The sequence below is a fragment of the Rattus norvegicus genome, chromosome 9 (assembly GCF_036323735.1).
Source record: "Rattus norvegicus strain BN/NHsdMcwi chromosome 9, GRCr8, whole genome shotgun sequence".
In the NCBI taxonomy this organism is placed as follows: Eukaryota; Metazoa; Chordata; class Mammalia; order Rodentia; family Muridae; genus Rattus; species Rattus norvegicus.
This window is the reverse complement of record NC_086027.1, coordinates 52,386,510-52,458,119: the sequence shown is the minus strand read 5'-3', so window position 1 is coordinate 52,458,119 and position 71,610 is coordinate 52,386,510. Positions and strand designations below refer to the sequence as shown.

The 71,610-nt window shown below is 45.5% G+C and overlaps 1 protein-coding gene and 1 long non-coding RNA gene across 2 annotated transcripts; one reads left to right on the top strand and one right to left on the bottom strand.

Annotated features, from left to right (window-relative positions):
* Positions 1–16,967: 16,967 nt before the first annotated feature.
* Pou3f3 (POU class 3 homeobox 3) lies at positions 16,968–20,094 on the bottom strand. The gene has a single exon (NM_138837.2). The coding sequence runs from the start codon at positions 20,026–20,028 to the stop codon at positions 18,535–18,537; it is 1,494 nt and encodes a 497-aa protein (NP_620192.2). The 5' UTR covers positions 20,029–20,094; the 3' UTR covers positions 16,968–18,534.
* A 2,241-nt stretch (positions 20,095–22,335) lies between these two features.
* Pantr1 (POU3F3 adjacent non-coding transcript 1) lies at positions 22,336–67,617 on the top strand. The gene is made up of 5 exons (NR_132639.2): positions 22,336–22,416; positions 49,089–49,250; positions 50,093–50,255; positions 52,574–52,678; positions 67,357–67,617. It is a non-coding gene; the product is annotated as a POU3F3 adjacent non-coding transcript 1 (long non-coding RNA).
* The last annotated feature ends 3,993 nt before the right edge of the window (positions 67,618–71,610 follow it).

The window sequence follows — 71,610 nt, the reverse complement described above, 5'->3', positions numbered from 1 at the left end:
AAAAAAGGAAAAGAGAAAAAGAAAGAGAAGTTTTAGAACTGCGGTGAGCTGTTACTTTATACCAGTAACAGTGTCTACAATTTGAAAGGGACAGAAACCGACAAGTGTTGAGGTGGCTATGGAGAGACAGGAATCTCTGTGGACTGTGGATGGGAACATAAAACGATGCAGCAGGAGCTGGAGAGAGGGCTCAGAGGTTAAGAGCACTGACTGCTCTTCCAGAGGTCCTGAGTTCAATTCCCAGCAACCACATAGTGGTTCACAACCCTCTGGAATGGGACCCGATGCCCTCTCCTGGTGTGCCTGAAGACAGCTACTGTGTATTCATGTGAATAAAATAGATAAATCTTGTTGTAAATGATACAGCAGTTATGGAACATTCTAGGCAGGCTCCTCCCGAGGATCACCATAGTACCCAGAAAATCTGTTTCTGAGTATAGATCCAAGAGTTGAATGCAGGAACCTGAGGCCTCTGCATACCTCTGAACATCTGAGTAGCATCACGATTCGCAGTAGCCCAAAGAGGAAGGTAAACCAAGAATTCATGTCTGGATAGATATGTAAGCAAAATGGGTTTTAAAAGGGAAGGAAACGCTGGCACGTGCTATAACGTGAATAAAACCTGCAGATATTACATAAAGTCAGATAAGTCAGAGAGGAAAAGATGGATGTTGTATGGTCCTACTAACGAGAAGGCAAATTTGTAGACCTTGCCAGGGGGCTTGATGAAGGTGATGTGGGAATTGCAATGTAATGGATGTAGACTTTCATGTTGGCAAGGTGAGACCTTCTGGAAATGGGTGTTGGTGAGGCCGCTCAACAGTGTCAGTGTGCGTACGTCAACCGAACCGCCATTTGTACGTTTAGCAACATCCAGGTGGTAAACGCTTCCGTATGTCACGTGTATTGTGCCGCCACGACAACATTTACCACCTTTGTAATATTCACCCGGGAGGAGAAACTGATTTCCTAATGACCTTTGTACACTTCAGAGGTTGGGCAGAAAGCTTCAGTCCTGGCCATCTCAGACCGATTTGTGGCTGTGCACAGGCATTTGTTTGTTTGATTGTCTGTTTTGGTTTGAGTTGTGGAGATAGGTCCCTATGCTGTCAAACCCCAGGGGTCAGAACAGCTATGGAGGACGCAGGATGGTCTTGGACCTGATAATCACCTCTTCTTCTCTTCCTGATTTCTCAGCTGGTCAAACCTTTCAGCCACCACCTACACATTCTTCAGGATACTTTCCAGGGTACTCTGTCCTGATTAGGAGGGCCCCAGTTTGGACCTCTCATGGCCCCTGACTTTCACATTGGGCAGAAAACCTCAGAGGAGGGACTACTAGGTGGTCCTGTTGTATGCTATGTTTCCTCCAAATCGAGACTTGTGTTTCAGGAGAGAAGGCAAGGCTCATAGCATCAGGAGGTATACAAAAGGTCGTATGTAGAGGGAAACAAAAACCTGAAGGATTCCTGAGGTCTTCTACTAACAATAAAGGGGGTTAAGATTGGAGGGTGTAAAGAGTTGGTGGGGCAGGTAGAGAATGACTAGAAAAATGTAGGAGAAAGAGAAATTCCCACTTGGTGATGTCCGAGAGCTGCAGAGAGAGCTGCAATGTTGCAGTTTTCAGATGTCTCACGGAGGGAGTGGGCTTCACTGCTTTTTAGTTACTCCTATGCCTTCTAATTAACACCTAACCTAGACTCCTATTAGCAACCCCAATATTTTTAAAAAAGAGATTCGTTGATTCATCAAACTAGACAGTGGGGCAATCATTGCTTTGGTCTGTTCTGGACTCCTTGCCGGAGGAAGTTCGTGTTGCATCTGTCATTGTCTATTGCATGATACTACCGCAGCTACACCTCCCGCCTGAAGCAGTGTTGCTTGCCCAGGACACCCAAAGGCTCTTCCTGACTTCTATCACTGCGTGAGACTCCACCAGACCGGCCCCTCTCAAGCCCCAGGGCAGCTCTTCAATATCCACCTTTCTCCCTGGAAACAGGCTTCAGCTCTTCTGGACCTACTGCTAGGCTAAATCTCTCCCAGTGCACACTTTGAAGTGGTTGCTATTATCTTTCTTCTTCTGCCTTCTACTTCCTTCGGCCTGCAAAAGCGTAGGTTTTCGTTTCAGAAAACCAGCGCACCTCGTCCAAATTCATGAAACTTTCCATCCTAGGCCAAAAAGAAAACTCTGAAGACCTTGAATGACACCAGGGCCCTATTCAGGCAGGTATGACGCCAGGGAACCAGGCAGGCAGTCCTACTAGATGAAGAGAAGGCCCAAGAAGCAGCCCGCAACTGCCCCAGGACTCTGGAAAGGTGAGCTTAGGAGCAGGATCAAGTCTGGAGTTCCAGAGGGCTAGAGTTCAAGGCCTGAGAGTGTGGGTAGAGTTTGGGAAAGGAGTCTCCCAAGCCCAGCCTGGGCACCTCACGGGTCCTAACCTCCACCCACTTTCAACTTTTTGCTGCTCCCGTTAGATGGCGCTCAAGACTTTCTAACCATTTGTGAAAGTGCTCCTGGCCCGGAACAAAAAGAGCCTTATCGAGAGAGTGTGGAGTGGGCGTGAGCAGGGGTTGGGGGTGGGGGTGAAGGCACACCAGGGCGCGGGCGTCGCCTGGCACCAGGAGGAGCGGTCACGGGTCAGCTGGCCCCGGGCGGGGGTGCATCCCAGGCAGGGCCTCCGCAGCGGGCCCAGAACTTTCTCTGCTTCCTCTTCCTTTCCCATCCCGGTTTTCTCCTGGGCCCTGCTGAGCTGTCGGCAGATGGGTTTCGGCCTCGGGAAGGCCGGGGACTGCACATTTACGCAGGCCCTCTGGGCTCCTGAAGAGAGAGGCCTGGAATTGAGCAGTAGAGCTGGGGGTTCAGACCAATCCTCCCTACGCGCACCCCACGAGAGTTCTGAGTTCTTAAGCCCCAGCTCGCACAGCAGCCTTTGGGCAGGTGCAGGTTTTGTTTTAGGCTCTCCAGTGAAACGATTTCTCAACGCGATGTTTCTAGATCACCGAGTGCCTGTTTTCAACGATACAGTGCAAACTTTCTCGTACCCGGGCGGATAAAGCCCGAATGAAGTCAAACCACCGTCCTTTTAAAAATATGAAATTAAAGAAAATAATGAAAGGCCCCGGAAACCCTGATGTGCATTAGATGTGTCCACTCATTTTCAAATAATTATTTGACGAATGATCGGGGAAGTGAGTTTTCCAAATTTATCTCTTCCCTCCCAGTCTATAAGAAATGTCTTGACGGTAGGCGAGCAGGTATTCTGGTCTTTCCCTTCCCTGTCCGTCCAGGCGCTCAGGAGCTGCACGCCGGTCCACCTCAAGGACTGGAGGGAGCAGACACCTTTCTTTGTGAGTCTCCTTAGCTGGGAACTTTCCCGCGCGGCGGGTTCCCCTTTAAGAAAGTAGCGATTGCTATGAATATTTAATGCGGAGCTGGAGCCCGTCGGGCCGAGGGGAGACCGGCCCGCTGTCTGCGGCCGGGGCGCACCGCTAGCTAGCTCATCCCCACCAGTTCAGCTACGTTAGGAGGAGGAGGACGGTGGTTTGCGGGAGGAAAAGCTTTGGAGAGAGGGGGCGCGGGGAATAGGGGACCCGATCGAGTTCAGTAGGCCAGCGCCAGTCATTTCCATAAGAAAGCCGCAACCCAGCTGGAGGCTGCGGTTCTTCGGTGCCTCCCTGCCCCCACTGCGGTCCGCAGCGCGTCGCGGACTTCCCGGGAGCCTAGATCTAGGCGACTAGTGTGGATTGGTGTTGATGAGATGTGGCTTCCAGCCTTGCCCGACTCAGACCTGTTTCCAGTCTGGATGGAGTGGACCGATCCTGTAGGGTGAGTCCAGGGAGCGGCTGAGCCGCTAGAGTTGAAGAGAACTCCGAGATGCTAGCCCGCACTGGGCACCTCCGACTAGGAAGTCCTGTAAAGTACTGAAGCCGGGTTTAAAGACTGGGGGAGGCCCTAGAACCTAAATTGTCCGTGCGGCCCCTCTCAAGTCCCAGGAGCTTTCGCTTTCAGTGGGTGACCCTCTTCCTGCGAAGGGGTGGAAAGTGAACTTGGTCAGGCATTTGTTCGAACTAGCGAGGCAGTTCTTTTCTGTTTACATTGAGTTTCTTCTTTACTTCTCAAGCACGCACAACGGCCAGCGTCTTCAGGTCTATCACACACACACACACACACACACACACACACACACACACACACACACACATCTCATCTCATCTAGAGAAATTAAAACCTAGATCTATAGTGTTTATTCTTAGTGTACAAAAAAAAAAAAGCAGAGAAGATGATGTGTGAGACAGATGTCTTCTTCACTCTGCCTTCTACTGGGAAAAGTTGGCTGAGAGGGAGTAGCTTCCCTTTATGGGTTCTGAACCACCTGTATTTTGCCACAAAACTAAGTTGGGTCACTAATAAAACACCAGTTACATGGAGCAATGAAACCAATTATAACTTTATTACTATGATTAGAGTTGAGAACTTTAAACTCAGACAATACAATCGTTATCTTTTAAAATCGGCTAAGATTTTTTTTACACCATCCCTCCCCCTTCCACTCCCCACCCCGGGTCCCCAGGAAGTGAGACTGGAGATGGTATTTCGGGAGTTCGTATGCGTCCATCCGTGCTCAATGCTGTATTTGTTTCTTTTTAGTGAAGTTTGTTGTTCTTTCTGGTACCTAATGGTACCTTGATTCCTGATTCTGTCAAATTATGGAGAGCGCAATTGAAGATGCCAGTTACAACCGCCTTGGTTTGGATATGGAATTGGGGCAAGCACCCCCTTCCAGTACTCTTGTAATGCTGAAAACCTATTTAAAAGAACAAATTGTTTTAACTTCTATTACAGGTGGGGTAATGGCTTTGGGGGTGAGAGGAACAAATGAAACTCAACAGCAAAGGAGAAAATGGAGAATTGGCGCCACAGTTTACGTGCTCTTTTTGCTTGTGGGTTGGCATGGCGTTGGTGAGTCATTCCTAAGACCGTGGCTGTCTGAAGAGGGGAAAGTATCAGAGTTTCATCAGTCTAGAAGCTACCTCCAGGAGGCCATCTGCCACTTCCCTCTCTCTTGGCCAGCCTCTTGCTATCCCCAAGTGGAAGTCCCGTGCTCAGTTGTGTGTGGGGGGTTTGGAGAAAAGGAGGAAATTAAATTGCTGTTCGAGTCCACAGTAAGAACAGCGGAACAACTCACAAAGGCTCCTTTACCTCTAGGAAACAGGCGAGCCAAGCAGTGGGGCAGTTGGAAGGGACCAGTTATTTTATATGTCACCTCTGCTCACAGTCCTGGCTTTCTAGAGCATTGGAGACTTCAGGGTAATGAGAATGAAGTCTGTCTTGCTCAAGACATCTACCCAGCTGCTCAGCTCCTGGGTGGAAGTCCACAGCACCAACGCGCATCTCCTTCTGATTTACCTGCCAGGCTGGTGTGGACATAGATGGCTAGGCTGTGTGGCCCACACTTGACCTGCTTGGGATTAGCAGCCCCTCTGCTCAGCAGCCTTAAAGCTTTTGATTATTTCTGAGCACTGGGTGGCCTCTTCCCTTATGAGAAGCCCACGGACCTCCTCCCCACTTCTATTATGTCAGAGTTAATTGCCCTACAGTGGGGTGTCTCTCATGGTGGGATGGCCAAGAAGTACAGCAGGGAAGGACAGTGTCCTCCACAGGTAAGGTGTTGACATGGAATTCTCTTTCTGTTTGATAGCCAAAGGGTCCTGAAACTGAAACTTCCTTTGAATGGGATGGGGCTCCGGCAATTTTTCTTCAGTGGTTCCCTAGGGACAGTCCTTTTTTGCCCTGGCCTAGGCTGTTGGCGCCCTGTGTGAGGTCCTGAAACTAAAACTAATGTTGCTTTCACTGGGTAGCTCACCCCAGTGGCACAGCTTAATAGGAGAGCTTCCAGGTCAGCAGCAAATGTCCTCTTGTTGCTAAGTATCCTAAGAACAAATCCCCTGTTGATGCTATGAAAGACTGAACATGAAGCTAAGACAGGACTCCTCACAGCTCTAGAGCTTTCTTACCCAGTCCATGGTAGAGTATAGCAGGGCTTGGGAAGAGATGGGGGGAGGGGGGAGGCGGACAATCACTTTCTCTTTGAGAAATCTTGTAGCTTTAGACAAACTACAAAGCAGTAATATCCAGAGGACAGGAAGAGGGAGTGATGCTGACCCCAGGCCTGAGGGCTCTGTGGTCTAATCCACTTGTACTGAGAGTTCTAGGATTCCACAAGAAAGGAAAGGTCAGAGCTCCCCAAAATAACCAGGAAAACTGATCCTTATATCTGCCCCTGTCCCAAAGAGGTCCACCACAGCACTGGGGGCTGAAGGATCTGCCTTTCAGGGTACCTGGTTTGAGAATCTGAGGGTTTTTTTTTTTTTCAACGTATAATTTGCCCTGGAAATAGATAAGGAGGAAGCATCCTTCCTTCCCTCAGAGATAGGAAACCTACTCACTACTAGGCTATCCTCCTCGCCATCCTCATAGGTAGCCTTTACTTAGTGTTCAGTGTGCCAGGTAAGCTAGGGGAGAAGCTGACCTGTTCCCCCAGAAATCTCAGTATATGAAAACGAATATTTTCTAAGAAAACTTTCTATGACTTTAAAGATTTCCATTGCTAGAGCCCATCCACTTTTATCTGAGTTTCTTGTAAACCAGCAAAGCTAGCTTCCCCTCCTTTTCTTCTTTGTGGTGTGAGGTTGCATATTGTGGGGAGGGGAGGTGGCTTATTTGATGTTGGTTGAAGCCAGTTCCTCTGACCCTGTCCTCACCACCGGGCTCTTTGTAAGGAACTGCTGTTGGAAATTACACATTTAAGATCCTTAGTTTTCTCTCTCCCCCCCTGCTATTCTAGAGAAATCAACAAGACATAGACACATTAAGTCACATGAAGTAGACTGGCCTGATCATCCACAATGCATCCCATTTGCACTTGGATATAACTAGGGGTGAGGTGGGTGAGGTGCTCTGTTACCCATTGCCTCCTGAAACCTACCAAGTCTGTCTGACTGGCAGGAATTTCTAGAAGTTTCTACAGAAGCCATCCCTCAGGTATCCCAGAGCAGTTTAATCCTGTGAGAAGAAGGAAAAGCAGGTGAGGAGTCTGGAGGGCTAGCATAAGAAACAGGGGCTCCTCTCTGTACCTCAGCAGAGCTGGGGGGCTCAGGCCAGGAGGTCTGTGGCAGTCTCTTTGGGCTTCTTTTTGGTTGAATGGTAACACCGTGCATCAGAGGGACAGTCACTGACTGTATTTCACATACGGTTGTATCCTCCTCTCTCACCTTTCCTGTGAGGAGTGAAATCTGTGGAATTTTTGTACCTGCCCCTGACCTTGAACACCAGCTCTGAGCTTTGTGTTCTCTGCTTGTGCACTGAGCTCCACTTTGTATTTCCCAAAGTAATGCTTCTACCGCTGACTTGAAGGGGAGTAGGGGAGCTGCACCTGGAGCTCGCTCTGCCCTGTGGAGATGTAGAGTGACTTGTTATTGTTTCTTTTTCTCTCATCTGTCTTATCTAGCTCCTGCCAGCTGCTCAGTGCTAACACCACGGTGGGCAAGTAACAGGATCAATGGCATGGGAATCCTACCTAGATTCTGTGGGTCCCACTTTATGGTATGGAGAGGTATCTTTTCCACAGCAGCCTGCTCTTTCCATAGGAAGGCTATACTGATGCAGACACCTGTCTAACCTAAGGAACCCTCTCCGTTTGTGAGCCTTCCACTTCCTCAGCAGGGAGGCCTGCTTCTCCAAGTCGGCCTGTAACCCTCAACCTTACCAAGTGAGTCAAGGGTAAGTCATGTTTCTCAGCAAGGCATGGGCCTAGGCCTTGCTGAGCTGCCTGGGAGATCAGCTATAAACAAGTCTCTAAGGACCCAGGCACAATCATGCACCCGAGTCCCTAGAGGCTTGTGGGATAGCAGGGCCCTAGGCTGAGACCCTAGCTAGCCACTCACATACCATGGACATCTTCCTCTCTGGCTCTCAGAATAATCTTGTCTATATCCTGATAGCTAGAGACATGCCTGCTAGGGGTGTGTGTGTGTGTGTGTGTGTGTGTGTGTGTGTGTGTGTGTGTTTTAAGAGACTTGATAGTAGGGTTGCAGGAAGCCTTTGTTACAGCTTTGTTAGAGCAAGCATTTAGCAGCTCTTACAGATCCTACCCCTGCAGAGGAAAATCTGCCTGGGGTCCATCGCTCTGCTACATATATCTTCCTACCAAATGCTCACTCTTTAAAGTCTCTCTGCCAGGTCTGGGCACATAAACACAGTTCATATGGCCTTTGGGGCCAGGCTCCCTCTGCCCATCCCTAAAATGTAAGCATTCTGAAAGCGACCTCCTGTTGTTGCTGCATATGATGGCCCCATAGCCTGGTCAAGAAGTAAGCTTCCCTAGCATGGCAGGGGTAACACGCACAGGATTCCAAAGGGAGAAAGACACTTGACCTTCCCTGGCAAGGATCATGACAGCTGGGGCTGGTGGAAGATGCCAAGTTCTGTACTACCTGGCTTGTACTTTCCAAATGACAGCCAGGTTGCAGGATTTGTGGCTACAATTGCTTTTCACTCAATGCCCATGCTAAGTGTAAATCCTCCTTAGCCAAGGTATAGCTTTAAGTGGGATCCCTGAAGGGCGCTCTGGCACTTAGAGGGTAGAAAAGCAACTGTTTATGTACACACCGGCTCACATGGACGGTATACCATAAAGCTACCCATACCCCAAGCCTTCCTATTTTCATTTTTCTTCCTGTCTCTTTTCCAGGCCTTTCTACCTGCACACATAGTCACTTGGAGAAAATGGAGTGTATATAACTCCCCTCAGATGGTCTATCTGTAAGGTAAGGCATTCACATAAGGATCTCTCCCCAAGTCCCCACCTATCTGTCCCCAGTCACCTGTCTTGGTTTTCTGGCAGGGGTCTGTGGAGACGCAAATTAAGTGGAGGTTTCCTTCTCTAAGGGCTTTGTTTCCCTCTGATGCCCCAGCTCATACTGCAGAACAAAGGGAGGAGGTTAGTGATTTCTCTTTCAGTCTCCTGGTCCCTAATTTCCACCTCTCCTCCACAGGGTTCCTCTTTGAGACTGCAGGGAAGCCTGGGGTGCAGGTGGGGTCAGGTCCAAAACACTATACTACTGCTGACCTTGCCAGCCCCTTCTCCTTGAGAAGCTGAGAACCCATTTTAGATGCTAGCCACTGTGCCTTTGAGTACTTTGGTCACTTCCACTTCCAAAGGCTGCATAGTTGAGGCTGATAGCTTCACATACCTCTCTGGTTAAAAAACATTGAAGACAAGGTCTGGTGATACCTCAAAGAGGTAAAGCACTCAAAGGACATCCCCCCACACCAACCGCCCCCCACACACACCTCAAGCTTATCAGCATACATTGCCTTTGCAAGGCCCTGTATTCTCATCACCGCAGAAAACAAACAAAAACAAACAAACAAACAAAAACCACACGGGTCAGCTATTAAATAGCTCTTGGAAGAGGTTAAAGGTCTTTCCCTTGGGGCTGAGAAATTTTTAAGCCCTTTTGGGTAGATCCTCAGGGGATAGAAATTAAACTTGCTGGTGCAATTTTAAAATTTGAAATAGCTCTCCTCTTAAAACTGTTCGTTGAAATGGTTTTTAGATAACATTTTGTTTGCTCACCATTGTGAGTCTAGAGAGTCTCCAGGCCAAGCCACTGGGCCTTTTGTGCTAGTTTTGGGGTACCCAATCTACTTTCTGATTAGATCTGTTGAATTTGTCTTTAACTCTGCGGGTGGTTTTTCCAGACTTGAAAAATGTAAATGAAAAGTTAACTCCTTCCCTGCCAGCCTATTACAGGAAGGTTCCCCTCCCCTCGCCCCCCAGAATGCCAACTTGGCTTCTACTCATAAAAGTAGGCACTGTGTCTGACCTGGGCAGAAAGAGGAGATTTGACACTTTTCATTTCAGGGCTGACACGGGAGTCTTTGGAAAGCCAGTATCTATTTTGTTTCAGTGTGCAGAGTTCTAGCCAATGACTTGGAGGGGGGCGGGCACCTTCTGCTATGAGCCAGTCCGTGAGGGCATAACTCATTCCCGAGTTCTCTTTCCCAAGAATATCTCTTGTTCTTTAAAATAATAGTAATAAAAAAATCAGAATAAGAATTGAAAGATGTTTGTGCTTTCCTCCTGCAGTGTGTGCCCTATCACTCCGTAGCTATGCCCTTTGTAACTTGTCTAGTGTTAGAAATTTAGAGAGGCCCAGCCACAGTTCAGGTGTGTTCTGTGCTTTCCTTCCTAGACACAGAGTCTCATGGAGAATTTACACTCTGCCTCCCCTGGCCCATTCTCACCTGCGGGGGGAGGGGGGCAGGGTTACTGGGAGGAAAGTTAAAATGTAAAAAGATCAGCTTGGTGCCCCAAGTAAGTGACTTGACACAGTCACACCTGCTTTCTGGTCCCCTAGGAAGAAGACAATCCAAGCAGGTCATTCCACAGACAGCCTCCCAAACTCAGAGAGTCCCCCAAACTTGACAAAGACCCTATTCCATTCTTAGCCAATTCCAGTTATTTAAATTTCCCTTGTGTTCCCATGGAAAGCATATGTACAGAGTTATGTTACCCCACTGTCCTTTCCACTGATGGCTAACACACAAGGGAAGAATCAAAGAGGGGGGAAAAAGGCCTCTCTCCGTGTATTTTCGAAGATTATTTCATAGTGTTTAATGTGGCCACAGAAAGAAACTGGTCAGGAACCCACTACTTGTTCAAGGAAAAGGTAAACTGTCCTCTTCTTTTTAAAAAAGCCAACGTTTCCTAAGCAGAAGGAAAATCACAGAGGTCCATTAGTGACTTACATACAGAATGTGGCTTGTTTGGGAAAACTGTATTTGTAAACAAATAACTCTGTGTTTCTCCACCATCTATCTATCTATATATTTGAAAGGGGAAGAGGGAGGTGTATCACCTCCTGAACACCTCCTAGAAGAGAGGCTACCTCACTTTCTTTTTAGTTCCCTTAAACCAGCTGAATCCAGTCAGTTTTGAGGTTCTCTATTCTTACATACTAGGATGACTTGGGGATTTGCCACTTCTCCAGTTTCCAGTTTGCAAAATTTTAAGGGCCACAGGGGGCTGATTCTCTGGGAATGTTACCAGAACCTTTGTTGGGGGGGGGGTCACACTTGCCATCGTTTTATCTGAAGCTAAGCCCCTCCACATTTTGTGAGCTTTAGAAGCAAAGCCACCTCTCTGGTGGGACATTGGGTACACACTTGCTGGATGGACTTTTCTGTCAGCGCCTAAGCCTGCGGACCACGTCGGGTATGGCTCTGTAAGCCTGGGGCTCCACAGTGTAGGAGCTGACACCCCAGTAGCGCTGCAGGTGAACTGACAACAGACTGATCGCCTCCGCATCCTTGTGGCCCCCAAGAGAAGCCAAGGCCTGGTCCAAGTGTCCAGGGCTATTCAAGAACACCACTCCGAGAAAGGCCTGCAAAGACCTGGATAATCCAAAACTCCACCACAAAGCCTGTGGCCCTGACCCTCTCTGCGCCACAGTCCTAGCTGCCAAGACTTCCATACACTCACAAAACAACACGACCTGCCTGCACAAGGTCATTCTGCTTCACCCTCTGCTTTTGGACTGTTGCAGATGAACCAAAGCATCGCCCTTCATGCTCCGCATCCTTTGGGCGAGGCTCGAAGTGAAGTTTGCTCCTTGGATACAATAAATCTCAGGCTCTAGTCCCAGGCCTGGGCCACAGTCTTTGAAGACCCAGGGGGTCAAGAGTCTTGCTTAGTCTTTACTTTGTCCTGGGCCCCAGGCTTCTGGGCTACAGAGCAGTAGGGAGGGGGTATTTCTGAGAAACCCGGGGTCAGCGAGGCTCTGAATTCAACCCTCTATATTCCACAGTCAGTCAGTCGAGAGGGAGGCAGATGCAAGTCCCCACAATAGAAAAATCCAAGAACAACAGGCATTTCTATTTTACTCTTCGCATGCCTGACCCAAAATATGATAGACCTCTAAACTTAAGGCCCCCAGAGCCTTCAACAACTCCAACCATTCAAGGAAACTTCCAGAACTTTTCTCGTCCGTCCGTATTCTTTTTCTCAGGCCGCCTCTAGTCAGTGGGGCCTGTAGATTAGTTTCTCAGCTGCCACAGTCTTTAAGGTGCCCAAGGCCTGATGATCTCCAGAATAGAAATAATAGTACCGAGTTGGGAAGAACTAGGGAAAAGAGTGGGAATGTTGATGAAAGGAGACATTTCAAAAGGTTTCAGTTGACAATTATCAGTAACCCCGACAGACAACTCCATTTAAAAAAAAAAAAGGAAAGAAAAGAAAAGGAAAATTTACTACTGTTCCCGAAAGCCGTTATTTTTTTTTTACATCGCTTTTAGGAAGATAGATGAACAAAACATCACGTTTCAAGCCATTTTGATCTGTAATTAAATGGCAGGACCGGTTTGTATTCTCCTACAGCTTTTACAGAAGTTGCAGTGATCCAAAGTCGGGTTGCTGTGTCAGAGTGGCATTTTTATTAATGAGAATACAAAAAGCTTGCATATTCTTAGCCCGGCTTGAATTTAGTTGCTAAGCAACCGGTGTATGGTAATTCATCCGCGAAATTTAAATCTTTGAGAAAGGATCCTGCGTTTTGCTGAATGGTCTCCACGAGGAAAACAACTTGTGGGACCCGCAGCAGCTGCCACCGTTCAGCTACTGGGGCCTTGCTGGGCTGAGCCTGAACCCGGCCGCCCCGCGGCCACTGCCACCACCCCACCTCGGTGCCCAGCGCTACCCTCCCTCTGGGAGAGAAGCAGGCTTTTAGCTGCCAGCTGCCTTGGTCCCTCCGGCACCTGGTCTCAGGTGCTCCCTGGTTTTCACCTTCACCTGAGGCAAGCCCTCACCTGACCAAGTGTCCCTAGGGCTTCCCAGTCCAGACTAGACTATGATTTTCCCCATCCCTTACCCTCACGCGAACACACACACACACACACACACACACACACACACACACACACACACACACACAGGGACAGAGGCGGCCAGGAGAATGCCAGTTGCCCTCTTCCCAGACCCCTCTGAGGTCACTTCCAGAGCCCACTCTTCCTCGAGGAAAAGCGGGTTCATCAAGAACGCAGCCCACAGCCCACCAGAAGGCCAGGCTGCCGCTGCTGGCCGGCAGTGACATCATAGGCTCCTGCTCGCCAAGCTCGCGCCCACATTTTAGGATACAGGAACAAACACGGATGTGAAATCAAGAATGAAAGACAGAGTAATCTAATTAATAGGCCATGAGCCAGGCTAACAAAATCAAAGAATCTGATTACACAAGTACCCCTCTTGCTATCTCCGCCTCCCCCCACCCCCGCTCTTCCAGACTCCTAGCTAATTCCTTTCCTAGGCTGGAAAGTTCAGGAGGTAAACACAGGGCCCTCTGATTTCCTTATTGAAATCAAGATCAAGCCTATCCTGGGGCTCCCGCAGCCAGGAGGTCACATGGGTGACCTTCAGGCCCTGGGACTAGGAGCCCCGAGGAATTGAAATGGCCATCCAAGCAAAGCAACTGAACGCAAGGCGAGCTGGCTGGTCCGGGGAAGCAGGGGGCCCTCAGCTCTCTCACGCACCACTGCTAACAACAACACCTGCACTGATTACTTCTGTCCTCTGCGGCGGGACCTGGAGAAGGGGGGCTTCCAGTCTCAGTGCTTTAAAAGGGTTTAAACATTTTGTTGTTGTTGTTGTTGCTGTTAAACCTAGCACTGCTCTTTTCCACTGTATCACCTGAAAGATGTCACCGAAAGACTCAATTCTCAGGGGCCCTTCCCTTCTTCCCCAGCACAGAAACACAAGCACAGCCAGGTATGGGTTTTTTGCATTGAAGCATCTGCTGTAAGATCCATAGAGCTGGTCCTGTGCATTTCAGGAAAGAACAGGGTATTTTTTTAAAAAAAATCTTTCCATCTTAACGGTGAGAAACAGCAGGACCGCATCCTAAGTAACTAGTTTCAGGTCTATATCTAGTGCAGGTACCTGTTGCATTTATTTTACAGTTGATTAATTACCCTGGAACTTGAGCAAACTAAACTCCATGTGGAGAGACTATTTCTTCCTTCAATTTAGTTCCGTAAGTTACAAGTTATTGTAGGCTCTTGCTATATTTACATACAAATTGGTGCATATTTGCTCATCTCTTTAAATGCATTTTGTATAGATATATAAAAGTGTCATTTTTGATTTAGCTTGAAGAGGTTGATCATTTATTATAAAAATAAACGAATAAATACAACAATATATTGTTGCTTCCAACAGGATAAATACTTTACAAATATATAATTTAAAAAACAAATTTAATTGTTAAAATTATTTAAAATATTACACTTATTGATAAAACTATGAATAGTATATACTGCATTTGATATAAGAACCAATTATTCTCTGAATGTTGAAAACCATTCATACAAAACCAGATCATGAGCATGGTAATGAGCAAACACTGGAGGCCAGGAGGAAGCAGAGGGAATCTCTAAGATCAATAATGGAGAGTTCTAGTGAGAGAGAGAGAGAGAGAGAGAGAGAGAGAGAGAGAGAGAGAAATAACCCTTGGCTAACACTAAGGAGGAAAAACGCAGAGCGACAACAGCGAAGTGACTAATATTTTAAATACACCTTGAATTATTTATTGTACAGACTTGTCAGGGGAAGGTGGTTGGGTGGATGGGGTGATCAAGGCTTGGAAAGTGGTTTAAGAGCCACACTCTACTGTAAACTATAAATGGGCCTAGTTTGAAAGTGGCCAAGCTGATGGACCAGAACTTTGTCACTTTCCTTTGGGTTGGAGGGGGAGGACAGGGTGGGCTGAAATGGAAGAAACAGATGGGCAGTTTATGAAGCACAAGGCATTTGTGCTTCGTAAGAACACAATGACCAAATTCATTTAAAAGGACCTGGTGATATACAACAATATTTTCATTATTTACATGTGTGACAACATGAGCCTTAGCACAAAACCTCTCATATCTTCTCCCACTGCGTTTCACCCATGAATTTCATTTTGTAAATACATTCAAAGGATTGACTTTAAAACAAAAAGTGCAAGTCTCAGCTCACTTTACAAAACACACAGTGACAAGCAAAACTGCCTTGGTTTGCCCAGCTTCTTCCATCAAAACTTACTCTGCTACCCATAAATCAGGGTTTCTTCCAAAGGTTGCTTTTTAATAGAAAGACAGTGTAAAATCTAACATTAGCTCTTTTGTCATGAGCTAAATCAAGTAAGCAGATACCTCCTGGTATTTAAAACAGACCCATTCCCTACCTAATACCTAGTAGGCACCACTATCCAGCATGAAAGCAAAGCAAAACAAAACACGCAAGCAAGCAAGCAAGCAAACAAACAAAAAACCACAAAAATAAAATAATAAAAAACCCATCCCCTAAGAACACAAGCAAACAAACAAAAACTATAAAAACAAAAACAAAAACAAAACAAAACCCACCAAGATTCCTCTCACACGCCAGTGGTGTATACCATTCATTTACAGACAACCTGGCTCATTCCTAGCTTCCAGTGAGGCCTTCTTGGCTTACCTGCAGCGTCCCTCAAACAACCACCACCACAACAAAACACAGCAACAAACAAACAAAAAGATAATGACTCTCATCCTACCCCAACTCCAGGAAAAGTGATAACAATAACAGAAGAAACAGAGAACGAGAGCAAAGAGAAAAAGAAAATGTGGATTCTTCCCCTTCACTTCTCTCTGCTTAATAAATATGGCCTGTTTCAGACTTCTTGAATCAGAATGCTAGTGATTTTTACTACAAGTTGGTGTCTAAAATAATGCAACCCAAACACATGTAGCTGGGCTTGATTTGTGCTCTTGGGTCTGTCTGGGAGAAATAATTATTCCACGTCCTCAGTTTCCCAGAATTTTTTTAACCCTGGAATCAAATCTATATTTGGGGAGGGGGGAACCTTTGAAGGTAACAAAATTAGGCAAAAGGTGAATGGTAGCTGAGATTGGGGAAAACTCCTATGTCGAATCATTCTTTGTCCACCTCAGTACTTTAAAAAACATACATACAATACAAGGACTCAACCAATCAGAGCCTTTCTCCTTTTTAGCACTTACAGGCTGAGGTGTTGTATTTCCCTCTTGTAAATATGGATGCATTAACTTGATAAATGTGACCGTCCTGCAGGGTCTTAGCTAAAAAGTGACCTAGATAGCTAAAGCCTCAGCATCTGTAAAAAAGGTGAAGAATTATACTTCTGAAGGATCAAACCACAGAACTGGGCAGCCTCCAGTTTGAGCTGGGAACAGTCTCAGGACAGAGCAAAGCAGGGCTCAGCACCGTCCTCTTTCAGGAAAGAACTATAAGAAAGAAAAAGCAAATGTAGGCTTAATAATTGAACTTTAATCACACGTAGGCATGGATGGGGAGTCACTGATATCAAAATACTTCATAAATTTATAAACTACCCTTCGCAACTATTGATCCACAAAGGGGGAAAGAAAGAAAAGCAAGCAAGAAAGAAAAGAAAGGAAGAAAGAAACAACAACAACAACAACAACAACAACAAAAACAATCCAGGGATATATTGGAAGGCAGAGAGATAAAAAAAGAGAGGCTGACCTAAGAGGAACTGTATTTACTGAAAGGTGGGCATATTTTCACTGGTGATGTAGCAAAACACAGGTACTTTCAAGAAAATGACTAGTATTTATAGATCACTCAGCAAAAGCACTAGAGACACCCATTGAAACTGAGGGTAAGGAGAATATTGTGAAATTTATGGACCAACAAGGAGTGAATAACCACTATTGCTAAAAGCACAGATATTTTAGCAACCCTATCCTGTTCTGGAGGTTTCAAACATACCTTTCCGTGGGGAAGATCCGCTCTCTTAATGCTATGACTTAAGGATCTGCATTAGTAAAAAAATATTTTCTAGAGAACTCTTTTCTTCCCACACAGTGTTTATGCATCAGACACAGACCATTTCATTCTAACAAATTTATTTTCTCAATCAGCTCTTACGGAATCACTACTCAAATTAAATTACAATCAAATGATCACATCAAAAGATACCCTTATTACCTAACAACTGTCCATATTTTCATTTCATTTTGATTTGTGCTCGTCTGAAAAAAACACGTAATACAAGATCTGGGGAAAAATAAATTACCGTTTTGCAGCAGTTCATAAGTATTTTGAATAAAATATTAAAAGAAGTCATTTAATGAAAATATAAAGCAAATATTTTTAGATCAACAACGGATCTAACGATTCTATATTGCCGTCATTTGAAAAGTCTGTTTATTAAAACCTACCAAAAACACTGCTTGGAAATGGCAGTATTACATAATCACATCCGCAGCACCCATTCAATCAAAGTTGGCAACGGATCGAGGGCAGAAGTCAAGGGAAGTGCGCGGTTGGTGCTGTCTTTCCACACCCTTTTATCGGAGTCAGTCCAGAAATAAAAAATAAAAAATGTTAATAAAAAAAATATTAGCGGCGGAATCTTTAGGCATGGTCCACCCCGAGCGGCAGTCGGCAAAGCCCGGGTTCAGTGGCGTGGGGGAGACCTGGCCCTTCTGGGCGGTCTCAAAGGCTGGGCCCTGGCCCCGCTGTTGTGCCCTCTCCGCTGGCGGATTGCGGCTGGACATACCTACCCTTCAGCCTCGCCCAGCCTTGGCTCTTTCGCGATGCTTTTATTCCCAAGTTTACGGCAAGGATGCTTTCTTTTGGCTTTCCTGTTCAGTCTGTTAACTTCAGAAGCTGTGAATCTTCCCTCCCCCCCCAGACTCTGTTTCTCCTTCCTTCCCATTTCTTAGTTGATTTATTTGTTCCCCAAAGACTTGAATATGGCCAAGAAAAACACTGTCGAGGAGCAGAGTCAGACCTGCAGGAAACCTGGTGCGTCTTTCTTTTCAGGTCGCTCCCAGTAAAGAAAGTTTCCATGGATCTTTTAGGCAGCCCTTTTGGAAGAAGTGGAAGAACGGGGAGGGGGTCTCTCTTATCTCAGAGGCAGGTGTTCTCCACTGTCGCCGAGCAGGACATCTCGGTGTGGACAGTACCTCGTGTGTAGTTTTGGTGCGTTAGGCATCTTCACCCTTCTTTCAAAACAGGAACAAAACACCACCACAGTATAAACGAGATGTCCTTGTTCCTCCCTTTTCCTCTTCCGGTTTTGTTTGTTATATATGCATATAAAACAGTCTTGGTATTTATTATGCTTAAAAATTTGTTTTTGGTCCCTCCTTCCTTGGACTTCAGAAAGAGTCTCATCGGTCTCCAGCTGTTCTCCCCCCTCCTAGGGCCATGGCTCGCCTGTCTTTGGGCGGAGGGGAGGAGGCCTGGTCACCCTGGCACTGGCCAGGTGTTGGGTCTGCGCGGCGGCAGCGGCGGCGGCGGCGGCGGCGGCGGCGGCGGCAGCAGCGGCAGCAGCGGCGGCGGTGGTTCTCGGCGGCCGCTCAGAGACGGCAGCGGCGGTGACCGTGGCGGTGCTGACAGCGGCTGCGGAGGTGGTGGCGGCGGCCCACTTCGCGCTGCGCCCCGGCATTCACTGCACGCTGGTCTGCAGCCCGTGGTGCGGTGGCGGTGTGTCAGCGCTCACGGTCCCCACCTGCGAGTAGACATCGTCCGGCGTCTGCTGCTGGATGCCAGGGGGCGTCATGCGTTTTTCCTTTTGGCGTCGGTTGCAGAACCAGACCCGCACGACCTCCTTTTCCAGCTGCAGGCTGTCGGCCAAGTTGGTGATCTCCTGCGCCGAGGGTTTAGGGCACTTGAGGAAGTGGCTCTCCAGCGCGCCTTTGACGCTAACCTCGATGGAGGTCCGCTTCTTGCGCTTGCGGCCCTGTGCTGCGATCTTGTCAATGCTGGTGGGGCTGCCGGTGCTCGAGTCGGCCTCCTCCAGCCACTTGTTCAGCAGCGGCTTGAGCTTGCACATGTTCTTGAAACTGAGCTGCAGGGCCTCGAAGCGGCAGATGGTGGTCTGCGAGAACACATTGCCATACAGAGTGCCCAGAGCCAGCCCCACGTCCGCCTGGGTGAAGCCCAGCTTGATGCGCCGCTGCTTGAACTGCTTAGCGAACTGCTCCAGGTCGTCAGACGTCGGCGTGTCCTCGTCCGAGTGCGGGTCGTGGCTGTTGAGTCCTGGCCCCGCTCCGCCGCCACCGTGATGTGGGGGTCCCTGCGCGTGGTGCGGGTGCGGCGGGTGCGGGTGCGCGTGGTGGTGATGGTGGTGATGATGCTCCGCCAGCTCGGGCGTGTCCCCGCGCACTAACCCCGGGTGAACCAGGCTTTGGGCTCCACCGCCCGCTCCGCCGCCGCCACCGCCTGGCCCCGGGGGCGCGCTCAGCATGCCGTTCACCGTGAAGCCTCCGGGCTGCGAGTACAGCAGACTCTGCGGCGGCGGCTGCTGGCCGCCCGCCATGGACGGGAGGTGAGCGGCGGCAGCGGCGGCGGCGGCGGCAGCGGCAGCGGCGGCTGCGGCCCCCCAGCCTCCAGGGTGTCCCTGGTGAGGGGGCGGTGGCGGGGGCCCGAGGTGCGGCGGTCCGCGGTGGTGCAGCGCTGTGCCGGCGTGCAGGTCTTCGCGTCCAGCGCCTCCCTTCACGTCGGGGCCCTGCGGCGGCGGCGGCGGCGGCTGTGGTGGCTGCTGGGGGCTGCCGGCCATGCCCACCGCGCTGCCCGACCACGGAGAGCTGGCTTCCACGGCGGCGGCGGCAGCAGCGGCGGCAGCGGCGGCAGCGTGGGGCAGGGCGGTGACCCACTGGTGCGCGTGGCTCAGCATATGGCCGCCGTTGCTGGCGGCCATGGCCCCCTGCATGAAGTCACTCTGGACCATCTTGACGGAGGACGGATCCCCCCGGTAGGCGCCCGAGGTCACGGCGGCGCTTCCCGGCTGCATGCCGCCGCCGCCGCCCCCCGCCCCGCCGCCGCCACCGCCGCCGCCCCCTCCGCCGCCGCCCGCCCCGGCCGCGTCCGAGTGCACAATGGATCCGGCCGCGAGCAGGCTGTTCCCCGGCAGGTAGGGGTTAGAAGCCGCCGTGGCCATGCCGCTCCGCTCCCGCCACCCCACCGCCGCCACCACCGCCGCCGCCGCAGCAGCAGCCGCGGCCGCCGCCGCCGCCGCCGCCGCGCCCCCCCGCCTCCCGCCTCCTCCCCCCGCTCCTCCTCCCCCGCCCCGGGTCCCCGCCGGCCCCGCCGCCTTCTCCGCCGCCTCCTCCTCCGCCGCCTCCGCCCCCGCCGCCGCCGCCGCCGCGGCCCGGGGCTGCAGCTGCAAGGCCGCTTGGCAAGGCGCGGGGGTCGCTGACTGGCCTCGGTCAGCAGCAGCAGCCGCCGCAGCAGGAGCAGTGCCCTGGGGAGGGGGGATCGCTTCTCCGGGCGAGCTCCGTGGCCAGCCCCTTCAGGGGGGGTCGTGGTCTCCCCCCTGGCCGGGAGCAATCGGCTGACTCCAGCGAGGCTCGCCCACTGGGGCGGGGACCCGTACTTCGGGCGCTCTCTCCGGGAGCAGGGGCTCCGCTGCTGCTCCTGTCCTCGGGCGGGTGCGGACTCTGCCCGGGCACAGGGCTCTGTCCACCTGCTAAGCGAAGGTTTTACCGGAGACAACAAAGGACGAAGCGGTTCCTTTCTTCCTTGGCCAAATTGTGGGTGGCCAGAAATCCGGCCTTTCCTTGTTGGTCCGCTGTCTTCCCCGTTCTTCAGCAACACATCTTACTGTTTCTCCTTACTATAGTAAAACTTTTCCGGTTCTTACAGGCGTGGTGATGCTGGCGGCTCGCGTCTGCGAAGTGGGGAGGCTGGCTCCTGCTCTCCCCCTCTGGTTCTCTCCTTTCAAGTTTTGTTTTGTCCTAGGAAAACTTCTTGCGATGGTGCATTTCTCTGAAGTTGTTATTGCAGGAGCTCTCGGATGTTTCTGAAACAAGCGTCCCTTTTCATTTTCCTCGCAACACTCACAGTCTGGTGCGACATCTTTCCTTTTGGGTAGAAATTAGGAAACAAATATAACAAGGCAAAAATTGAACAGGAAAAAAATGTCGAATTGTTCTTTTACCTTGCTGCTGAAGGTTGGGGTTGATGTTTTATTTTTTCCCCGGCAGTTGTCTGGAGAAGGAGGAGGAAGAAGAGTGCATTGGTGGAGGTGGAGATGTGTATGTGCGTACAGGGGATCCTTGATACACAACCAACTCCTGTGGGCACGTTGTACCGCTCCTAGAGTACCCGACGGCGGGCGCGGGAGCAGGAGTGCCGGGGCAGAGTTGCAGCGGGAGCTAGCTCTGCGCCCAGGTTCTCTCTCTCTCTCTCTCTCTCTCTCTCTCTCTCTCTCTCTCTCTCTCTCTCTCTCTCTCTCTCTCTCGAGCGCCCGCTCCCGCTAGGATCTGACAGTTCGCTCTCTGTCCCTCCCTCTCAGAGCAGGGACTGTCGAATGTTTACCCTCCGCCGCAAGCGCGCACCCACCACCACACTTTCCCAAATACAAGGAAGTCGAGCACCAGGGCCCCTGCTGATTGGTTACCCGCTGAGTGATTGGCAGGCCTGGAATGACTGGCTTAGGACGCCTGGCCCCCCTTCCGGCCGTTCCGATTGGTTGCTTTTTAATTTAGGCAGAGCGTCGTAGAAGCTGGAAATCTGTCGTCCCCCCCCCCCCAGCCTCCCTCCTCCGCGCCACTTTCCCCTCCACGCCCCTCCCCCGCCGCCCCCTCCGTTGCCCCCCCCCCGCTCCACCCCATCGCCACATCTTAACTCTTAGTGTCCGGCCCAAACGTCTGCGTTCCCTTGGCGGCTCCCTGCGTTCGCGATTGGTCTGGGGGGTTGGGGGAGAAATGGAAGAGAAAAGGAGGGGGCGGGGAGAAGGGGAACCAAAAGGAAAATGAAGAGGGGAAAAATCATGAAAAATAGCAGTCTACCCATTCTACCTAGTCTGCGTTGTGTCGCACCCCCACCCCACGCGAGAGATTTGTAAAGCGCGCGCCGCGGATGTACGGTTCAAGCTAATACCTATAGACAGATGTGTCCCCACTGGTTTCAAAGTTTCCTCTTCCCTTCACGTGTGGGCCCCCATCTCCGTCCTGTGGGAGGTGGGAAAGGAAGGCTTGCCTGGCGCAGAGCTCCTGTGGCCAAGCTTCTTGGAAATTCGCCACTGCAACTTTGTGCAGCCGCGGCGCGCCGGCGGCGACCTTCTTTGTTTAAGTTCTCGGATGCCATCATCTGGGAAACCTGCAGCCCTGTACCAGCGCGGGGCCCGCGCGTGCGAGACGGACCGCTTGCTGCGGCTGCTCGCTCCCCCCTCCCTCCTTCTCCCTCCTTTCCTCCCTCCCACCCACCCTCCTCTGGGATTCTTGCAAGTATCATGCGTGCCCTTGTGAGTTTGGAGGGTGCCGGTCAACGAAGCCACGCGAGGTATTTGAAAGGCAATCAGCCCGACCGTCCCCCTAGATTCATCGTAAGTGTATTCGATCCCAATGCCTTTAGAAAGCAGTGTCTGCCTCAGCTCGCCTAGAGGGCCGAGGGCCGCTAGCTGTCCCCCACCCCCACCCCACCCCCGCGCGCCTCCTTCACTGCTGACTCGTGTGTGTGTGTGTGTGTGTGTGTGTATGTGTGTGTGTGTGTGTGTGTGTGTGTGTGTGTTCATTGGTGGGGTTTTTACTCGCTTGCTATTCTTGGGCATGGGGGCGCTTTATTTTCCTTTTTCTTTGGGTCTCAGGTTTGCGAGGTGGCTCTGACCGCTGGCGACAAGTGCTTTCTCAGCCGCAACCCAGCTGAAAGAGTTAAGGGGCCGGGAGGAGGAGTGCGCCTGGTAGGCGGGAGAAGAGGGGGTGGGGTGGGGTGTGTATGGGGGGGGGGGAAGCGGCCAAGCGGAAACGCCGCACAGAGGAACCTCAGCGAACCAAGAAAAAAGAGAAAGTGGCAACGAAAACAAGGGCAAATTAAATCCTCCTTGGGGATTTCCAATGAACTAACCCAATTCGGACATTCAATAAATACACGACTCTTAATGAGTGTGCGTGTGCTTGCACCCCGCACCCTCAGCTGCAGGGCACCGGCCTGCAGTCTGCAGTCCCCAGCCCGAGCTGCAGCCGAGAACGTAACCCGGCTGCCGGTGTGCTCCGAATATAAAGAACTGGTCTGCCTTCTCCCCGATGCATAATTTCTCTAGCGAGCTCACTTAGGTGAACTCAGTTACAGAGGGAGCTCTCCAGCTCAGCAGCAGCCTCGCAGCCTCTGCGTGATCTCGAGATTAACTGTAGATGCGGAGCATTTATGTAGGATCGGGTCCAGCTCCTGCTTGCCGGGGTGAAAAGATACCATCGTAGGAACAGATCTAAAAGGCAGCAGTAACCAAAGCCCCAAACAGAACGGATTCCCCCCTCCCTTCTAAAAGGTTCCTTTTTATATTTATATATGCGTATATGTATATATAAAAGATGGAACACAGATTTCATTGAATAAATCTGAGATCTCCAGGTGCAGACGTTTGAATAGTCGGTGCCAGCACCCCGTGTTTTCCTTTCCTGCCGATTTTGCTTGGATCCGGCTCAAAAACCGAAAGAGTCTCGTGGTTTTGTTTACACTGAATGGGGAGGATAGGAACAGAGCCATGGGGCCGCCTTTCATTAATATACAGTGAGGATTTTGTCTAAATTACTGCTATGAGTTTCACAGTACACGCTTTCAAAAGCCGTCTCAGGTGGCCTGATGAAACGGGATAGCGCCCCTGCAAACAGATCCACTTTCTCTCTTTGCAAGGAGGGTGTGCACGTTCGGGAAGCCCCCCCCCCCCCAAACACTGTGCTCCTCAATAACAGAAACGCACTTCTGTTCCCAGGTCTGTCCCCTTCTCCCCCCCCCCCTACTTAGTTCTCAAATCGCTCCCCAGCTTCCCCCCCCAAACCCGGACTCCCGCCCCACCCCATCCGCCCCCTCCCTCTGCGGAGTGTGATTGTTTTGTCTGGAAAAAAAAAAATCCAAAGTATATAACAAGGGGAGAACAGTTAGTGCTGATTTTCATTTGCATACATTTTCATATATTTTGGTGAAAATAATAGACGAGTGAGAACCAGGCTTAGAGGAGTCAGTGTAAAGCGAAGGCTAAGGAAGCCTCGGCTCTGGAGAGTAAAGAACATGCCTTCTCCTCTGCCCCTCCAGGCACCTTATTTAAAAAAAAAATTAAAAAAACAAACAAACAAACAAAAAAACCAACCACCACCTTTTATTTAAAAGTCTAACCTTGGGAATTTGCTGGGTAAGTGTTTTTTGTTGTTGTTTTGTTTGCCTTTTCATTTTCTTTCTCTGCTTCCTCCTTTTCCTTCCTTTCTGGTGTATTTATTCGTGTTCTTGAAGCTTTGGAAGCTTTATTTTTATTGCTTGGGAGGAGAGGGGAAGGGAAAGTGTGTCGGAGGGAGTGAGTAAAACAGGTCTGACGTTGCTAAAATAATACATAAAAAGGTGGACTGATTCCAATGGCCCTCACAGCAAGAGCTTTACCCTTCTGAGAGAGAGAGAGAGAGAGAGAGAGAGAGAGAGAGAGAGAGAGAGAGAGAGAGAGAGAGACAGAGAGACAGAGAGACAGAGAGAGAGAGAGAGAGAGAGAGAGAGAGAGAGAGAGATCTATTAATTTTAATTGTTGATCATGGGAGGGGTAAACCCTAGAAAAGAGTTGCTTACTAAATATGCACTATATAAGTGTTTCTTATTTGGAATCCCCCCCCCCCCAGAGGATCAGGGCTGAAAGAGGGAGAAGCCTGGCCTGTCGATGGTGGGGGTAACTGATCTGTGAATCTGCCCAGATTAGGGCAGGGAGCTATAGGATCGAGTGAGGAGGGGAGGGGGCTGGCAACCAGAGGGCAGAGGGCTGGAGATGAGGAAGCAATGAGGGAGAAGAGGCAGGAAGTCAATGTCTCCCCCCCCCCCCCCCCGTTAAAGCTGCAACTGGGGAGCAGGCAGTGGGCTGCAGCTCTTGGCTCAGTAGTGAAAACCCATCAGAAAGAAGGTGATCAATCAAAACTAACCAGGACATCCCGCTCTCCACTCCCCAAGGACACTGGAGCTTCAGCATAGAGTACCAGATTTTCCATGTTCTCTATTTGTGACAGTCAGCTCTATCCCTCCTTATCACTTTCCCCCCGTTTTTTAAAATTCAGAGGTGTACTTACTTAAATAAATATGGCTGAAAGAAATAGCTATGTTAAGTCCAGGCCAGTGTGATTATCTCACTTTAGTGAAATAGTCAGGGGATGATTTTTAAAAGCTTCTTGGATTTGTTCTTTTGAAGAAAGCCACATTGGGAGGGGGTGTGTGTGTCAAATGTCTGAAATTATGCTGCACTTTTGTATACAGAACACCTTGCAATTTTGAATTGGTAATTTATTTGGAAACAGTTGATGCTAAATCAATGCAGTGGTTTGTAATGGGGGAGGAAGAGGTGTCAGTTGGGGAGGGGCTCAGAATCACCAGGTTTCCTCCCCTTGTTTACAGCCTTGCCTCTGACTGGGGTTAACTCCGTGTGCTCCATTGGACCAGATGCCATATAGAGCTGCTCCCTGAAGATCATTTGTTTCCTTGATGGGGAACATTTCTGAGCAGAGCATATTGGTTGCCATAGAGAAAGAAGAAATAAAAGGAAGAACACTCGTCACATTAAGCTATATGTTTGTGCACTGGGCTTTAGATAAAAGGACCTTGATTCAGCCAAAGAGGAGAAGCCAAACTAGAGATTTCTAGGACCACTAAAACTAGCTTTATTTTGTTTTGGACTTTTACAGTTGAAACATATAAGCTAATTTTATTGGTTGTTGTTAATTTTATATGACACGGTTTACTGAACAAAATAAACTTTGCTTAGCACTACACTATTGACTAGTCAGCAGGGGGCGCACTGACTCGACTTAGCAGGAGCTGAGGAAAATGTAGCCAGTTCAAAAGCAAATCTGTCTTTCCAAACTTGCCAGAAGAACAAACACCCTTACCTTTCCTGTGTATGTTCAAGGGAAGAAAGGAAATGATTGGACAACACAGGATTTTAAAATACCAGGACAGTGATCTCTCCCACGCTAGCCATGTCTGCAAATGATCCAGGAAGTCAGAGAGTGTTGAAACTGTTTCTCCCTGGAAAGTATGGCTAGGGCTCTTTATGAGAGAGAGAGAGAGAGAGAGAGAGAGAGAGAGAGAGAGAGAGAGAGAGAGAGAGAGAGAGAGAGAGAGAGAGAGAGAGAGAGAGAGAGAGGAGAGAGAAAACATTGAGAACAGTAGAACAGTTAAAGAATTTCTGTTATGGTTACAGTATAGGTTACTTAGGAAACTATCAGGCTGATGATGACAGATATTTTTTAGAATTGAACTAGAAAGCAAAATGAATTCTGAAGCAGTATATGTAAAAATGATGGTTCTTTCAGCAGGATATAATCTCACAATTGGGTATAACAGGGTCTTGAGGATATAGGAGGTGCTGGGATCTTTCAGTCCATTTGATACCTAGTAGCTATTTTCATTCCCACTGTTCTTCAAAGGATTTAACAGTTAGCCTTGAAAGGCTTTGTAGAGAAAAGAAAATGCAATCTAGACAGAGGGTAGAGGTAACCGTGGACTTGAACCTTTTTAAGGACAGATAAAGTGGAATTTTAGTGGAGCATAAAGTTTCTGCCTCCAAGATGTTTTTTTTTTTTTTTCCTTTTGTGTATGGGTGCTGCCAATGAAAACCGTAACAAAGAGCCAAAAAGTTCTGTAGCAAAGTAGGAGGCTACCTAAAACAGCAAAGAGCAAATCCTAGTTGGTTTTGAGGATTTAGTCAGTTTGTCTCCAACAATTTTCCCAAGGAGATTTAGAGAGTTACTAAGAAAGACAAGGCTTGAGTGACTAGGGCGTGAAGCTGGCTTCCACAGTGCAGCTGAAGGCACCTGTGAATAAGAGTCACAAAGCCTGACCTTTCTGATAGCTTCGCTGCTCCTCTAGGGGTGGGGGCTGTTGCCACTGGCTTCATTTCAACACTGCTCCAAGCCAACCAGGCTTCAGCCTTAAGTTTTTCTTTGAAACTAATTTTAGCAGGTCAGGGTTGGATTGAAGGGTGAGCTCATCTAGGTTTGAAAGATTATAGGAATCATGCAAGCAAGAGAGACTCACTCAGATACACTTGAACCATTTGATTTCACCTGGACCTTACACTTAGTCAGGAAATGCACTGTCAGGTTTGTGCTAATAAAACCGAGTGGAGAATTGGGGAAATTGTAATTTGAGCACAAACACTGCTTTCTTCCTCAGCACTGCGTTGCAGACAAAAGACTTCTAGGAGTCCACAGAATGGGACAAGACCCAAAACCTAGCTTGCTTTGCACGCCCAGGGTTGTTCAAAGCATTCAGAATGTACTAGTAGAAAAAGACACTTTTTAAAAATTCATTCATATCGCAAAACATTGGCGAAGGCCTCCCTATTCTTCACATAGCACATTCTCCCATTCTCCTGTGTTATAGTTCCTGGGAGCTATGGTTGTCTAAGCAGCTGCTCCCCCCCCCTTTTCTTTCTCAAAAAACATACTCAAAAGAACAGGGAAGTGGAGGGAACCCTCGTGATTTCTATAGATTTAGATACCTTTCAGTAAAAGAAGCAGAATATAAGAATTTGGGGGTAAAGCAACAAGTTAATTTGAGGTGAGCTGCTACTTTACAGGGACCACGTTAGAATTCTGCGATGTCTTGAGGGTGGGAATAATCAAGGTGGGTATAAATTAAGATCCAAAGTTCTGGGCAAAAGCTACAGACTTAATTGTTGAGGATGGTGAAATTGCTTTTGCCAAATGAGAGAATGCAGAAAATTACCTGAGTCAGATGTGCCCAAGATGAAACGGGCACCCCCTCACTGGCTTCCATTTGGCAATGATAAGGCAGTCCAATAAAGCACAGCACAAAAGCAGTTTCTCTTAGCATTTACACATTAAAATAAATGTTCAACCTACCTACAGTCTGTACTGTATGGCTTATACAAAAGAGGGGGGGGGCTCTGCAGCACCGGCTTTTGGTTAGAAAAGGGGCTTTACCTAGTGGACAGTGAACGAGCCATTTCTTGGTATTGCTATGGTTTTGGAGTGTGTATTGCCCCTGCTTTGTGTCCTTTTAATAGCTGGTCTATATGATCTGAAGGAAGGGAGTGAGCACTTAGGTTTTTTGGGGAACAGTTTGAAGGAGTAATTATGAATTCAAAGACACTATGATTCCTTAAAGTAAGTTCCCTTCTTCTTAAACTAGAGGGCATTTCTAATTGTGGAAAATAAACTGAGAAAGCACAGTAACTTGGTAATCCTGTATGTGCTTTTGAAGCAACCCATTTCCAACTGTTTGCTCACTCTAGCTGTGTGCATGGACCTGTCAAGGCTGGTAATGCTCTCTTCCAATTGCTGGAGAAGCTGCAACTAATGGATTATTCTTGGCTGCCCTTCACCACCCTTCCTGTGCTCCCCGACATCATGGTCTCTTTCAAATTTCAACTCCTAGCACTAGGTAACACAGAGCCCAGCTGATAGACTAGAGGTGATGGTGAAAATATGATTCATTTGCAACAAACGTGGATATGTCCTAGCTAGAAAAATATTTCAAGGTAAATTTGGTGTGTGTGTGGATGTGTGTGTGTCATAAAAACAAACAACAAACAAACAAACAAACAAACCAAACAATAGCCCAGTAATATGAACTGAGCTTTACCAGAGGTGTCTGGTAAATTATATTCGTGCACCAGTCCTGGTCCTAAGAGATTGGAGTTACTCTTTGCTTGAGGTCTTCCCCCACCAAGCATCGCCTCTAAGTGTTACAGCATCTTCTCTGAGGCCCAACCAACAAACGGTGCTGGGATGGAGAAGAAAGCTGGTGTAGCATCTTAGAGAGCAATTCTTGTACTTTTGTGCCTTTTTCTTGTTGTTGTTTTGTTTTGACATTTGACCTTAGCTACTGTCCGAGGAGCCTGGTGTAGATCGGGCATTTCGTGCTGATGGTTGCTGCTCTTTTCACATCTGCCAAACAGTGCTTCCTGGCTTCTTTTCTCCTCTGCTACTGGAGCCCTCCTTTCACTGTTCTGCTCCTTCCCTGGGGCCCTCTCCAACTCAGTGCCTGCCTGGGACAGCCCTACTTTATGGTGTTTTCAAGAAAATGTAGTCGTTGCTATCCACTTTAGAAAGCACAGTGGCAAGTGTATTCGCAGAGAGTTGATGCTTCTGATATCCCACAGTTTGCAAGAATATAATTTCAGCCACTAAACTACTTAACGGAAGTCTAGGTGTTAGAATGATGTGACCTTGCTCACAATGGCTTCCTGTGTGTCCAGTATTGCTTTTTCATATTTGCCTTTCTGCCTAAATTTTCTGCAAGGACCCTGGTTAGTAAAGCCCGAGGAGGAAAGGATCCCTGGCTCAGAGCGACAGTTGATAAACATCAAACAATTTAGTATTAAACCAGGGCACACACACACACACACACACACACAAAATCACCCAGAAGTCGCGGCATATACTCTGTCAAATGCCGAGGAGGACTGTTTTTCTCTCATTTTTATCCCACAAAACCGATCAAGTAAAATTTTGCTTGGAGTACACAGCATTCAAAGTACCCCAAATTAAAAAATTGTACGATTTTATTGGTAGGGTCTTGGCAGCAATTCCCATCCAGGGTTAGAATGCACGATTAGAACTCCCCCCCCCCCAGGAGACTTGGGTTCCCATTTTCATATGGAATGGGGTTTCCATTCCACGGTGTGTGTGTGTGTGTGTGTGTGTGTGTGTGTGTGTGTGTGTGTGTGTGTGGTGTCTTTCTCTCCTCCCCGACTCGACTCTACCATTTATGTGATTTGTGGGAGCCGACAGGGACATTTGCCGAATTCGGCAGGAATCTGTTGGGCCTCAGGGCTAAGTCTGTCTTTCTTCGAACTCGTTCTAAGGGCATTTTATTTTATTTAGAGTGCAGTTTGCATAATAAAATTAAAAGGCTCCCATTACCTCCCCCTTTCTGCCAGCGACTGCCCAGAAAGGTCTTTTAGAATGTTATTTGAACATAGAGCTGTCTGCAGAATCCGGTTAACAGTGCTTTTCCATGGGAAAGAAAAAAAGGGGAAAAAAGCTAACCCTCAAAGCGAGAAGGTAAAAGGAGTGAGGTGGAGAGAAAAGCTGGTTGAGATGGAGGAGACTTGAGCGGGCATGAGAGAACAGCAAGGCTGCTGAGGTGGCAGGACCAGATAGATAAGAGCTGAGTCACCCAACAGGTCTTTGGGCACACAAGAAAAAAACAAAAAAAAACCCCCAAAAAACCACAGACGCCCAGAAAAATCTGGGTGCAAATTGTACCCATCTTTGGGGCCTCCTTCTCGCCCGGCCATAGGAGCGCTGCCTTGGAGCTTGGCACCGCCTGCCTGCCTTTGTCACCCGTTCTGAGCGCGGCCACGAGCTCCCGCGGCGGGCTTTGTTCCCGCGGAGCGGGGCAGGACCCCTAGCACCGCCGCGCGTCCCCGACCGCCCCTGAGCTGGGGACCGTGGGGGTGGGGAACGCGCTACAGAAAGGGGGACCTGAGAAGCTCCGGTGGGCAGGGCGTTTGAGCCCGGGATTTCGTTTCTTTGCTCCCTTCGTAATTGAGCTGTTCTCCCGTCGCGGAGGGGGTCTTGGTTGAGCAGGAGGCAAGAGAGCTGCAAAGGGGGCGCCCGTTTTCAGCCCATAGCTGGGCAAAGAACTATCCGCGCTTCTGTCCACCGATTTGTATGGTATGCATGCATGCATGCATGTATGCATGCAAGGATGGATGGATGCATGGTTGGATGACGGATGAGGATGAGGAAAACCGTTGAATTGGGTCCCAGGGTCTGGGCTTCTGATTCGGGTTTTGAGGACTTCAGGGCGTCTCAGGTTGGTGTGGTTGGTTAACACGGAAAACCTGTTCTCTAGGTGCTTTGGGGCCGCGGGTGGGCGCTGTGGATATACCCTTGGGGTCAAGGAGCTGCACAACCACAGCGTGCAGATCTCTGCAGTGGAGGCCTGTGGCGAGGGACAAAGAAGTAGATACTGGGAGCGAGCAGAGGAGAGGCGCGTACTGGAATCTACGCACTCTTTCGCACACCGAGGCTCGGGCCCTACCCCAAGAGCCCTCCCTTCCCCCCTCCACCTAAGTACCTAGGGCTTTGCGTCTGTAAAGTTCGGCTACCACAGAGCCCTCTCTCTTTCCCTCCTTTCCACGCTGCTTTTAGCTACTTGGGTGTGAACGAGTGTCACCCTCTTCCCAGACATCCCCAAAGGTGTGGGCAGATTGCAAGAGTTGCGCCTCTGTTATTGTTTGTCAAACAGGCCCTTTCTCTTGGGAGAGGGTCGAGGGGCGTGAGGCGGATCCTGGGCCAGGATTACATTAATCAAAGCATTATTTCCCCAGAGAAGTCGAGCACAAATGAGAATAAATCCTAATAAAATTGGATCGCAGAAAAACGGAACGCTTTGAGTAGTCTGTGCTGCCTGATGAAATTCTCATATTTATAAGATGGGGTGTCTCTAAAAATTTTTCTGCACACCTCTGGCCTTGGCTTGGCTTGGGAAAGGCACCGAGAAGGGAGGGATGTCACTCTCTCAAGCTCAGTTGAACTTAGGCAGTGAGAAGGGGACAGAGCTACTAGGGTTTGGAGTGTCGCAAAATCTGCTCTCAGTTTTAATCAGACACTTTCCTCCGGTTCTGTTCACTAGTCCTTGCAGAAGTCCAGGGTCCAATCAAGTCTCGATCGATGTCCTTGTGAGGTCCTGAACTTGTTCCTTTGGGTACGTGGCTCTCGCTTTTCAAGTGATCAAGGCTGTAGGGTGGGCAAAACCCCGTGGTTGAAGGCACGTGGTTTACAGGGCATTTCCTCCTCCAGCCTAAAGCCCAGCCTGTTTGCGGGGTTCCGAAGAGAGTGCCAGTCACCCCGCGTGTGTCAAGCGAAAGAGCTTGCGTGTCCGCGAGATTTCAAATACTTTCTGGCCATCCCTAGGAAGCAAGGTTCATACTTCATCTTTCTGTCCCCCCCCCCCCCCCCCGCCACACACACACACAAGTGGTAGAAAACTTTTCTCGCTTTGCGAGGCTCTCCTAGGGAAAAGACATCCCTCGTCCCCCAATACGCAGAGGAGATGTGACCCTGCAGAATCACTTGGTCAGCAGGCTATCTCTCCCTGCATCCCGCACCCAGGCACCTTTTAGCTACTGAGCATAGAAAACAAACAAACAAAAAAGGATTGAGAACTGTGACGTCTCCTGGTCCTAGATGGTGACTAATGTGACCGTAACATATCCCGACCCCTTCGGAAGGAGCTAGCTCTAGTGCTCTGGGGATGGCGGGTAGCCCCGCGGGCGCCACCGTGAGGGCGCCCTCTGCAGGCGGGCTCGGAGAGGGCTCGCGCTTGTGCCCAGCTGCGTTGGGTCCCTCAACTGCCCGCGTGCCAGCCAGGTTCCCCCATGCGCGCGCGCACAGCCCCAACTCAGGCGGTGCGATCAGTCACTTAGTGCCCTCCCCAAGGCGAGTTCCCAGCGGCTGCAGGAAAGAGCTACCAAAAATGCACCCCCCACCCCAGATCCTTGTTGTCCCCTCCCGCCACTGCTCGCCCCTGCAGCCACCTGCCCGTCACGTCTCTTCGGGGCCTCGGCCCACGGGCTCCAGAGCCCGCAGTGCCTCTCTACTTCCTTGAGGGGGCTGCGCCAGGAAGGGCAGGGCCGTCGCCCTTAAAGGGGGACGTCGCCCCACGGTCTGGCCAGAGACACCATTGGGAATAGTGTGCGTGAGCGCGTGTGTGCGTGTGCTAAGGCGTGTGCGTGTGAGTGAGGCGCGCGCGCAGGACAGCGCGGGGCAGGGCAGGGCTTGGAAAGGCAGGACAGGAGGGGCAGCAGGATGCTCAATGCTAGTTGTTTTCCTCCTGTGTGGGTACCTATAGTGCAGAGCTTAGAGTCCTCTGTCTGCCCCAGGCTTGTTCTCTATCCACTGTGCGTCCCTCTCTCTTTTGGTTAGGTCATCTCTGCAGATCCCCAGAGATCTTCCTTGTGGTACCTCATGGTCCAGGGCTATTATGGACAGCCGGCTCCACGTGAGCCAAAGTAAAGCCTAAAGGGACAATACTAGCTAACAGGCAGCATCATCAGACGGCTTGGTTTTGCTTTAGCCTAAGGCCCACGCACTCAGAAGCTGCGTTTCAGGGAGTTTAGGGTAGTGGTTTTCTCTTGCTTTGGTCTTAAGGACTGTGACTAAAAGGTTTTTTGTTTTTGTTTTTTTGGAGGAATAGGGAGGAGGGCTTCAGCCTACAATCGTGGTCTGTCTTGCACCGTTTCAACTTCCTGGCTCCTTTCCAGTAATGGGAAATTTTAGGAGGAAGTAAAGACACCTACCTCTTTTCAGTTGTGAAATAATGACTTCCTATTCTTCTAGGCTGCGATTTCCATAATTTCATACAAAATAGGGGCTGTCAATTATCTCTCCACGAGAAAAAGGTGGACTAGTTGAAGGAAAGTTGGGACAAAATAAATTCCTCTCTCTTAAATCATTAACCAGGAACTTTTCCCCTCTCCTGTGTCCAGTCCAGTTTGTTCACTTCTCAAGGGGAGACCGGACAGGATATTTATAAACACATGAAAGGTTTTCTTCTCCTCTGGGCTGTGAACCTAAGTGCTTTTTTATAACACTAGATTTCTGAAGATCATAGAGAGAAAACCTCCTGATGCTTGCTTACACTTCCCCTCTACTGTACATTTGCCTCGATGATTTCTAATCATTCAGAACTATCTTTGGTATTTTTCAGTATGAGTAAGATTCCCTTTCTTCCGTTCTTGAGCTGCTGCTGCTGTTAGCCACAGAAGTTTGGTCCATTGTACATGGGCACATTCTATGTAAATGTATCCAGTGGGGTTGTGGATAGACCTTGTTACATGCATAAACATGTATGCTTGTGCCCTTGTATATTTACGTCATGAGTAAATATGGTATACACATATTTCTTAGACCTCATAATGTTAGACGATGCTACACAGTTCTTTGAGACATTCCTGTCCTGGAGAAAGCCTCTGACTTACTGGAACAGACACTAACCTAACTTAAGAGGCCATCCTCAGCCAGCATCTTGATACAATGTCAGTCAGTCCTTTTCATGAGATAATTTGGAGGCAGCCACATTTTAACAAAGCATGGTAACCGTGGGATGCTAGTGTTTCGGTGGATGAGCTTTTGTTGGTGAAATCAAAGTTAAGTTTTTCCTTGAATTATTTATCAGGACCTGTGCCCACAGGCTTTCCTAGGAGAAGGTAGGTGCAAAGGGGGACCGTTCCACTTTTAATTATTTAAAGCAGATGTTAACATAATATTTTAAAACTGGCCTTTTGGAAAACAGGAAATAATCATGTCTGTCAACACCCACCTTTGGGACTGTGAAAAACAAAACCCAAAATGCAATTTAATGACTTCCATTAAAAAAAAAAGTACGCAGTTAACAGTTAACTAAAATATTGCTTGGCACTCCTTCGAAGCTCCTCCTCCTCTTAAGTATAGTACAGTTTGGTAATATACTCTGCGTATTTACACATGATGTAAATATACATATGCACAAGGGTAGATGTTTATGTACAGAACATAACAAAATATATACATACCCCAACTGAATATATTTGCATAGAACGTGCCCATGTGCAGTATTCTGAAGTTCTATGATTAACAATGCGTTAAACAGTAGCAACTCAGAGAAGGAGGAACTGAGTGCATGATACTGAAACAGTTCAAAATTTCCTTTCAAACGAGGACTGGGCTTTTGGTAGCTGACACCCCAGAAAAGAGGAGATTCTTAGTACCGTTCTAAGCACAGCCCCTTTAAAAGAGTCATGTACTTAAATAATGTGTTTCGTGTAAAAGAAAAATGACAACATACTTCGAAAACTCACATTTGAAATATAAATATTCTATCTGAAGCATTGTAACCTTTGTTCTTTCCCCCCCATAGATTAAATGCTATTTTCTTAGACCAAAAGTTAGATCCTAATACACTGGGGGAAAAAAGCATCAATTTTATTTTATTTTCCTCATTTTAAAGGCATTTATTGTTATGGGCCTCTCTGTGCATTAAAAGGTGATCTGTAGGCAAACACAGTTAGAGAAGCAAGTTTGAAGCATGTATTTGCCTTTGAAATGGTTTGCATGGATGGGGTGTCATGCTACGTACCTGGTTCTTTTAAGTAATATCTTGAATCTTGAGTTTTTGGAAGCTTCTTTTCGTTGTTGTTGCTGTTAAAGATTACCGTCAAAATGAATAAATTGACAGTTGTTGGCAGGAGTCCAAATGCTCGTTTGTGTTAACCAAATGTAAAGAAATGTAGGACCTGACTTTTCTCTTTCAAGAGGTATCGGTTCTAGTTGAACAAATGAAATTGATAAAGTTTTTGAAGCTTCCTGAAGACCATGATCAGGAACTTTTTCATGAATTTCACTTACGCAGCTACCATAAGATAATCTTGACTTTTCGAGCCTACGTAAAAGTACATCTGCCTTGGAAAGTGTACACATCCATAATGACACTGATTCCGCAATACAGTTCATTGCTGTTTATTTTGAACAGTGCTTAAAAGTTTACGGTTCATCAGGGGCCTCCAAATATCAGTGACAAATGTGTGAAATAAAAATTGGTTTAACTTTATAGTTTTTCAGTGTTATTTTCTTAATACCTTTAAAAGTCCAACATTAAAATGATGGCCACAACACAATTCAAAAATTAAAAAAAAATAAAAACAAAGATCGAGAAGAAGTAAAAAAATTTCTGTAGTCGGAAGTTTAAGATGAGTTGCCTAATTTTTTTTTTTTGATAAAATTTTCTGTCTGCTGCTGTGGTGTAATCTAAGGACACAGGGATATGTACTAACTTAAGACAGTGAAATGTTCATTCAAAAATTCATCTGAAGACTCATTCACCACGACATGGGAAAATAACCTTTTCTGTCAATTTAATTAATGAAGTGGGTAAAGAAATAGTTAGGCAAGCTCAAATTACACATGTAGAGAGATTTGTAAGAATAAAGGCTTTGGCATTCATGGTCTAAAAACAGACAGAACTATAATGTAGCAAATAAGAAACCCCCAGAATGTAGGCACCAAGATTCCATTTCATTAAAAAAATTGGCAGTTAAAAGAAATGAAGGAAAAAATGCTTATTAAATCAGGGTAACTATAAAATGTTGACAGATCTCAAGTTTTATATCCAACTAGGCTCGTAGAAAACTGCAGGGTGTTGGTGGAATATAAGTTATTCTGTCAAACCATTTTTTAATAAAGAAATATCTTCTCAATGCCTTCAAATTTAAACTTAAATTCATAGACTAATCTCTCCTTCTCTCTTCCCTCCCTCCCTCCCTCCCTTCCTCCCTCCCTCCCTCCCCATTTTCTCTTCTATAGCTGTCTACTCTGCTCCATGCCAAGACTCTAAGTAGCTGGGTAAGATATAGAGTAGGGGCTCTGAGAAACCTGGGGAGGTATGAGGACTCAACCTCCATCCTTCCAAAACAATGGTAGACCATCAGTTATCTGTGGCCTCTCAGAGTCTACTTTTTTTCCTCATCCAAGGAACAGCATCTTTTAATACATGATCAGGCCATGTCTGAAGAAGGAGAATAAATTGGAGAATTGAGTTAATTATTCACAGAATTCAGGTATTTCTGCCTACCCTTCCTCTTTGCTACTGAAAAGAAATAGTGAAAATTGAACAATCTAAATTAGCTATTCTAAGTAGATTTGGAAGATTTGGAATAAGTCTGTCAGCCATCTCGGGATTCTTCTTTCTAGCAATGTCGGCAGAGACAGACATACGCCCCTGTACAGAACTGACATCATTGTGTCTGGACATTCACCCCATGTTTACATAAAGGGAGTTGAGGGGCCCGGCTTACCGGACTTTACCATGGATACCCACTGAATTGTTAGGTAACTGGTCACCTTCCTACTTTGACTCAGAGAGTCATGTAAAGGGCCCAACTGGGAACACAAAGGTCATTTATATTAAGCCGTGAATTATGTTAGTGTCTTACATGTAATGAGTTAAGGTCTTAGTCTTCTTGGATGATCCGACTTGGAGACATTTAGTTGCTCAATAAGCCTTCTGAGCTTTCCTTGCAGGGGCAGTTTTCTTTGGTGGATTTAAAGGTGCAGCCCCCTTACTCTATCCAGAGGACAAAGTTGAGAGCAGGAGAAAGGACAAGGTTAATTATTGTGGGTGGCAATGGGCTGGAGACCGTTTAATGTAGTCAGTAGGGTAGCATGGTGTTGAACCGATACGGGTTTGACTAAAGAACATTAGTAGACATTAATTACAGGCAGTTTCTTTTTTTAAAATGGTATCTAGTTGAGGATATCGTTAAAGGAAAGAGCACCTGGACTTTCTGTTGATAAACTTTGCTTTCATTCTGAAAAATTACTGGCAAATCCTGTCCCTCTGCTTTGCAGGCCCCTAATTAAACACGCTGAATACTGTTCAGCTACACACACTGCGAGCGTTAATAAAACTGTGTGCTAGGGGAGAAGAAAACCCAGCAGATTTCATTTATTTTATTTTATTTTATTTTTGTTACAGTTTCAGGAAAGAGGAGCTGTGTGGATCATGAACCGGTAATACTGTCTGTTTATTTATAAAGTTATTTTTATTATGCTAACGGGCCTTGTGTTAACCCAGGGGGAAAAAAAGGCAATACTCCTTTGAAATTTTTAATGACTCTTATTTTTGGTTACACATAAGCATAGAAAAATACTTACCAGATTACCTATGTGCCTGCAGAGAAATTAAACATATAGAAAGGGATTAGTAAATAAGGGGGGATCATGTAACAAGTAGGTCTTTATTAGCCACCTCATTTCCCCCTTTGAGTTTTAAAATTGTATGCACTATGAAGTTATTATGGAAGAAACGCTGTTCCTCATCCCAGACCCTTTTCCTAAAGTGCGCCATCCGCGGAAGGTTTAAGGTAACAGAATGACGCACATATTGTCAGGGATGTCTTCGTCTAAGTATTTACAAAAAATAAATAAATACAAATTAATAAAAGGAAGGCATATTTACTTTGCTTTCTTTCCTTCTCATTTGAGAGGTAGGGCCGGATTCTGCCCATTGGCTGTTGGTCTCTGTGGTGAGGTAGCCATGTAATTTCTTTATCTTTCACCTGCAAATTACACACATTATTTTTCAGCTCAAAATAAGCATTCCCAATGAGTTGCATTCAGTAAATGTCTTTCACAGCATTAGTACAGAACTGAGGTACAAAAGAATATTAATCTAATACATTCCAAAATTCAAATACTTGTGATTAATAAGCATTATTATCTATAAATAAGGCCCTAATGATACTTTGGCAGTGTTGTAAACACAAGAATGAGAGGCAATTATTGTCATTATTGTTCGGCAAGCACTTCCCATGAATACCAAATGGGTATGGCTGTCCAGCTACTTGGCAAGTAAGGTCCCTGTAAAGAAACAGATGTTGGCCAATCAGGACTGGCCACTATCAGCTGCCTTTAGCCTTAGCCTTAAAGAAAGGAAGAAAGAAGGGAAGAAAGAAAGAAGAAGGAAGGAAGGGAAGAAAGGAAAGCTCAAACTCAAACATTAAAAACCATTGTGCTGTGATTTTTTTCAAGACCCCTCTTTATTATTAACAAAAATCCATCTTGAAAATAATGCTGCTGCCCACTCCTGGCGTTGGAGAGCTACAGACAGCAGCAGACATTGTGCTATATGGTAGCAAGAGTCTCATTCGTGAAATTCCCAGGCCCTACGTGATGAGAGTTCTTCGAGTAAAATCAACTGTGAACAGGAAGGAAGATGCATCAACTAAGAAATCCCTCAGGGAAAAAGTGACCAGACTGACTCTTTTCTCCTCCCCCAGGACACTCAAAGCTCCACATTTTACTAAACGCTTTCCACCAGGCTTTTCTGACTCTTGTGAGGGTTGGGAGTAGCTGCAGTTTGACTTAGCCTCATAGATGTCTCTTCAGAGGGTCTGGCCTGTATATCAGCTCTGTACTCCGAGCCTTGGACATCAACCCAGGACCAGGTGTATCAAGAACTGACTTTTTGCTTGCAGTTTAATGACACTGGGTAACAGCCAAATCGATTTTTGTAGGCATCGAAGTAAGTTTTGTATACATTTTTCCCTGTGAAGGATCAGTGCGTTAACCACTGGTTATGGTTTGTTTTCTCTTCCTAAATCCTCACCTGAGCCTTATGTTTTAAAGGTGGTACAGTTCTGAGTGGCAGACCTTGGGGAAACATTGACTTGGTATCTCAGGACGTTGCCTTTGGGTCAATTCAGGCAAGGCAAGGACTGGCTGTGGTGGGCTTGGTAGGAGATGCTGTGAAGACCAACCTCTTCGCTGACTATTGTCAGCTATCAATTTTAGCATGAGAGCGTTCTTAGGGAGAGCACTTGGTGGGAGGAATAGCAACCAGCTGGATGTGAGATTTTTCAGTTTAAACTCCTTTTCCCAATAGATGTCTCTTTAGCATCACTTTAAATTGGATAGGATTTTCCTTTTGTGCCTGCTGGGAATCGAAAACAAGCTAAGGCCATTGTTTTCACAATGAACAGAGAGAGGGCAGCCGCAGGATCTTTCAACATAGGGGAATCTTCACTTGGCTCTGTCTAGAATTGCCCTTCTTACCCTCCATCTGCGTTTTGCCAAGGGGGTCAGATTACCATGCCCATGAGCACATGCCAAAGCCATGTGGCAGAAGGCAGTTGTGTGGGTCTTTATCTGGATCCCGTTCCCTTTCTCTCCCCTTCTTTTGCATGCTGAATTTCTCTGCATGGAATGGAGGGCACCTTAACCCACCAGGACTGAGCATTCTTTGATCAATTCCTTTTAGGGGAGACAAGAACAGTTGAATTCTTCTGGATAAATTCCTCTCTTTTGTGAGCAGGGTGACTCCAAGAATTTCCATCACCATAAAGCCAATATGGATGGTGGCGTTAATAATGTTAGACTATTTTGCTAAGAACTTCTAACGAATCAGATACGGAAGTTTAAACCTTGTATGTATCCCTCTTCTCAGACTCTCCTCCGTGTGGACTCTGTTTGGGGATTGATAGAGGCATCAGCTGAAGGACAGAGGGATACACCACCCGGCAAGGTCATGTTATGGGGACACCATGGTTTTGAAGTTGTATCTTGCCTGCTAAAGACAATGTCTTTCTATGACGATGGTTTACTATTTTCCAAATTTCTGTGTATGTGGGTGGGGCTTGGATGCCTCCATTCTCTGTCCATCCTGGCATCTTGGAGCTCTCCGGACACTGCCCCTTCAGGATACCTCTGTGTTACTTTATGAGATGGTTCTGTGACATTTGGTGGGTTCAGTCTCCTCAGCTCATTTTGTATCAGAACAAAGGTGGCAAATGTTCCTAAGGTCTCACAGACCTTCATAGTTCATTTTCTCTGTACTCCAGCCCTTTGGGAAAATGAGGGCAGAAGATGGGCTCCCTAATTAACTTGGCACAGTTCTTCTGTGGATACTGCATTTACATGAAGCACGGTAGGTTAAGCTAAGCATCTTTGCAAGTGCATGGTTGTATCTATACTCTCTTGTGTTTACTGCCTAGTCAGAACAGTTTTGGCTTCTGTGTTTCCCCAAACCCTGAGAAAGAAAGCCACTTACTGATGGAAAGCAACACCCCTACCCAGGACATTGGCTACTGGTACAGGAGCTTTGACCCTGTTGTGGGGGGTCACCGGGGCTTGCCGATGGCACTGCATTGAACACCAGTTTGAATAGTGAGCACCTATTACACAAAGGAGCACTGTCCAGGCATCCTAGGAGTCATGACACTGCCTGGGAGGCAGTGACAGTGTTTCAGATCCACCCAGTATCCATGGAGGGTGGACTCTGAGCCAGCCTTGCCTACAGTCCCTCTCTAGAGGGAATATGGACTATGGGCTGCTGCTAGAAAAAAGAAAATCTGTATTTTCACCTGGAGCTGGAGAGGACACATGTGCAGGTTTGGAAACAAGTGTCCTCCACTCATGGTGACAGGGATATGCAGTATGTGAAAACTTCAATGGTAACTTTGCTTTACATGAGACTTTCACTGCTGTCACTGGGCTCAGAAGGGCAAAATGTATTTGTTAAGATCAAAGTGAAAAGTTACTTGGATTTCAGAGAATGACGGTTCACTACTTGGTCCATCATTTAAATATTATTTCTCCAAGAAGAATTCGAGGCAGTGTACGGTGAAGAAATGAAGTGGGTGAGAGTTTGTAGCTGTTGAAATGTGGCAGAGAAGTGCCTTGTTCTCTCTAGAGATGCTCGAGCCTCGTGGAATATAGGACTTGCTCTTTCCTTAACAAAAAGAAAAAATAACTTTTACAGCGAGTCATCATTCTTCGTAACTATTATTTACAAAAGGACGAAAACCCAAAGTGTTTTCAAGGTGGCTGCTGTGGGACATGAAAACATTTCTTAACTACTTTGATGTATATATATAAAATCAAAAATGTTCAGAGAAGAGTTTACTGGACCCTTGCTTAGTCTCAATGCAAAAGCTCATTTTTAGTCAGATAAATTTTGTAACAGAGAAAGAGTTACAAAATTCTTTGAAAATCATTAATGCTGACCACTGACATTTTACTTCCAGCACTTAATTCCCATAAGACACTTCGATAGTTTGGAAAACAGAGATCACACTTGTTTCAGAAAATGAATACGTGATACATGCTTTACTTCTGTTTTTGTTTGTTTCATTGTGCAGATCAGAGGCAGCTACAGTAAAGAGCGAGGGGGGAAGCTCCTTATATTCAGGGACTATGGGTTCCTACACTTTCTCTCACAGTGGCTTAGGCTGTGGTCGCCTCAGTGTAACACTTTCTGGGTTCAGCTTTTCTTATCCATTAAATCTAGGTGTGGAGTGGAGCTGATATTGTGTTTGTAATTTTCTGTCATCTAGAGAACCCATTAATGTAGGCATGGCTCTTTTTATATGTGGTTAGATTTTAACTGGTAGGGAACTTGTGGGTAAAGAATCCAGACGATTTTGCTGTGTAGCATAAATCAATAAGTGGAAATGTATCCATCGACAACATTTGTATTTCTCCCTATTACAAAGCCCTGCTATCTCTTTGAATACAATACACTTTTATGCCCCATTAAAGCATGCTTGACATAGCTTTCAACTACTTGCAAATGCTGAGAACTTGAAAAACATAACATTTACAAAAGATACATCTGGTGCATATTTATATGACTTGGAATAAGGAGTCATTTAAATACTGCTAAGCCATTTCCATATTAGGAGAAAAGATATTCCAGGTCCATATGTGAAATCACTAGCGAAATATGTGTAGGTTTCAATTTCTCCTGCATTTTCTTTTCCTTGACACATGTTAAAAATATGGAAATATTGATTAGGGATTAAATCATCTTTTTGAGTTGCTGGAATTGCTTTCCCTCAGAATTTTATAGATCACACAATTAGGACTAGAGTATATTACAGAGTTGGTAAGTTTTGAAAAAGAAAAGCTGCTTACTCTGGGGCAGAATTTCTTAACTTGGGGGTCATGCATCTGTTAAGCATTAAGAGATGAGGTATAGGGGCTCAGAGAAACCCCTGAGTTGATACACAATTGAGTGCATGCATACAAGTGTGTGTGAGTGTGTATGTGTGTGAGTGTGTGTGTATGTGTATGTGTGTGTGAGTGTGTGTGTATGTGAGTGTGTATGTGTGTGAGTGTGTGTGTATGTGTATGTGTGTGAGTGTGTGTATGTGTGTCTGTGAGTGTGTATGTGTGTGAGTATGTGTGTGAGTGTGTGTGTGAGTGTGTATGTATGTGTATGTGAGTGTGTGTATGTGTATGTGTGTGTGAGTGTGTGTATGTGTGTCTGTGAGTGTGTATGTGTGTGAGTGTGTGTATGTGTATGTGAGTGTGTGTGTGAGTGTTTTAGTGTGTGTGTATGTGTGAGTGTGTGTATGTGTATGTGAGTGTGTGTGTGAGTGTTTTAGTGTGTGTGTATGTGTGTCTGTGAGTGTGTATGTGTGTATGTGTGTGAGTGTGTATGTATGTGTATGTGAGTATGTGTGTGAGTGTTTGAGTGTGTGTATGTGTGTGCATGTATGTGATTTATTCTTTTGCAGAGAATGCTTTACTTCTGTCAGTAGCTAGGAGAGGTTCTTTACTAGTGGAAAAACTTTAATTCTAGAAAACCTCAGGAATTGGCTTTTGTAAGGAGTAGGTAAGCCCTGCCTACTCTCTGTGAGCCTCCTTTATGTAAAGAAAAGATAGTTTGATGACCTCAGGTGTCCTTTCCAGCTTGGGCATTTGCATTCCTTCTTGGGCTGTTCCTGGGAAGGTTCCATGTGGAGCGCAGGTGATGTCATTCAGTTGAATAGTGTACAGTCACTGTAGAGACGTGTTTGGGAGAGAAGATATCTAAAATTGTACAACTCCTCTACAGTGCCCATGTGGCGCAGCAAGCGTGACAGCCCCCTCCCCTCCAGCTCTCACACGCACTTTAACTCACGTTGCGGGTTCCGTTTTCAGCTGGAAGAAGTGAGGAATCAAGGTTAAGGGTGTTATGTTCTCTACCGCATAGAACAAATAAGGACGACATAAATGGAAGATTTGAAATCTCCTTGTCAATTTCCTATCTGTTGTCAGTCTGAATGATTTCCAAATCAGAAGAACGCATGGGGATCTGTTTTCCCATCAGTTCTGAGCCTAAGGAATTTGAAGATGGAGTTCTGGGCCAGGAAATGGTCCTGTTTTGAATTCAGAGGCTCTGGGGCTGTGCACAGATGCCAGGCTTTTGATAGATTCCGAAAGATTCCACATGGTATTTCAACCTCAGAGGTCAGAAAGAATTCCTCATTCCTCGGAGGGGCACTCAGAGAATGACAGAAGTGGCCTGGGAGTTTTGTTATTCCTTCGAGAGAGCTGCTCATGCCTCTGCAGGCTTCGGTGACATGGTCAGCTAGATGCACCCACTCTCCTCACATAGAATGTTCTTCCAGTGGGCGTGAACAGCCTTAGTCTAGAGGCTGTTTCTGAATTTCTATATATTTGGCACAGTGCCACTTCAACTTCTAGAAGGCTCTGGAATCTTCTCACCTCACATTTAATTATTGTGTTGTCATGTAGACCCGATTTCAGAGATAGTGGGACCCCATTGTGCAGCAGTCTTGAGAGGGTCACTTGAAAGATTCCCTTAGGTTGTTTTAGAGCCTTTGTGGTATGTCAGATCCATGTTTTGGCTGAGTGAATGGATTAGACTTACATGCATTCTGCACTCCAATTGCCAACCTTCCCTTTGTCTTTTCCTAACTAAACCTCTGTTTTACATTTTGGAGAGATCAAACCTCAGTGTAACAACGGGTAATGTTCAGGTTCTCTGGAAGATGATTTGTCAGAAAGACAGACAGTCACAGGGATAGGTAGACAGACAGATACACACACAGACATAGATAAATAGATGATAGATAGAGGATAGCTAGTTAGATGATGGATAGATGGATGGATGGATAGATGGATGGATAGATGGATGGATAGATAGATAGATAGAGAGATAGATAGATAGATTTCAGGATTGTAATACAGACTATGGGCATACGTCAATGGTATTGTCCTTACCTGGTATAGGTATGTGAGGTCCTGGTTTTCATCCCCATCACCCTCATTCCCCTAAAATTAAACACTAAATTTTAAGCAATGACTGAAACAGAACAGAGATGTTATATATACCCCCACCATCCATGGCTATGATTTTTCTTGCCTCCTGAAGCAATGTCAAAACCAGAAACATACCTTGCCAGAATTTTCCCTCTTAGCACTTTGCTAGTTGACACCCTGCACTATCTTCTCTGATAGAACGATACCCGGACTCTGAGCCCACAGCAAGGTTTCAATTTGGACAATTTGGTTATGTTGTGACCCAGGGCCTGGAACTTACTGTGTAGACTGAGCTAGCCTGAAACTCACAGATGTCTCTACCTTCCTCTGCCTCCGGAATGCCGCCATTAAAGTCGCGAGCCACCACACCCCGCAAAGAGCTATTTTTATTATTTTCTGTTTATACGTAGGTATTGTATATACATTGGGCGTGAGTGTGTCTGTGTGTGTCTGTGTCTGTGCGTCTGTGAGAATGCCACATGAATGTGGAGAACAGGAGAGGGCACTGGATTCCCTGGAACTAGAGCTACAAGTAGCTGTGAGCAGTAGGGCCTGGTGCTGGCAGCTGAGCACTGGGCCTCCGGAGGAGGATGTCTAACTGCTGAACCATCTCTCCAGCATGAGGCTAGTCAGTTTTCAAAGGAGTGGAGACTACATTGCCCATTTTTTCTCTTTTTAATTTTTATTAGATATATTTCTTTATTTACATTTCACATATTGTCCATTTTTGATGCTATTTTGTCTCCACGGGTGGAGATCTGACATGACTGCCCACAGTTGGGAGATCTGATTCCTTTTGTTCCTTTGGAGCCTGCCAGGGCCTAGCTGAGTTCCTGGCCAGCCTACAGATGCATTGTGGTTCGGGGATTTGTATTCCGTTTTCTACCTAGGACAATCCATATTGAAAACTCTCTGTCTGTTGTTGATAAAGCCATCAAAGAAGGCAGAGTGATATCCGTTTGTGCTAGCTGGTACACGGCTGTGCTGCCCGCTGCAGACTCCAGCATGCCTCTTGGCAGACAGGCATATGTCTGGTTAATACCACTTCAGTATCATAAGGACTTTGTGGGAAGTAGCACAGAGATGTAGGAACCTGAATAGAGAAAGTACTCTGTAAGTCAGAAGTGGGCGCCATTCGCAGCGCCTCAGCATTGATCTGCAGCCAACGTGGAAGATGGTCCGAAAGAGACCATGGAAGAGAGAAAACCGACGAGATGGCGGATGCGCTTGTGTGGTGTTTTGGGAAATGCTTCCCAGCCCTTTGGCTGCCGCCGCCATGCTTGTTCTCATTGTTCTGATTTTGAAACACTGTTTCCTCTTCTTGTTCGGGCGGGGTACTACTGATCAGAACTTAGGTGTGGAGCACCAGCTCAGAGAGGTTTATAGGCTCGCATAGGAGGAAGGAGATCCTTCAATTTGGTCACTGAGCCTGGGAAAATATCAGGGAGTATTTTCTTACGTCTTACAAAAGCGTTTCACCGTTTATGTGAATTCTTGAGCAGTTATGTGAAGAAAATAGGAAACAGTTTATCTATAGATGCCATACCACTGTTTTATTCAATGAAAACCGAAGATCAGAATTCTAGATTCTTCTCTAGCATCACACAGATGATCCAGGACGGTTTTGGTTATCAGTATTTCTACTTTGGGGCTAGAAAACGTTATCATTCTAACTATAAAAACAGCATTTTGTCCCTTCCTTCCTTCCTTCCTTCCTTCCTTCCTTCCTTCCTTCCTTCCTTCCTCCCTTAAACTGGTTGTTCTCAATATTATTTAAGGTGCAAATTTTCTCTTTCTGGGCTGCTATGAACCAGCAAGAGTTTGTCAGTGACAAGGATTGGTACAGTCGACAGGGAAGTGTTCTTTTTCAGAGGTGCAATTCACTGCAGGAAAAGGTGTGGCACATGAAATTATCTCTCAAACTTTCGGATGTATGGGTTTGGAGTATAGAAGGGAATGTCTATATTGCAGGTACAAGTCTGAAGAACAGCCATGTGGTCTAACTCCTATGAGGAAGTGGCACACATTGTTTAATTCTGAGAGAAGTACGTTGTGTATCCTATGCTTAAATGGCCGGCCCATTTTTGTTAAAAGTTATTGATACATTCAGCTAAAACTTCTAGTGAGATGGTGGGGGGAGGGTTAACTCAGGAAACAGATTCGGAAGGGCTAAATTTTGAGACAAGAGTTGCAGGGTTCCAGCAGCTATGTCAAAATCAAAGAACAGCATGGAGAAATGTAGGCAGGGCCCCCATGCCTTTTGCAAAGTCATGGAACAGATTGGGAACATATTCTGTAAGGATTTGAGATGAATGTGAGCCGTGAGGGGTAGGGAAATAAATGGAAAGACTTTAATAAAAATCTGGAGGTTTACAAAAAATCTCCCCTTTTATTTATTTAGCAATCTACATGTGTTTTGAATAATAAAAGGCTTTCCTTTCTCTGAGTTTTGCTGGGCTTTGACAAGAGCTAATGTGTTTATCAGCACTGGCTCAAATGATACAGCCAGTGTTGAGTCTTCCCTTGCCTCTGATGTTCATTTCAGTGTATTTTCTAAGTAGTCAGTACCTACCGACTCCTTTGTGCAGAATTATTTCGGATTGGTAGAGACCTCCCAATTTCTTCCTCCTCCTTGGTGGTGGTTTGAATGCTAAGTTACCTATAGTCTGGACATTTGAATATCTGGTCCCCCTTTGCTGGTTGTTTGTGCAGATGTAGGATATAGATCTTTGCTGAAGGAAATGTGTCACTTGGGCTGAGCTTTGAGGTTTACAAGCCTTTTGCCTTTCCAAGTTGGCTCTCTCTGTTTCCTGTTTGTGGTTCACTATATGAACTCTCCGCTGTTCCTGTTGCCATGTCTGGTGCCTGCTGCCATGTTTGCCTGTGGTGATGGTGACAGATTGATCCTTCCTGAACTTCAAACCCCAGACCAGCAACCCTCCCTTTTATAGGTTGCTTTTTGTGGTGCTTTTAAGGAAGGAGGAGAAACATAGCTGATATACTGCTCAAATACTTCTCTCTCCTCAAAAGCAATCTACTCTTCTGATACTATTCTTCCCGCCACCCTTGTTTCCTTTCTTCTCCATGATTTTGCTGGAATTTCTGCCTGTGCCTCATGGTCTATTTCCCTCTCCATATCCTTGAAAATCTTTTGACTATCGTTAGCCAGGACCTTCTTCTGTTTCTGTTCTCTTTGCTCTTATTGATGTACTATCTTGCTCTTTTCATGGTGGTTTATTTTGAAAATTCTAAGCTACTGATAAAGTCAAGCCTACATACACCACTGGACCGATGCCTCTCATACAGTTTGTGTTAACTTGTCAATTGGATTCAATCATAAGAGACTTGTCTGTGGTTGCCCAGGTGACTTTCTCTTCCTCACGGCCATAGACACTGTTTTTCTTTCTCCCCTTCTTTCTTAAAATCCTACTTTATTTGGCAAACTCGAACGCATGTTCAGGGGCTCTCAGCGGAGATTTCTGCCCTGCCGACAGTGATAGAAAGTTTGGTTCCTTCTTAACACTTACGTTGACGGCTGTGGAGGCTCACATGCAATGTGTACTTCAGGATGTGTCTGTGTTGGAGACTTAGTCCCAAGTTGGTGGTCTCCTGAAATGTCATTGAATCGTGAGAGCTCTGAAGTCACTATATTGAGTGTTCTACTAATGGGTGAGGCCAGGTAGGAAGGAGTAGGTCATAGGGATGCATACTTGAAAGATGTATCTTGTCTTTGACACCTCCCCCTTCTTCTTCTCCTCCCCTTCTTCTTTTCCTCCCCTTCCTCTTCTTCCCCCTTTCGTCTTATTCTCCTCTTCATCTTCTTCCTCTTCCTCCTCTTCCTCTGTTCCTCTTCCTCTTTCCCTCTTCCTCTTCTCCTCTTCCTCCTCTTTTTCTTCTTCTTCCTCTTCCTCCTCCTCCTTCCTTCTCTTCTTTTTGTCCCACCTCTGCCTGGCTCATCCTGTCTATCATGAGCCAAACAGCTTTGAGTTCTGTTCTGTCCTTCCACTCTGATGTTTCTGACTTTGGCCTGGAACTTGTGAGAATGTGAGTCAAACGAATGGTCAATCCCTTGTTTACCTTCGGTATTCTGTCGTAGGATGAAACCTAACAGGATAATGGCTCTACAGCCATTGTGGTTTTTAAATCAAACCTGCCTAGGAGTGTGCATGTTGTGTTGATAATTCAGGCTCTACAAGCACCGCTGTTTATATGCCCCTGGGTGAACCAATGAATTCTCTACTTCACTCTGCATTCTCAGACATAATAGAACCCAACTCAAAGGTTTTTTTTCTTCCTTTCTTTCAGGATTTTGTATTGGGTATATAAGTTTTTTTTTCCGTTCTTGCTCAGGTACAAGCTAGACACGGTAGAGGCTGGGAATGAAAAGTGTGTCCAAGCACATACGCGCCATTCACTTTATAGTGTTTTTGACAATGTCCCTGAACACTGTTGAAGACCTGATGCCTCTTTGTAGGAAGCCGGGACATTTCCTTTGGCCGTGGCAATCATGTGATTCATTTGGGAAGGAAGACGATGATCATTAAGAAGCCACATGGATCCGATGAAGGCAGTGACCACTGAGAGGTCAGCTCCATTGTGGAAAATTGGAGCTATTCAGCCTTGTAGAAAACAGGAGGTATGTGCTTATTTTCCAAGTTCAGAGAAAAAGAAAACCATCTCTTTTCTCCCCTCCCTGTTGTTCTTGGCAAGACTCAGTAAGTCTTCAACTCACAAATAAGGCCGGGCCAGGTCTTCAAAGAGCCTCTGTGCTTTGCATGCACTAAGGTTTTCAAACCCAGCTTCAGCTCTGTTGGGGATGGAGCTTGTGGGGAGGATGGGAGGTCAGGCCCAGATGGGACTTTCTCATCTGCTGCTCCAATTCACATACTGTAAAGTACTAGCTTCAATCTGGTTTTCTGGAAAAAAAATCTGTTAAAGGTGGCTGACACTTTGAGCAGTGTGTGTTTAAATGGGCAGCTCTGGAAGTGACGAGGGGGGTCTGCTTGCTTCATAGGGAGGAGATGATGCTTTATTGTTTAAAGTCAAGCACAGCTAGAAGAGATCCCTAAATTCAGATAGAATTACTGGTGTGTGTGTGTGTGTGTGTGTGTGTGTGTGTGTGTGTGTGTGTTAAAATGGTTTTCTTCATCCCTACCAGTTGTGATACCACCCCCTCTCATTTTGTAGGAACTTTCACTCTGAACTAGATCTTTGGAAAGGAATGAAAGTCTCAGAGTCTTTGTTTACTGTAGGGAGAAGTGTAGATTTCTTCTTTTCTTTATGACCACAAGTGACTGCTGTCTGTTAAGATGTGGAAAGCTGTGGTTTACCACCCAAATCTCAGTGGCTTCATATATCATGACTTTCTCTCACTCTCTCTTTAAGTCTACTGTGGATCAGACAGAGGTCGGCTTGTCATTGAGATTTAGATATCTGGAGTGATGGGAGCTCCTTCTTTACCTGCTTCTTTCACCACAGGGAGAAGGAACTCAGTGAATATTATCCTGGCTCCCAATAATTCTGCCCACTGATGACAACTGCCCCTTCTGCTCAAATTTCCTGAGTCAACATGGCCACTCCTAACTTGGACACGACTGTAGACATTCTGTGTTACAATGAGCCTAGAAGAAAAAAGAGACATGTAAGTGAACTGTGCCATGATTCTCCCCTTATCCACAAAATATCACTAGGTGTTCTCTTTATTATTATAACGAGTGCTGTAAGTCTGAACCTCAACTCCCCCAAACTGTCCTGACATTGCTGGAAGAGTGTTGTCACATGGCTCTACATGACTTCCCATGAACTGAACTCCTCTATCCTCTATACTCGTGGAACTATGAAATGCTTTCAGTGATAATGATTATGATGAAAGTAATATCTAGAATAAAAAACATGCATGAAGAACAATATGTCTTGAAATATTGACTTTTTTCTGCTTTGTTTTTTATTCTTTTAAAACTGTCCTTCAAATCATAATCAATAATAACATTATTGGTGTTAGAGAAATGGCTCAGAAATTAAGAGCATTTACTCTTCCAGAGGATCCAAGCTTTGTTCCCAGCACTCACATTGAGTGGTTCACAATTGTCTGTAACTCCAAATCTCTTTCCTGGCTTTCATTGGTATCTACATTCATAGTCAGAGACTCAGACATAAACACAGAGATAGACCCAGACACACAGACACAGACAGACATAGACACAGACATAGAGATGGACACAGAGATAGAGAGACAGAAATAGGTACAAACAGACAGACATAAAAACATATACAAGGCACATACACAGAGACACAGACAGACACAGACACAGGCATATCACTAAAAGTAAAACAAATCTTAAAAAAGAACAACATAGCTGTGATTACCTTAACATCTGATGAATAGGAATTAAGCCCCTGAAAGCACAGAAAGGGGGCTTTCTGAAGCTGAAGTCTTCTTCAGTTTATCTTTTTGGGTTTTGTAGGTCACGAGGACGCTTCTCTACTAGTGATAAAGTTGTGTTGTCACGGTTACAAATATCACCATGCTCACCATGACCACTACCACACAATCATCATCTCCATTACAATTACTACAACCCATACAACATTATCACCACCACCACCACCACTGTTACTATTAACACTGTCCCCATTACAGCTGATGTCATACTGTTACCACCACCATCATGATCACCAACACTAACACCTCCAACTACCATCACCAACAGCACTATTACTCTTAACCGCCAGCACAAGTACCACTAATTCCAACACAATTGCCATCGTCAGCATCATCAACTACCACAACTATTACAATCTTCGGTATCCTTACCACCACCACCACCATCATCATCATCATCACCGCCATTACTGCTTCCAGTACATATCACCGTCACCACCATCTCTCTTACGTTAAAGAAAGAAGACAAGGCTCAAAATGATACTTGATTACCTGACTGCCCAGAAAGAGGGTTAGCATCTTTTCAACGCTATGCTGCCCTGCTCATGTGGTTTTCTTGCATCAGACTCCTAACTATTTGGAATCACAGGCATGCGCTACCCTATTTAGTTTCACTGCAGTGCTTTGTATGACTCCCTTGCTCCCATCTCAGTGAGGCTGGAGGTCTCCTGTAGAAGGTGGGAGATTCCCATCTCCTACTTAGCAGATCAATGTCCTTCTGCGGCCCTGGCTGTGGTAAGGACAGTGGTGCCTTCATCTTCTTCCTTTCTAAGGAAGGTTCATTTATTTTATTATATATGTGAGTCCACTGTCACTGTCCAGAAGACTTCGGATCCCATTCCAGATGGTTGTGAGCCACCATGTGGTTGCTGAGAATTGAACTCAGGACCTCTAGAAGAACAGTCTGTGCTCTTAACCACTGAGCTATCTCTCCAGCCCTGACCCTTATGGTTGTAACAGCCCATTGTAAAACTCTCGAGCTTTGGTGCCTATAAACATCCTGACTCACTTAGGGAATGATAGCAAGTAGAAAGATTCTTAGCTGAAGCCTAACGCTTAAGAGATTTACCCTTCCCCCTTCAAATATTAATAAGATAACAGTGTTATTAAATTGCCAATCATGTTGAATGTTTGTGACGAATCCCATGTTTCCACCCCATGTAATACATTTTATTATTTTTTCTCTTGGGGATTTGAACTCTGAATGTTTGCTTCTTTGTGGTCCAATTAATCACTAAATAGAACTCTCCCCATCTCTCATCCTTCACCATACAGTATCACTGTATGAAAAGAGACAAATCCTGCAAAACGAAAGGCAGAACACTACCTTGCTGATGAAAGAGAATAGGAAGTAATTAGGACTCGGCGCATTGAAACACTGGGCACTCACCGTCCTTTCTTCATTTTGTTACAAAATAAAAATAAAAAAATAAAACTTGGTCTTCAAAGCAAGATGGGGGGAGCGCTTACCAAACCCCAAAAGTAAGCCACTGATGAGTGCATTGGTGTGGTTTCAGGAAATAGCGAGAGGAAATGAAAACTATTTATTTAACTGAACCAGCCATCCCCCTGCAGATTACAGCGACTGTGCTCAGGACTGTAGGACGGATACAACCCAGCAGGTGAGTTTCCGTTTATTTGCTTCTGACTGTCAGCTTGAACTTGAGTTGTTGAAAACTGTTGCTCACCGGATACTTTAAGAGAGTTTCTTGACTATAAAGTGAGGCTGTCTCAGATTGTATTTTCAGATAAAAAGTACTTAGCTCGATTATTTGAATAGGCAGATAATATTTTTATACATTTTTTGAATTTCCTTCAAACCTTTAGGTTGGTTAAGAGTTTGGGTACATTGTAGAGAGAGAAAGATCATCTATTTTGGTCACGCTAATTTGGAAAGTTTCACTGTGCTGTTTTAGAATGCATTTCATAAGAAAACATTTTTTTATAGGAATTAATTTGGAAATCAGGGCTAGCTATTTTCATTTTAGGCTTCTACTTCTTAGCTCTGTGAATCAGAGCATGCTATTCAAGCTGGGTTGTGTTGGGTTTAATCGTAAGTCTTTTCCATGAGGATGTAGAATGTAGTATATATTTAACTTTAGTTGTTGAGGCTTTATAAAGCCTGGGATATTTGAACTGCAACAGATTACACCCAAATGGGGATCTTTGCTCAAGTGAGGCAAATAGTAGATATGATGTTACCATTTACTTCTTGGTTTCTGTGGTGCTGAGATCAAACACAGGGTCTCACACTAAGCAGATGAGTACTCTGTTGTAGCTACAGCCACGGCCCTAACTTATACTTGAATGAGTTCCTCAGTGCTGTTTCAACCTTGAGCTAAATAACTTTATGTGTATTTCTGGTGCACAGCAGTCCTTTTCTGTAGTAATCATAATTGTCATCATTTTAACCGGTGACAAAATTGACAGCTGACACAGGAGACTTAACATTCCTATGAACCTCTAATGGTCAAGACTGAACTCAGAATGCTCCAACAATGCCAGGTTGGGAGTTAACAAATGTAGGAGGCATCTGTCACAACTGACAGTAGCCTGGTTATGCATGTCAAGGTGTTTTTATGTAGACACCCAGGGCTCGCTCTACCATTGAATTGCATACTCAGCCAGGCCAGAGTTGTTAAATCATTGCTTTAAATTCCTAGGACAGAAGGTCCGATATGCATGTGTGAGGCTTGAAAACCTCTCCAGAGACCAGTGGGGTTTCCAGCTAGCTTCCCATAGAAAAGCTAGTGTGGATACACTCCAATGGCCATTCCCATGATGCCTTCACAGAGGTTGCTCTGCAAAATTACAAAGTCTAGGCTAGAGCCCATCTTTATTAATGTTTTTAAACAGTTGCTCTGGCTTCTTCCTAAGACGTATCAAGTTCAAAGTCACAGTAAGGGTGGGAGCAGCTAAAGTTGAAATGGCTTGAATGTTTAATGTAGCCTTAGAGCGGAAATTGTTCCCCGAGTTGGGAAGCAGGCAGAATATTCATAGGAATTTGAGTACAGGATACTATCAGCCTCAGAACGATATTCCATACCAACTTACTGTTTTTAACACCAGCCTTTCAAGGCTGATTAAGAGAGAAGGAAGAGAGAGGAGTAGATTAAGCTTCTCCAGTCTTGGAACAGGTCTGTAACACTGCTCTTCCCTTTTTCTTGAGGGAGGGAGGATCGTCTCTTCAGGACTTAAGCATTTTGGTGGCAGCGATGGGGTGCAGATCTCTAGCTTTTGGAAAACCATTTTCTTTTTTTTTTTTTTTTTTGGAGCTGGGGACCGAACCCAGGGCCTTGCGCTTCCTAGGTAAGCGCTCTACCACTGAGCTAAATCCCCAGCCCCTGGAAAACCATTTTCAACTCAGCATGGAACCTGTTTGTTCTGTGTTGTGCTTGGAACAGAGGAATCTAGAAACAAGAACTTGGGCAGTGTTTTTGCAGTTACACGGTTAACACCATTTGCTTTGTTCCTGTGATGTAGACAGTGATTAAAAAAAATAAAACCATAAAGGTATAGACTATGGTGGACATCATTTCAAGATTATAGAATTATATCTTAAAATTAAAGGGTTCAAAAACTGATGACCTAAATCTTTCCCCAAGAATTAACAAATCTCTCATTTCACCCCGTAGGAATGCTCCTCATCTGTAGTTAATCTTAGAATTAACATGGAGCAAATTACTGCCGTGGTGCCTTCAGTAGGGAGTGTGCCTGGTGGCTCAGTTGATTAGAACCCTGTGCTAATGAGGTCACAGGTTCAGTCCCCAGGAGACAAATTCACCTCACTCTGGTCTTCCTTCTGAACCCCCAGCCTGGTCTCTGAGTGGACAAGTGGCCTTGTGGGTAGGAATACGCACTTTTATGTGTGTGCGTGTGTGTGGTTTATGGGAAAAATAACTCTAGCAGATGCATTAAATTAATTTGGAACATGTCAGTGATCATTTAGGGTAACAAAATGGTACCCTAGAGACTGCAAAGACTTCTTGAAGATTGTGCCAGGTGTCTCATTTCCTGGGTGTGCGCTGGGGAAATTGACTGATATGTATTGGAGGAGAGAGCTATCTAGAGCTAGGAGGTTGGGGGTTTATTTAAGCTGCAGGCTCAGAATGGTGTTTAGGAGAACAGGCTGAGTTACTCACTGATAACTTATGCAAAAGATGGGTCACTGTGTTTTCTATTTAATATGTGTACTCATGCAACCTGTGGGATGGTTCCTCTCCCCGTCAGGTGTCCCTCACCATTTACCTCTGGCCTGCCAGGAGTAAGTGGCTCTCATTTATGCATTTTTTCCATTTTTCACTTCTAAGCCTACCTCAGTCATCGTCTTGTAGGTCCTGTTGCAAGGCTAAGTCTCACCCAATTATGATGAATGCATTGCTATTCTCTGAGGCCATTTGCTGGATTTCAAGTGACTTCCTGCCCTCACCAATCATTCCCAGAGGTTCTCCATGGAGTGGTTTCCCGAAGTCTTTGTTTTGAGATGAGGAGTCATTCACTGTATCGCTGAGCGTGTCACTGAATTCCTCCAACTACTGTACTCAGGACATTCTCTCACTTCATCCTCTGCTTCCCTAGAAGCTGGTACCCTAAATCTACAGCACCACATTTGGCTTAAAAACAAAACAAAACAAAAACAAAAACAAAAACAAAAAACAAAAAAGTTTTTAGCAATGGTGCCGTCCCATTTAGCAGAACATATTGTGTGCAGTGTGCATAGCCTCCATTTTATATGCTATTGTGAGGATGAGTTCTGCTTGAACCTACTGAGAAAAGCATAAACATGGGATCTGGTAGGATAAGAATAGAAGGTACCCACTGAGAACTAAGATACACCTTGCCACACAATGGTTAGAGAAAGATACATGAAGTGAAATGAGAAAGGGTGCCTGGTGGAAAGACTGACTTTGGGAGCTTCAAGGGAAAGAGGTAAGATGAGAGACAGCACTGGGACTGGCAAGAGGACAGTAGATCCGACAGGAAGGGATGGATATAAGACAGGAAGCTAAGAGTCTGGGAGGTATACAAGGCAGGCTATTCCTCAGAACCAAGTGAGAAAGACAGAAAGAAAATAAGAAGAAAGGGAAGGAAGGAAGGAAGGGAGGGAGGGAGGAAAAAAGGAAGGGAGGAAAAGCATGGCATCTCTCAATATCTAGTCAATCCCAGCATGATACAGGCAGTAGGAATGCTCATGGGCAGAAAGGTGGGGTTGGGGTAGAGCACAGTGATAAAAAGTGCTTAGCAGGAATGAGGCCCCGTGTTTCATCTCAGGACACAAATGAACGTCTCATCAAATGCCACAATAACATCATCATATCATCACCATCATCTCATCTCATTATCATCATCACCACCACCACCACCACCACCACCACCACCACCACCACCACCACCACCACCGGCAGTAGCAGAAGTGGAGTCACTGAAGGCAAGCTTGGTCCTCTAGCCAAAACATACTGGCATTTTCTAGAAAGTGCTTACCTGAGAAAGGTATGGAAAATAGAGGGGTATTAAAGATATGGTTCCATGTTCACATTCTCTTACCATCATGACCTTATTCACATGAAATGGCCTGACATAGGTTACAGTGCAGGTAACCTATGTGCTACATATTCTGTGTACTATACCATGATGTAGGTATGTGCTATATGCATGAACTTGGTGATCTCTAGAGCAAGATGATGTGGTAGGGCGGGGAGACATGCTTATCTTTGCTTTTTTTTTCTTCACCATTTAGAGCATTGTAACAATCCGTAGTACTTTTCTGATCTGAAAATAAAGGAAAAAATTAAAGAATATAAAGGATTTAAATCATTTCCCATCATTCGCTCTCAAGTAGAAATCAGGTAATGGAACTAAGGTCTGGGCTATCACACAGCCCCTGCTAACTAGGAGTGGAGTCCTATAAAACAACACGAGAGTCACACCTGCTCCACAGAGCGTCGAGCTTACAGCCACCTCACACATAGATAGCATGGGGACAATAGACAGCATGGGACATTGTATGTCCTCAGCAGGCAGGATGTACTGATATGTAGGCTATGAGACAGGAGCAAACAGTTCTTTTAGACCATATGTGTGGATGTATGCCCAGGGGTGGGCGGAGGGGCGTGGAGGAAGTTAACCACAGGCAAAGAACTTGAGCTTGGGGGAGAGGGGCATTGGAGAATTTTCTTCTGATTCAGCTCGAGGGTGACCAACAGTAGTGGATGAAATAAAGTGGCCAGGGACTGTGTTGTTTTATCTCAGATGTACTGTTTTAAAGCAACCCTCTTGGGTTTTTAAAAATTTGATTCAATTAGAGATAAGTTCTTGCTATAAGTTACCTTGGCTGGGACTGACAGACTTTTTGCTTCAGCATCTGCAACAGCTGGGACAATAGCATTCATTACTCAGGTAAGGCACAACTCATTTCCTAGAGACCAAGAGGAGCAGTACAGAGATGATTGCTCTTCTCCTGAATTAAGGGGATGGATGGTTCACAAGGGACCAACAGAGAGAGCGTCTTCGTTCATGACAGAGACAGCCCCGAAGGGAATCTCTTGGAGTGTGCTTGGGAAAATCTGCATCTCGAAACCACAGCAGATCTTTCTGAGTCAGTGTTGGGGAGGAGGGGGCTATCAGGACACAGGGAGATCCAGGAAGTGGGAGGGATGGGTGTTGGCTCTGGATGCCACACAGAGAGGGGACAAGTGACCTTCTACATGGGTTCTGCTCAAGAGTTTGAGTTTCATCCAGGGAACAAAGGTGTGCTTAGGAATCCACTTGTGTTTTACTTTATTTTCAAACTTCAACATGAACATCTGTTGACAGAGAGATCCCTGCATTTTGGGTCATTCCCATGGGTAGACCCAAGCACAGCAATGAGAGCAGTGTAGTGTTTCACCCTGTACCTGAAGGTAGCAGGAAGAGGCATGGGTAAGGTTTCCCTGAATGGCCCTTAATGAAGTATTTTCACAAATAGAACTGCCTCATGCCCTTCACCACCCGGCATACTAGCCCAGGTAGGTATTCACATTTCTTCAGGTTGTTTATTGAAGTATGAAAGACTCAGCCAGAACACATGGTCACGAGCACTCCTGAACCTCATGTCTCAGTTCTGATAAGTTCTCTCAGAGCTGAGTCCTGGGGAAAAGCTCTTAGGGGCACACTAGGAACTGTTTGGGCTCCTTCCATTGGCTTCAGAGGACCTGACTTGTGAGAAAGTCTATAGTGAACAGGAAGCCATGTGTGAATGGCTATGACCTCTCTCCCATTACCACTGGGAGGGAGCCAGCTTGGGGTGGTAAATGCTCACTGGACAGACAGGAGGTCACTTTCTAATCTTTCTCCACAGCCTGCATATCCACAGCAGACTTTATCAGGATTCCAAAGTTCTGATGTTGGGCCACAGGCCAAGCGGATCAATGGGAGTTTCACCCCATCCCCCTACTCCAACACAAGTGTGAAGATGTGATGATTTTGGATTGAGTTGCCTCTCCATAGATAACCATCCTCTTGGAAGCTTCAGTGTCTCGTGCCTCTTGTCTAAGTAACTGCTGTGGTCCCAAGAATCGCTTCTGAAGTTCTGAAGTGTGTCAGTAGTTTGGGCACATATATGCCATGCAGACTAGCTAGTGTAGATATCCAGTTATGTCTGTTTTTCCTGGCAGGTTAGAGGAGCCTCTGGGGCAACCTACTTTTTCAGTTTGAGCATCCAAGTGTAGAGTGTAGTATCCTTTGTCTGAGCTCAAATTAGAAGAGCACAGTCCAAGGGTCTGCCTCTCTGTCAGAATGCTAGGCTATGAACTTGGCATTTGAAATCACCTGTGAATTTGAGGCAGACAGGCAAGTGTTGGTTGTGGTACTGGGCAGAATGGGTTCCTCTCTCTGCACTTCCTCCCTTAAGACTTTGGAGTAGAGTTCTCTTAAACCCATCTTTCACATGGGGTTGATATCATCAACCCTGTATTTAATGGAGGGTTAAACAGATGCTCTGGTACTCGTCCCAAGGCCCCTTTACTCTTGATAACAGGGTTAGTCTTTCTCCAAGTAGAACATTCTCCAGGTAGTGTCCTACCCATTTGCTGTTAACAGAACATGCAGAGGGATATGAAATTCCTCTGTTCAATATTTGTTGTCTTCTCACCGTAAAATGGAGAAAAGGAAACTTATAGCACCACAAAACATCGTGCTTTAAAAAGTCTTCGCTGGGCAACGAATGCAAAGAATATTCTTATTAATGCATGTTCTTATAAATGAAGCATCGCTCATCAAATATTTATGCGTGGCAGTCAGAGAAGCCAGCACAGTGGTTAGCAGGCCTAGGGACATTTCCCATGTGTAGCATGGGATGGCAAAGGTAGGGGAGATCCTTCAGTTTTGTGTCATGGTTTTGGGCTCCAACATGAGCAGTATGTGGTGTAGTTTCTGCTCTGGAACCTGTCAGCACTCTCATGTTGCTGATCCTTGTAGGAGACTCCCCTTGAAGTCCATGGGGGTTCTTTGAACAGAAGACATGCAAATAAGAATCAGGCCTGATGTAATCTTGGTATTAGGGACTACTCAACCAAATATTAGCTTTTTAGCTCAGAAACTAGGTTTTGATCATGAGATAAAAGAATTCTTCCTTCCCCTCCGTAAGGCACACGGTATACCAACAGGCAAAGCATCACCATGTGCACACCCAGGAGAGGATAAGTCTGCTAATTACTGAAGAGACCTAATTAAGCCTCAGATAGACACTGTCGTGCTTCATTTTTTACCTTAAACATATGAATAGGATAGACAATCCCGATTCCAGGGCTAGTTGCTAAATGAAAAACAAAACAACCCCCACCCCCAACAATGTTACTCTCTGGAAATATCACTCATCTGATGTGGTAATTTAGAAAAATATATCTATTAGAGATAGTTAGAGATATATGTATGTTTTTTGGTTGGAAAAGCTTCACCGATGAAGCACAAAGCTGCAAATTGTAGACAGGTTAAGTAAATTAAATCACTCACTGTCGTTTTTTCCCCCCTCTTCTTTCTTCAATGGCTTTAAAAGTTAAAGGTAATTTGCAAAGAAAATGCTCAGTTTGAATTGGTTTGTAATATCTGTTAATGATCTTGGAAAAAAATTCACGTACTCACAGTTCTCTCCCCAAGGGAACTCCAGCGTGCTATCGGGAAAAATTTCCAAAGTCTGAAATGTCATTAGCTAGTGATTTTCTTGAAGTAAAAAGCCCAGAAAAAAATTTATAGAAGGTATACAAGTGCACAGGACAATCACTCTGATGAATAATGTCGGTGTTTTTCATAATGTTTCATATCTAAAAATGCAGCAATTGAAAGCCAGGCTTCTAAGCTCCAGAGCTGCTTGAGTTAGCTTGGTGTAGTCATCCCTTCTGTTTATTTCACACATATATTGAGCTCTTCCGTATATTTATAGATTGTTGTTGTAAAAACAGTCGTGTTAGGAACAATTTTGATTATGTTCCTTGCATTTACCTTTTGGAAACACAAGGTGTAGCCTAAATACAGACCTACAGGTGCTGCCTCCCCAGGTTAAAACAATAGCCTGCTTTAGAGTGTTCAGGCAGGTGCCTGGAGTAGAGGTGGGAACACCAGGCAGATTGGAGGGCTGTTCTGTATTAGGTAACAGTACTGTGAAACACTATAGTAAGGGGGAAATATCCCCTTGACCCCCGGCTGCTGGTGGGCTTTTGCCTGTGTGCACAAGAGGCTTTGGAATGCATTGCTATATCCATGTAACTGCAGATTCCATCCTGACTTCTGGAGCCAGTATGGGGGAGGAGCTGGATCTTACTAACTGTTGCTATGCTGTTCCCCCACTCTGGCTTGTCCACCTATACTTTGTATACATTGCAGGAGAAAGTGCTTTGTACATAGTCTCTATTTGTTGCTTTTTAAACCCATTTTGTGTACTGAGACTAGAAACATGGGAGCCTCTAGCAAGCCCTACAGGATTGTTCTTAGTTTTTGTTTAAGTATAACATTTTTATTAATCCGAGAATTCCATATACACATGCAATGTATTTTTGATCATATTTGTCCCACACGTTTTGCCTAACTCCTCCCACATCTGTCCACCCCTCTCAACTTCAAGTTCTGTTTTAAAAAAATAACCAACTGATTTCAATTTGTGCTGTTTATATGCTTATGGGGATGGTTCCGTCCATTGGATGTTGGTTGGAATATGGTTGACCTATATGGGATCACAGTGTTAAAGAAAGCTGACTCTTCTTCCCTTTGAAGCTGCAAACATTCGATAGACCCATGCTAGACTGGGACTGGCTTGATCTCACGCAGACGACCACTGTGCTGTGAGTTTATGTGTGTAGGGGTCCTGGTCATGTCATGTCCACTATCATTGTTTTGCTGTGGTTCCTTTTGACCTTGAGCTCTTAAAAGAGTCCTCTCCCCCTTTTTGTATGATGGTCTCTAAGCCTTTAGGAAAGGTTGTGATACAGATGTGACCACTCCACTGATGCTGACTAATTGTGTTTCTGTGTTAACTGTCATTATAGTATCCTTATTTCTTTTACACTGTATCTTTAGTTCTCTTTCTCTCTCTTCTTAGTTCACTGTAAGATATTCTCTCCCTCTAAGTCTAGCTGGACTAAATCCATTCTTCCTGTTTTCTATCTATTACACACACACACACACACACACACACACACACACACACACACACACACACGTTGAGTGACATCATGAAGCAAAAAGAACATTTGGAATGTTTAAATTAGGGCTTCGTTGGAGTTCCACATATGGAAGATGTGAAGAGCACAAATGTGGCACTCCGTGCATCAATCCGGCGTTAACACAGCCTCTAACCACACCCACCCATGACAGGAAAAGTAAGATCAGTGACTGATATTCCCAATTGCTCCTATGATGCAATGCTAGCTTCTTCTTTCCCGAAGGTATCCACATTCCTAATTTTTGACACCATGGATTTGTTTTTCCTCTCTCTCTCTCTCTCTCTCTCTCTCTCTCTCTCTCTCTCTCTCTCTCTCTCAGCTCATATAAGAGGAACCACACAGGAGATATTCATTTAAAAATTATTTTGCTATGCTAGATATTCTCAACATGGAATAGATACTCATTTATTCTGTCTTTCTTCTCTCAGCATTATGTTGGCTACAAATTGTAGTACCTATTTTGTTCACAAAATACCGCATATTGCAAAAGTGTATCCATTTTATTTTCCTGAATGTTTCAGTTATTTTGAGTTCTAGATGATTTCAGAGAGCTCCCCTGTAGGAGTTCCCGAGTGCATCTTGCTGAGTGTGTGCATACGTTATGTTTAGTCTAAATTTACACTGAACAAGAGATTGCTAAATCGTAGGGCAGAGCTGTTCAATGTTAGAACATAATGCTGAGCATGCATACCTTTCCAAAGCGACTGTGTCAGTCTTGAGCAGTGAACATGGTTGCTTTGAGACTCTGTTCATGCTTACTAGTCATTCTGGCAGCATGCAGTAGGCTGGCACTGTAAATTTGTCTACTGGGCATTTGTTGTCCTTTCTGAGAATTCTTCTTAAGTTGTGCTCTCTCTCTCTCTCTCTCTCTCTCTCTCTCTCTCTCTCTCTGTTTGTGTGCACATGTTACCACATACATGTGGTAACTAGAGGAGAACATGGGGTGTCCCTATTTATAGATCTCTGTCTCATTTTTTTAAGATGAGGTGTTTCACTAAGCCTCAAGCTCACTCTTTTTGTCTAGGTTGTCTGGTCAATGCCTCCTGGAATCCACCTGACCTTGACCGTACTGTATTGGGGCACAGGAGGCTGTGTTTAGCCCTTATGTGAGTGCTGAGGATTTGAAATCAGGTTTTCATGCTCAAGAGGCAAGAGCACTTATTGATGGAGCCATTGCTTCAGTCCAGACTGCTTATTTTAATGTTGAATTTTCATCTTTTTTTGGTGATTTGTAGGAGATATGCATGTAATTTACATATGGATCTCTTATGGTTTCAAGTTTCAAGTGTTGAGAATGTCATGAGCTTTCTGAACTTGACTCTTCACTTTCTTTATGGTTTCTGAGGATGGGTTCATTTCTTTATGGTTGGTACTTTTTGATAACTGGAGAGAGTTTTTCCTTATCCCCAGGCTATAAAAACATCTTAATGATGTTTTCTAGTAAGTTTGCTATTTCACTCTTTATATTTAAATCCAGAGTCTACATGGCCTCCATTCTCCTCTCTTTGCCTCTTTTCATCCTTTTTCCAATTTCTGTATTTTACCTGCCCCATATTTCTTTCTTGTAACCAGGACTGAACCCCAAAGATTCTGTGAATGCCAAATGTTCTACACCACGGAGTTGTATTCCTGGTGGATGTCACTGATCAAGTTAGCCCTTCTGTTGTGTCTGCTTCTGTACTGATCACAGGAAAGACCTTTTCCGCCAGTGCTCCGTGTTGCCATTTTTTTACTGTAAGTTAAATACTCCCGTCATGCACAATGGTGGTGTGTCCTTTCCTCTTTATTCATCCAGTGCAACAAATTGTTCAGCAGGGTTCTCTCATACTTTTAAGTGACAATTTCATACATGCACATACACAACAGCTTTTAGTCCAAATGCTCCATTCCTGCCCTCTTCCACGGCAACTCTTCTTCTACCCAACATGGCCCCTGCCTGCTTTCCTATCTATTTTTCCAATGGTTTTTGAATGTTAACCAATCTTGTATTTTGGATTAAACCCAACTTGGATGTGAAGGTCTTATTTTACATCCCGTTGCATGTGTTTTCTTCATTTTGGCAATGTGCACTCTCATAACGATGTCTGTGAATTAAGTGTGACTACAGTTTTCGGTAATGTCCTTGTCCATCACGTCATCAAATTCAGCTTGTAAAGCGAGAGAAGAGATTATTTTCTTTAGATTTCTGTTAAAGGGAACATGCCGGAAGTCTAGGGAATACACCGGAAGTCTAATTTAGCAGAGCAACCTAACAGCGTTTCTTGAGAGCTCGCCACAGCTTTCTCTCCTTTCAGTCTTCTGTGTGTTTTAACTTAGACTTGAAGTGGGAGACTGGCTTCTGTATGAATTTTTGCATAGGAAAGTAGATGTAACCGAACTGTTTGCTGAGTTTCCAAACGCCATTCAACAGTGTATGTATTCTTGTGTGTGAAGCTGAGGTTAGTTACTCTGTTTTGATTTTAGAAGCCATGAGCCATGGCCATGTAGATTTAAAAGAAAACCTACGACAGGTTTTCTACGACAGGAGAAGTCCCCGGGACAAGAGATGAACAATCAGTTCTTACTTCTGCCCATCATTCATCTGTGAGACTAGATAGATAGAAGAGACAAAACACGGTCCTCATGGTGAATCTTCAAAGCTAGTTTTATCTGTGACTTTGACCCTTCAGGCACTGATCCTGAGAAATAATTTTTACTTGAAAAACATGCTCCAGTCCTATGCCATGTAGGACCCTCTTTTCTTGGTTGGTGTTATCCTCGTGGAGGGCAAACCTGTTATCACCAATAGCCTGGACTCTGAACTGGTCAGCTGACCATATTAACCCCTTGCTGATAACCTTGAGCTGGTTTTGTATTGCTTTGCAAGGTGAATGTGGGCTTGGCACAGGGTCATTGGCACAGGGTCACCTATGACCTGTAATTTTAGTCTTTGTAGGCTGCTGAAGCACATTCAACCCCTAGATTAGAGAATTTCTTGTTTTATGCTGCTGCCGATCTAACCAGAACCTTCTGCCTGCCAGGCAAGTATTCTGTCTCAGCCTCACTCTTGGCTCTGGACTGGATAGTTTATAAATACAGGAAGTGTACTCACTGCTCCTAGTTTTAGAAGTGGGGAAAGTCTAAGGTGCCAACAGCTGCAGTGTCCAGTTAGAGCCTTATAAATGGTGTCTTGGCTGCATTCTTGCATGGTGGAAGACTCAGAGAGCCAGGTTGTGCATTTTTTGTTTGCTTTCAAATGAGGGCACTATTCTCATTCATGAAGGTGGAGAACCCATGATTTTATCATTACCCAAAGGCCCCACCTCTTAACAATGTCACACTCTGTATCGGCAATAATTTTTATTCACACAACCTACAGTAACCTGGAGAGAGAGAACTGAATACTGAAGTACCACTGCAATCATATTGGAGTTTGAATATATCTGTGAGAGATTATTTCAATTGATTTCTGTGGGACAGTTCAGCCTACTGTGGCCTGCCCTGTCCCTAGTCCCTAGGGAGATGGGCCTTGGCTGTGTAAGAAAGCCATCCAAACATGACCCCGAGAAGCAGCGCAGTAAGCAGCATTCTTCCATGGTTTCTGCTTCAGTTCCTGCTTGGCTTCCCTCAGTGATGGACTGTGACCTTCACATGTAAGGTGAAGTAAACTCTTTCTTCCCCTAAGTTGCTTTTGGTCATGGTATTATTAATTTTATTTTTAATTTATTTATTTCCATTTTGTGTGCACTAGTGTTTTGCCTGCATGTATGTCTGTGTGATTGTGTCAGATTTAAGAGTTATTACAGTTGTGAGCAGCCGGGTGGGTGCTGGGATTTGAACCTGGGGCCTCTGGAAGAGCAGTTAGTGCCCTCAACTGCTGAGTCATCTCCTCAGCCCCAGTCATGATGTGATGTTTATTACAGCAACAGAAAACAAACTTGAACAGCCACCTCATGGTTTGCAGCAAGAGGTTAACACGATCAGGTTTCCATTTACGAGTGACCAGCTGAATGCCTGAGAAAGAATGGACGGGCATACAGACAGTGTACCAGGATAAAGCAGGAACACGAGAAGACACCAATATTCAAACTACAGCACCTGGTTGTGCCTTGGCTCTCCAGCTTGCTTTCTTGGCTACTCTAGTCTTTGGTCCTTCACTCTTGTTCTAGTCTGGCTTTGTCTACTGCTAGCTGTCTGTGGACTAGGGTTCTAAGTGTCTTGGCTTCTGTTCATGCTGGTCTTCCTACCTACAACAAACCATCTATGTGTTTTTCAATTCTTTAATAATAATTGTAGGCTGGATCGTCTTGTCTCCATCCAGCCGGGGCCTCTGGCTCTTCTGTCCATCATTTGTCTTTGAGACTAGATAGACGTGGGGCTGCTTGTGTCAGAGTGCTGGCCCCAGCGATCTGGCTGGATCTGGGATTCTCTCTCTCTCTCTCTCTCTCTCTCTCTCTCTCTCTCTCTCTCTCTTTCTCTCTCTCTCTCTCTCTCTCTCTCTCTCTCTCTCTGTGTGTGTGTGTGTGTGTGCATGTGTGTGTGTGGTGGGGGTAGGTGGTCAACTAACATTTATAGGTACACACAGCTCAAGCCACAGCAGCCAGCTGACAGCCCTAGGTTTCATTTTGCTTTTCTGTATAAGACTGGGATGGAAGTAAGAGGTCAAAGTGCACAATCAGTATGAAGGTTGGAGGCCAAGGCTGGAGGGATTCTGTCATTCTGCATCTCAGTGCTCTCCCTGTGTAACAAAGTGCAGTCCAGTTATTAAAATATTCTTATGATGGATGCCACCTTTTATTGAATAGATTAGCAACAGGGATCTTCTGTGAAGGTTGATTTCTCCTGAGCAATTTAAAAAATTCAAACAAAAAAAAAAGAGAGTCCTGCTTAAAAGGCAAATTGAACAAGATCCTGCCCCTGTCTCTTATTAATAAAAGAGTTTACACAGAAACTCTTTAAGAGGGTGTGCGAGGGATTCACAAGGATCATTAAAGTCTACTAGACATTCACTTTCACTGTGTAAAATTGGCCGTGTCCTCAAGATGGTATCACATAAAAATGGGCTTTCTGAGGCTCTTCTCTGTGAATGAGCCCTGGCTGCACAGTGGGGCATTCATTTTATTTGGCCCATTTATTGCGAGTACATTCTAAATTTGGCCTTAATTATTTTTCCTTTCACAAAAAAATATTTTGTGGGATCTTTTTGAACCCTGACTACTTCCTTCTTGCCCCTTAAAACAGAAGCCAGGAGTGTTATTTTTGTTCTCTTCTAATTAAAATAATTGCTTGGTTCCTTTTAACTAGCTTCATGCAGTTATTAGCCTAATACATGGATGGGTGCCATGGGGTGCTTGAGGAACAACATGAAAGGTGATCACGCAGCTTCACATGAGAAAGAGTCCGTGGTGCCAGGGAGAATGATTTTCTTTCAGCCGGCATTTCAGAAGGGCCTTTTCGTAAACCTGCCCTCCCACACCCGCATTGAAGACTGTTCAATGAAAGAATAGCTCTGTCTCTTTCTGAAGGTGTACAGCCAACACAGTTCGATGTGAAGAGGACCACTTGATATGCTGAGCACAGCACAAAGACCTGGGTCTGGCTTTAATCTCTACTCCTGCTTTGTCTTTCAGAATAACTGCCATGGAAGAAGGATGCCCCTCCTGCCAATTGGCACTTATCAATGACATCGAGGGAGAGGGACAGAGTGCCTAGGTATGAGCCTTCATCAAGTGTTATGAAGGCTCTACTCCAACAGAAAGTGCTCATGTGAAGAAATGATGCTTTTGACAAGACTTTCCTCTGATCTGGTGCTATCCAGGGGTTGGCAAACAGGCTCCCTGGGCCTCATTCCTGTTGGGTATTCTTGTGAATAAAGTTCTATCAGACACAGAGCTACCCACTGTTTTCTGTATTGTTTACAGTGTTAGTGTATTTACAGGACACCAAATGGCTGCAGTAGAGACTGTATGGTCTTAAGAAACCTCATGGCTCTGTACAGAGGAAGTTTAGGTCCTGATGTCTAATATTTAGTTCAGTATGTATCTACTAAACACCACTGAAGAGATACATGTGTAACAATTTTCCTTTGCTTCCCTAGACCCCTACAGCCTGCTCTGCCACTGGAGATGATATCCTGGGCTGAGCACATGTTTTTACAACAGCAATAACTTAACAAAACTGCTCATGGCCCTTGGTGATTCACCCATTTTATGAGTAGAAGTGGCATGTGAAGGAAAGGAAGCAAAGGTTTAGGGGGAGAAGTCAGGGTCAGAGATAAGGTTCTACCATGGTTAGTTAGCTTAGTGGCAGATGAAGATAATGGCCGGCACTTCCTCTGTAACCTAGGAGAGCTAGACACGTTAGCACCTTGTGGATGGATGATGTCTTTACCTAATGATGTCTGTACTTTAGGGTCGATATTGTATAGTTATGCTTCTGGACTAAAAGACGGATATCTTTGCTGGGCATGGTGACAAGCATCTGAAATCCAAGCATTCTAGGTATCCATATTTTTGACCAGTTTACACTACAAGTTGTGATGCTATCTTAAAATATGGATGTGCATAGTCCCCAGCTGGTTGAATCCATACAGTAAAACCAGGTATTTTCTAAATGATAAGCTATTGTATTGGTGGTTAATTATAACATCTATAATAATATTATCTATAGAAACATGTTATCATCTCTCTTGGGTATGTGAGGATTAAGGTAACATGGCAGGTAGGCCTGAAAGGGCAGACTTTTGGCTTTATGTTGCTGTTCTTTCTAATATTCTGTATGTTTGTTTACATCATGTGTCTTTTAGAAATGTTCTGTACCAAGTGGGGCTGCTCAGCGGTAGAACACTTTGTCTAGTGAAATTTCCTTGGTTTGATTCCAAGTACCGGAAATGCCCCTCCCCCAACTCCACTACAGTTCCTTCAACCCTTCAGTTGCTTTGTTCAGAGATATTCATTCATTGTCATAATTTGAGAGCTAGCTGTGATTTAGGAAACATGGAAGTTTTCAGGTTTTCTGCTGCTATGTAAGAAAGAGCTGGAACACTCCACACATCATTTTGATCTTGTGCTCATGTCTAGAACCTTCTAGAAGTAGAGGTTTGCCTGTGGAACTTTCCTGGCTGGAATTGCCTTTTCTCTGTGCATGAGAGAATATTGAGACTTGAGGGAGGGGGTTCTCTGTGCAGGGGAGAGCACTGAGACCTGAGAGGACTCCTCTGTCTGCTGGAATTTGACTTGGGTTGTGCTCCCAAGGCACCTGCAAAAAAAAAAGGGTCCCATGTGTGGCAGTGTCAGGAGGTAGTGGAACCTTTTCAGAGCTGGAGCCCAATGAAAAGTCTGCCAAACACTGAGGGTATACCACCGAGGAGGAGAGTGTAGGGTTTTCCTCCTCCTACGGCTCCCGCTATGACACGAAGAATTCTGCTTCGTTCTGTAACCTCCACCAGAATGTGCTACCTCACAGGGGCTGGCCTGTCCTTTTCTCTTTCAAAGTTGATCATCTCAGATGTTTTGCTGACGGCAACATTACACAAAGTGTTGTCTGGACCCTTTGTCCACATTGCGCGCCTGTTCCCACTTCTTTATGTTCAAGCCCAAAGAGGAAAAGAAACAGCGTTGAAATTCCCGGAGCTCATTGCTCTAGGCTGTGAACAGACAGAGATAACACAGGGTTGGGAGATGGAAAGTACGCTGTCCAAGGGAATCTCTCTAAGAGAAAGATCCAATATGAGCTGTCCAGCTCACTCACCCCTGTTAGCCATGGCTGTGCCAGAGGTAGGTGCCCTCTGCTAGGCTCCTAAACACAAGTTCCACTCACTTGCTCTTACAGTCTTGGAAATGGTAGTCGAGTATTCAGAAGACGCCTCCACTAAGGTACGCACAGTCCTCGTGTTGGTAGAAGAGGTGTATGCAACTGATGGTTTCTATTGTTTCGGTATTGGTTCTTTAAAGAAGAGAAGTTTGGTGCTGTTTCTCTCAGGTTCAGAGTGATTGGCTACCTGCCCATTCTTTTCAGAACCTAAAAGCTATTCAGAGTTTCTGAAGCAAAGGAACGAACAAAGTTGTCTGGTGGGGAAAAAAAATCAAACTTCCAGAATCTTTGATTGCACAAGTATCACCTCTGAGGGGTGTAGCAGAAAGTTCTACCATATTCCCCCATTTGCCCTTCTCTCCACGTATAGGCAGGCACAACTGCACAGCTTGCATATTCTGAGATTTGTCCATCTTTCTTCCCAGACATGCTCAAGACCCAGGACATTGCCCACTGGAGAAGTGCAGGTTGCTTTCTCACACCGAAAGCAAATTCATAGCCACACTTAGTGACTCATCAGTGAGTTCCTCTGCAGTGAACTTGGACACACTCCTCAATCTAAGTTTCTCTTAGCAGAGTGAATTTCCTTTGGTCTCAACTCCTGTCTTATTGCTGCTGTAAGTCTTCATGACCAAAGCAACTTTTAAAAGGAAGCATTTAATTTGGGGTTCACGGTTCCAGAGGGCAGTACAGTCTCTGACCGTTGTGGCAGGGAGCATGGCAGCCAGCAGGTAGGCATGGTGTTGGAGCAGTAGCTGAGAGCTCACATCTTATCTACAAGCATGAGGCAGTGACAGTTAAATGGGAATTGCATGGACTTTTGAAACCTCAAAGCTTACCTCAAGTAACTACCTCTAAAGAGGCCCTGTAGTGGTTTGAATATGCTTGGCCTAGGGAGTGGCACTATTAGGAGGTGTGGCCTTGTCAGAGCAAGTCTGTCACTGTGGGCATGGGCTTTAAGGCCCATGTCCTAACTGCCTGGAAGCCAGTCTTCTGTTTGCCTTCTGAACAAGATGTTTAACTCTTAGCTCCTCCTGCACCAGGCCTGTCTGAGTTTTGCCATCTTTCTGCCTTGATGATAATGGTCTGAACCTCTGAACCTGTAAACTGGCCCCGATTCAGTGTTGTTCTTATAAGAGTTGCTTTAGTCATGGTGTCTGGTCACAGCAGTGAGACCCTAACTAAGACAGGTCACGACTCCTAATTCCTCCAAACAGTTCTACTAACTGAGGACGAAGTACTCAAAGTTATGAGCCTATAGGGGCCATTCTCATTAGAACACTTGTATAACACAGTTTCATGCAACACTGAGGTCTGTGGTCAGTTCCTACAGGCTGATACCAGTCAGCTGTGCCCGGTGTGTCCTGAGCCTGGTTCCTTACTGCTCTTAGCTTTTACCTTAAAAGCCAAGATGAAGGAGATCTGCCCAGGTGGAAGCGTCTCTCTTTGTGTCTCTGACAGGCAGCATAGCACAGATTTGGATTTGATTCCTGTTTCATGAAGCCTCAGTATTTTCTATAAGAAGCACTATCACGATGCAAGAAAGACCCTGCGTGGACAGGCACTTTATGCCAACTGCCTTGATTCTTAGCAATCCTGTGAGGTATGCACGATGGTCTTCATGTGTAGATAGGAAAATGGAGAATGGTTTCAAACACCTTTCCTAGGGAAAGCATTTAGCTTCTTGAACATTTTTTTCCACTTGAGGCTACTTTATAACCAAATAAAGTTTTGCATGTCCATGGGCACATCTATCTGCCTGTCAATCTATCTATCTATCTATCTATCTATCTATCTATCTATCTATCTATCTATCATCTATGATATTTATATATTTATTTCTATTATATCTATTTCTATTACACAGAAATCAAATATTGTTAATAAATCATAAAGAAACAGAATTTTACCATTTGTTAAGTGTGAAAACAAATTTGCATTCTAATAAGTTGGAAGGATTAAATTACATAAAGAATCACATCTCAGCTGAATATCTGATTGTTCAGGATGGTGGAGCAGTCTTGGTGTCTCTCAACATTTACTGGTATTTTTATTTCATAATTGTCAATGCC

Coding starts and splice junctions, on each gene's coding strand:
- Pou3f3 (NM_138837.2), bottom strand. CDS start 20,028: ATGGCCACGGCGGCTTCTAACCCCTACCTGCCGGGGAACAGCCTGCTC.